This window comes from Hyaena hyaena, unplaced genomic scaffold, assembly GCF_003009895.1.
Source record: "Hyaena hyaena isolate Hyena2069 unplaced genomic scaffold, ASM300989v1 scaffold_71, whole genome shotgun sequence".
In the NCBI taxonomy this organism is placed as follows: Eukaryota; Metazoa; Chordata; class Mammalia; order Carnivora; family Hyaenidae; genus Hyaena; species Hyaena hyaena.
In genome coordinates this window covers 1,702,115-1,774,203 of record NW_024080704.1, presented here as the reverse complement: position 1 = coordinate 1,774,203, position 72,089 = coordinate 1,702,115, and the positions used below count along the sequence as shown (strand labels likewise).

Genomic DNA, 72,089 nt, shown 5'->3' with positions numbered 1-72,089 from the left:
ATACATAACATATTTAGTAAACATATGCCATATAAAGAAATAAATTTATTTATTTATTTATTTATTTATTTATTTATGTTCTCATATTCATCTTTCAAGGCAGGAATTATTATTCCCAGTAAAAATTTTTTTAATGTTTTATTTATTTCTGAGAGAGAGAGAGGGAGAGAGAGAGAGAGAGACAGTGTGAGCAGGGGAGGGTCAGAGAGAGAGGGAAATACAGAATCTGAAACAGGATCCAGGTTCTGAACTAGCTGTCAGCACAGAGTGCGACGTGGGGCTTGAACCCACAAACCGTGAGATCATGACCTGAGCCAAAGTCAGATGCTTAACCAACTGAGCCACCCAGGTGCCCCTATTATTCTAATTTTGTAGATTAAAAAATTAAAACTCTTGGGGCACCTGAGTATCTCAGGAGGTTGAGTGTCTGACTCTTGATTTCAGCTCAGATCATGATCTCACAGTTGTGGCATCAAGGTCTGCATCAGGCTCCCTGCTGAGCATGGAGCCTGATTAAGATTCTCTTTCTAGCCCTCTCTCTCTCTCTGCCCCTCCCTTGCTCTCTCTCTCCCTGTCTCTCCAAAGAACCAAAACAAAACAATAAACAATAACAACAAAAACAAAACAAAAATGAAAAATATTTAAGCAGTGAAATTAAACCAGTAATCAAAAAATTCTGAACAAAAAATGTCCAGGACCAGACAGCTTCACAAATGAGTTCTACCAAACATTTAAAGACAAGTTAGTATCTATTCCTTTCAAACTATTCCAAAAAATAAGAGGAAGAAGAGCTTTCAATTCATTCTATGAGACCAGAATTGCATTGATACTAAAACCAAATAAAGACACTATAAAAAAAAAAAAAAGAACTATAGGCCAATATCTCTGATGAACATAGATGCAAAAATCCTCAACAAAGTATTAACAAGCCAAATCCACCAACATATTAAAAAATCATTTACCATGATCAAGTGGGATTTATTCCTGGAATGAAAGGGTTGTTTAGTATTTGTAAATCAATCAATGTGATACTTCACATCAACAAGAGAAAGGACAAAAACCATATGATCATTTCAATAGATGCAGAAAAACCATTTGGCAAAGTACAACATCCATTTATAATAAAATCCCTTGACAAGCAGGTTTAGAGGGAACATACTTCAACATAATAAAGTCCACATCATCGTCAACGGTGAAAAACTGAGACTTTCCCCCCTAAGATCAGGAACAGGACAAGAATGTCTACTCTCACTACTTTTATTAAACATAGTATTGGAATCATACAGTAAAAAGAAATAAAAGGCATCCAAACAGGTAAGGAAGTAAAACTTTCACTATTTTGGATAACATGATACTATAGAAAATCCTAAAGATTATCAAAAAGCTACTAGAACTGATAAATGACTTCAGAAAGACTGTAGGATACAAAATCAATATACAGGAATTGGTTGCATTTCTATACACTAATAATGAAGCAGCAGAAAGAGAAATAAAGAAAACAATCCCATTTAAAATCTCACAAAAAAATAACAAAACACCAAGGAATAGACTTAACTAACGAGGTCAAAGACCTATACTCTGAAAACTATAAAAAACACTGATGAAGGAAATTGAAGATGACACCAAAAAATGGAAATATATTTCATGCTCATGGATTGGAAGAAGAAATATTGTTGAAAAGTCCATACTGCCCCCAAGAAATCTATAGATTTAATGAAACCCCTACCAAAACATGAAGAGCATTTTTCACAGAACTAGAACAAATAATCCTAACACTTGTATGGAACCACAAAAGACCCCTAGTAGTCAAAGAAACCCTGAAAAAAAACAAAACAAAACAAAAATAGAGGTATCACAATCCCAGATTTCATGATACACTACAAAGTTGTACTAATCAAAACAGTACAGTACTGACACAGAAGTAGACTCATAGATCAATAGAACATAATGGAAAGGCCAGATATAAACCCATGGTTATATGGTCAATTAATCTTTGACAAAGGAGGCAAGAATATGCAGGGGGGAAAAGACCATCTCTTCAACAAATGGTGTTGGGAAAACTAGTCAGCTACATGCAAGAGAATGAAACTAGACCACTTTCTTACATCATACACAAAAATAAACTCAAAATGGATTAAGGACTTAAATGTGAGATCTGAAACCATAAAAATCCTAGAAGAGACTACAGGTAGTAATTTCTCTGACACTGGCTATAGCAACATTTTTCTAAATATGTTTTCTGAGGCAAGGGAAACAAAAGCAAAAATAAACTATTGGGACTTCACCAAAATAAAATGTTTCTGCAAAGCAAAGGGAACAATCAACAAAACTAAAAGACAACTTATTGAATGGGAGAAGGTATTTTCAAGTGACATATTCGATTAAGGGTTAGTATCCAAAATACATAAAGAAGTTATACAACTCAAAATCAAACTATACAAAACAATGTAATTTAAAAACGGGCTTAAGATATGAACAGACATTTGTCCAAAGAAGACATCCATATGGCCAAAATATGTATGAAAAGATGTTCAACATCACTAATCACTAGGGAAATGCAAAACAAAACCTAGAGTGCTATATCACTTCACATCTGTCAGAATGGTTAAAATCAAAAACACAAGAAACAAGTGTTGGTGAGAATGTGGAGAAAAAGGAACTCTTGTTCATTATTGGTGGGAATGCAAACTGGTGTGGCCACTGTGGAAAACAGTATGGAGGTTCCTCAAAAAATAGAAAATAGATTTACCACTGGATCCAACAATTCCACTGCTAGGTATTCTCCCAAAGGATACAAAAACACTAATTTGAAAAGACAAATTCCCCCTATGTTTATTGCACCATTCTTTACAACAGCCAAACTATGGAAGCAGTCCAAATGTCCATTGATAGATGAAATGGATAAAGAAGATATGTACACACACACACACACACACACACACACACACACACCAAACACAATGGAATATTACTCAGCCATAAAAAAAGAATGGAATCTTGCCATTTGCAAATTGAATGGATCCAGAGAGTATGCTAAAAGAATAAGTCAATCAGACAAAGATAAATACCATGATTTCACTCATATGTGGAGTTTAAGAAACAAAGCAAATGAACATAGAACAAAAGAGACAACCCCCAAAAAATAGACTTTTACCTATAGAGAACAAAATGATGGCTACCAGAGGAGAGGGGGTGAGAGGGTGGGTGAAATAAGTTAAGGGGATTAATGGTGCACTTATCGTGATGAGCACTGAGTAATTTATAGAATTGCTGAATCACTATATTGTATAGTTGAAACTAATAGAATGTATGTTAACTATACTGGAATTAAAATAAAATCACCAAAGATAATAAATAAAAAAAATAAAACTCATAGAGGTTAAGAAGTTTCTCCCAAATCATATTGTTAGTAAATAATAGAGTCCCCCAAGATTCAGTTCCAATGTATCTGATTATGCTATGTTATGTCTTTTCTTCCCTCATATATGTAAACTCCTGGGAGATTTAGCATACCCAAAGAAAAGGAAAACACTAACTTGAAAAAATATGTGCACCCCTATGTTCACTGCAGCCTTATTTATAATAGCCAAGATGTGGAAGCAGCATGATGGCTACTGAAATAGACAAATGGATACAATGGAATATTACACAGCAATAACAAAAGATGAGACCTTGTCCTTTGTGACAACATGGATGCCCTAGAGAGTATTACGCTAAGTGAAATACGTCAGATACAGAAAGACAAATACCATATGATTTCACTCACATCTGAACTCTAAAACTTATGCAAAAAACCCTACAAATGGATGAATAAACAAACTAAAAGCAGAATGAGACCTATAATAGAGCAGAATGATGGTTGTGTGAAGAGGGATGGAGCAATATGGGTGAAGGAGGGGGGGGATATAGGCTTCCAGTTATGGAATGAGTAAGTCATGGGAATAAAAGGCACAGCATAAGGAATGTAGTAATAGTGTTGTATGGTGACAGACGGTAGCTACACCTGGGGTGAACACAGCGTAATGTATAAACTTGTTTAATCCTTATGTTGTACACCTGAAGCTCAGATAACATTGTGCATTAATTGTACTCAAATAAAAACTAAAAAGAAAGAAAATGCATCCAAAGAAAAAATGGATTTAATATACCCAACCTACTGGACATTATAGTATAGCTTAGCCTCCCTTAGACATGCTCAGAATACTTACATTAACCTACAGTTGGGCAAAGTTATCACAAAGTTTATAAAAACTGTTGAAAATTTCATGTAAAAAAAAGTAATAACACTCTTTCTGCCTTCACCTCTCCCTTTCTTTTGTATGAAAGGAGATGGCTGTAATGGCTGTAATGGCTGCAGAACAATGAGGTCAAGGTTGTTTCGAGCCTCGAAAAAGGGAGATGTATTCTCCAGACTCAACCCTGTCTCTCCACCTTTTTTTAAACTGAAGTATAATTAACATACAATATTACACTAATTTCAGGTGTACAAGCGTTTAGTCTGGAAATTCTCTGTTACTCAGTGTCCACCATAGTAATTGTAGCCACCATCTGTCACCATACAATATCATTACAACATTATTGACATAGTCTTATGTTATACTTTTTATCTCTGTGACTTATTTATTTTGTAACTGGATCTTTGTACTTCTTAATCCCCTCCCATCCAAAGAGAGTAAAATACACATTCTTTTCAAGTGCACATGGAACATTTTCCAGGATAGATTGCATACTAGGCCATAAAACAAGTCTTAATAAATTTAAGAATATTTAAATCATTATCAAGCATCTTTTCTGCCCACAACATTGTGACACCAGAACACATTACAGGACAAAAAAATCTGGAAAGAACACAAATACATAGAGGCTAAACAACATGCTACTGAACAACGAGTGAGTCAACCAAGAAATCAAAGAGGGTAATAAAAAAAATTCATGGAGACCAATGAAAATAATAACACAATGGTCCAAAATCTTTGGGATGCAGCAAAAGCAGTTCCAAAAGGGATATTTATAGCAATACAGGCTTACGTCAAGAAATAAGAAAAAAACCTCAAGTGAGCAGCCTAACCTCACACCTAAACAAGCCACATTTCTGTTCAAAGGGCCAGGCTCTGCCCTCCCCCTTCCCTGGATATCTTCAATGTCCAAGTCAGCTGTGTCATTGCCACCTCAGGCTGAGAAATTTCCAGGCAGCCCTGGGCTTGCTGAAGGGACCAGTAACATACTTTTGGACTCTAAGCCAAGAGGCACAAGACATACATCTGACTGAAAGAAGAGTAGGGCAGTGTATGCCAGCGAGTGTCACAGCTGCCCTTCCCCCCCCAGGCTTTAACTCTATGTTCTGAGGTTTCAGAAGGAACTGACAGGTGTCAGCTACAGCATGTCAGGCACCATGTAAGACACTTCACACACAACGTCTCTTTCCAAAATCCTCACCACCGTGCCACCTGAGCCCACAGCCTCTTCTGTGAAATGAAAATATTAGATTTCATCTCAGTCACAGTCACTCAGACAAGAGAGAAGATTCTGATATAGGCTCATCCGCTTTTATAGCCCATGGGCTTTCAACGACGCTGCACCATCCACCTGTACCAGGAGCCAGGAGACTAGGGTCTCTGCTGTAGCTTTGCACACCACTCATTACAGAAGTTTTCAGCGTCTTCCTCTACCAGATGCACGTGCAAACCCACCCCACCCATCTCCAGTTCCTTCCACCCTCATATTACTTTTGAACTGTATGTGCCACCATGTACAAAGGTATCAAACATTTGATGGGACCAAGAAATGACAGAAATTATTGCTAATTTTCTGTTTATGTATCTGCACATTTACATCTTACTTCCTCAACTATCCTAAGATTCTTCAGTTAGACACCATAATGTATACAACCGTTCATGTCCCTCTACCTATAAGTCCCGTACACCTTAAAGGATACAGGAGGTGCTCAATAAATACTGAAGATGTAGCATACCCAGAATCAGGTGGAATGGTAGAGGTCTTTCAGACCAATCTCCTCTCTTTGGAAATCAAAGTTCAGAGGGGCCCAGAGAAGCCAGGCTTGGGTCCCTGCCTACTGTTTCTCAGTAAGAGCTCTATGTACCATCACATTTGTCTGCAGAATTTTCCATATGGCAGAAGCCAAGGTGTGTAGGGATACAGCTAATTTCAGGTGTGGGCTGGTTTCTTTCTCTGAGCTAATAAATTTATTTTATACATTTTTATAACACTTACTCACATTTTTGTAATATCTTATAAAGTAGTACCAGTTAAGATGTCCAAGGAATATTGGTAAGGAAGCCAACTAAAACCAGAAACCCTGATCTTTTTTTTTTTTTTTTGGTTTAAATTCCAATGTATCTTGGCCTGAAAAGTTAAAGTTAACTAGATGATCATACTTCAAACACTGGATTATTTTTTAACATTATGAAGTGATTTTTGCATTACTGCATTTGCTCTTTCCCAAAACTCTGGGGGCTGGGTAGGGTGTGGATTATCTTTCTTTCACAGATAAATAGCCCAAGGCTCAGACACGAGCAAGCATGGGAGGCCTCTCCTCTGATTTCCAGCCTAGGCCATCAGGCAGGTGGAGGGGTAGGCCTGGTATGGCTTGGTCGGGGCAGGTTGGAGAATGTGGGTAGGCCGCGCTGGAGAAAATATGGGGGTGTTCCAGTGTGAGTGCTGCTGGCCAGGCAGGACCCCCGCTCTGCATGCACCATGTCCCAGTACTTCTCTGTCCCTGCTTGCTCACTCGCTTTGAGCCCCACGCAGAAGGATTCTGCCTGCTTCCAAGCTGGCCCTTTCTACCAGTGGGGATTAGGTGCCAGAGTTTTCTGCTGGTGACTGCTCTTTCCCAATATTCTCCTGTGGTATCATATTTTCTCAGCTTGTTCTTAAACTCATCTTCCTGACCATCTCAGTCCTCATTGACCCTCTCTCGGGTCACAGAAAGTGAGTTCACTGAGGGACTCGTGAACAATACCGTCTTGCTGATGCAATCTCTCTGGAGAGGGAAGCTTCTTGTCTGGTTCGTGCCCGCTCCTGCCTCTGAAAAAAAAGACTCTGTTCTGTCCATCCAGCACCTTTCACACACACACACACACACACACACACACACACACACACACACACACATACACTCCACACATACCTCTTCTAGATACTGAACCTTGGCAGGATAGCCAGGACTATCTATTCACCATACCTTAAGGTCCCAGTTCCGTAACCAAATAAACTTTCTAGGTTGATTTGGTCCATACCCTACACCTCCCTTAACATCTTACAGTTGAAGTATCAGAGACTGGGGATATTAAGGGATTTCTGTCCCAGTTCTAGCAGTCAGTCCATGGTTAAGCTAGTAGAGAACCCCTCAGAGCCGAAATAGCTCAGTTGGGAGCGCATTAGACTGGAGAACCCCTTGGCTCCCACATTCGTTCTGTCACTGTGACTCACCAGCACCGTCACCGCCCGCTCCTCTCTCTTAGTTCACGGACTCTCATCATCTTTCAGTAGAACCTCAGTGAAATCCTCCTAATGTTACTTGCTCCCAGGCTTATCCCTTTGAATCTATTCGACTGGGAAGTGTGAGTGGATCACATTTGAGATCAACATAGATCATTCTATCTCAAACTTCTTAGATGTGTCCTGTGGACCACAAGATAGAGTTTACATCTCTCTGCCTGACTTATAAGACATCCCGGCCCCACACACTCCTGTCCCTGCACGTTTTGCTCTGTCTCATTCCATTTCCCACCATGTGGCTTCTACCCCGACCATGCCAGCATCTTCATAAGCATGCCTGGTGTGTGCATCCTGGGTATGATATTCTGGTGCCTTTGCACATTTCCTCCCCAACCTGGACTGTCTTCCATATCTTCCTCATAGAAAACTCCTGTTTAAAAATTAGTCTGGCATCACAGCTTCTCTGAAGCCTTCACCTACAGGCAGAATCATGTAAATGTCTCTAGCTTTTTAGTATATATTTTTTGTTGCACATATAACATTTTATCATACTGCATTTTGTGGAGTGTTGGCTTATTCGTCTCATTGCAATATAAGCACATTAAAGGCAGAATTCGCCTTTTCTTTTTTCTTCTTTATATCCCCTGTGTCTAGGGGGTATAGACTGTGAAGTGACTATATGTGACTGTGTCTAGGTCAAGGTTGTGCTAATGTTAGGAGCTCCTTACGTGCTGCTGTGGCTGGGCAAGGCACAAAGGCTGCACATTAGAGAATTTCAGAGATCGTCCCTTAAAGGAAGTAGAATCACTTACGACCAAAGCTTTCATTCTTATCCTATTAAGAACATTCTATCGGGGCACCTGGGTAGCTCAGTTGGTTACGTGGCTTACTCTTGATTTCAACTCCAGTCATGATCTTGCAGTTTGTGAGAGCAAGGCTCTGCCCTGGTAGTGTGGGGCCTACAAGGGAGTCTCTCTTCCCCTCTGTCTGCCCCTCCCCCCACCACACTCTCTCGCATGCACTCTCTCTCTCTCAAAAGGATGAATAAACTTTAAAAAATTATTTTTTAATTTTTATGTATTTACTTTAATTTTTTAAAGTGTTTATTTACTTTTGAGAGAGAGAGAGAGAGAGAGTACAAGCAGGGGAAGGCAGAGCTGTCAGCACAGAGCCCAACATGGGGCTCAAACTCACAAACCCTGAGATCATGACCTGAGCTGAAGTCAGATGCTTAACCAACTGAAACACCCAGGCGCCCCTTAAAAAAATATTTATATAAAAAAAGAATATTCTATTTACTACTAACCTTAGTAACTTACACACAACAACTTCAAATGACATACAGGCAAATCAGTCCAATGTGGTTTCTATCAATGAACAAATTTAATTCAATAGTCACTATTTGGTGTAATTATTTTATAAATAACAATTATATTTACTATATTATATAACAATTATATTTATTAGACTCTAAGAAATATGGACATGTGGTATCATTGAATTATGGCAACTACTCTGTGATATAAAAACTATTACCCTTATTTTCTAGATGAAGGAACTAAAGCCTAAGAAGTACAGGCAGTTTGCGGGGGGCCTGGCGGCTCAGTCAGTTAAGTATCACTGTTCAGGTCATGATTTCATAGTTTGTGACTTCAAGCCCCAAACTCTGTGTCTCCCTCCCTCTGCTCCTCCTCTTGTTCTTGGTCTCTGTCTTGGTCTCTGTCTCTCTCTCAAAGAAATCCTTTTTTTAAAAAAGTGCAAGCAACTTATTAAAGACACATAGCTGACCTACAAGGAACTAATCTATAATTTTATCCAAGATTCTAGAGCTCTGAAGAAACACACCAGGTTAATAGTGCCCCTTCCTATGTACTGCCCACATAAGGCTCACTTTTGTTTTCTCTGCAATGTTCTGTGAGCAGCACACTTAGAGCATTTTATTTAATTCTATATCTTTCCCAAGTAGAGATGAATTTTGTTGGTTACAAAAGTAGTAGGTGTTCATTGTAAAATATCCCAACAATGGAAAAGCATAAAAAAGACTACTATACAATGATGTCAACACCTTGAGAAAACCACTGTTAATATTACAAGGACTGTCCATTCAGATTTTTTCCTGCGAATGAGCACTTAGGCACATGATACACACATTCCTTAAGTAGGAAAATGGTTTGTAACACATTTTCCTTAAGTAGTCACATGGTTTGTAACCTTCTCCTATTTTCCTTAATACATGATAGTTGTATTTCCATTGGTAAGGCACACAGATCCGTATACTCATTTTTGAATGGATGGTAGTATTCCAATACACAGATATACCATAAGGCATATATTTTGTTTCCATGTTCTCTTTTCTGCTATTATAACAATGCTATAATAAAAATGTCATTAAAATTTGGCTAGTCTCAGAAGTAACCATGAGAGCCTATGTTGTAATTTGTATTTCTTAGACCCTTAAAGAGGTTGAGTTCGTTTAGTGAAGTTCGTAAGTTCACTGACCCGGCGTAGTACTTCTTTCGTGAATTACTTTTTCTTTATTCTCTTGTTTATTTTCTCACTTGGGTGTTTTTCACTTTCTTTTTGGTTTCTAGGATCAATTTAAATGAAATAGTCATCTCTGTGCAGTCACGTATGTTACAAAACATGGACAGAAGTAACCTCAGACATATTTTAGCGTAACCCTCCCATTGTACAGATTAAACTGTCTAAAGAAAGGGGATGACTCATTGAGGTCTCATGATTATATCACCAATTTTTCCAGTGACTCAGTAAGATTTATTGACTCAGATTACTTACATTTCTATTGTACCACCCAGTATTTCCTTATAAAACAAAATATACTTCTAAATTGACCAGTATTTGATATCATAGAGAGTTTCTTGTGGAAAAAAATAATAATAAATAGCATTTTACCTAAGTTATTGGTCTACGCTGCCTTTTGCCCTTTTCTGCCCAAGGATTCTTTTTTCTTAAACAAAAGAAGGAGGCACTGGGGAGTGTATCCCAGTGTTACAAACGTTGCTGAATGTTGCTACTTGGAGAGGAGAAATAGACGTAGTAACCCTCAGAAGTTCCTGCAACGCTGGTGAAAATTGCTTAAATTTCACAATTTCTTTTTTATGAATAAAAAATGTTTGACATTGTGCAGTTATGTAGATGGTTTCTTGGCTGCCATTTTTCAACAGTAGACGAGAGCATCTCTAAGAAGCTGCTAATTGCACGGCGCCCATGCCTGGGAGAGTATTTGAGGGCTGCTATCTTGATGTGATGCATACTTGCATCTGTTTTTTATGCCTTTCCAAAATGGAATTCCATTTGCTTCCCCCTTCTATGGGGAGGAAATGGCTGAACCCCATCATCATTCATCATGATGAATAAAATAAACACTTGCCTATCAGTTTTCTCATGCGTGTTTTATCCTGGGAGAAGAATATTACAAGTACAGAGCAAAAAAGCTGGGCTGAGGAAGGAGTAATAATGATCAGTTGAGAGGGAAAAAAAAAAAAAAAAAAAAAGAATAGAGTAAGGGATAAGGAAGCCACTGAAGTGCATCATTTGCTAACAGATGGTTCCAGACTTCCTTTCTGGAAGATTGGGACATGTGGAAAATCTGCTTGCCCACCTGTGCACTGCAGAAAGGGGGAGGGGTTGGGACCCAGACTCCCTAAAGGGTAAAAATCAAGGAAGTGAAGCATGTGTTTCTGCTACTTGTGCCTCAGAGGAAAGTTCAGAGCCCTCAGAGGGAGATTTCCACCGTGGCCCAAACCAGAGGAAGCCATACTTTTCCATCAGTCTTAATTTTAGAGGTCAGACACATCAGCCCACACCTCTCAGACTTCCTCTCCCCGTCTCCCTCAATCTCTGACAGTCTCCCTAGTTTTAAGCTAGTGAAAAGTTAATACACGTGTTCATATAAGTTATTGTATGGACGATTCTTCCTTCCCTCCTTTCTCAGCTTATCTGCTCTTTTGTTTATTCATCTGTATCCATCTTTATTTTCTTTCTCTATTTGTCATTATTGGGAGCATTGGTATTAGTGCTTCATATGCTTCATTTTTTCTCCTACATTAAAATTTCAAAAAAGTAAAATATACAAGTAGCGTATTACCTTGAACTTGTACACTATGACCCTAAAATGTACTTTGCCATTTAGCTCTAAAAGGAGGTTATTTACTTTTATACAAAATTAGTTGGAAAACCAAGACATGTGGGAAGCAAATTTAAATACTTATGTTACTATATCAGCTATTTCTTTTAAAATGTTTCTCTTCCTGTTCTCTCTCTCCCCACCCTCCTTCCCCCCTTATTTGTTTTTGAAGTTCTCTGTTCCTCTCTAGCAGTGAAGTACCCAGGAAAAGAATAATAAAGTTGATACGTGTGGGTGTGGATGTGCGTGTGTGTATGCGCGCACATGTCATACACCCAAATATTGGAAAGCAATTAAACAATTTTAAAATATAGATTTGAGTATTTTAGATCAAGGGGGAATAAAGCAGGGAAGAAGAAGGAAAGGGAAGCAGAAGGTTACAGAGAGAGAGGAATGAGCAGAGAAAGGAAGAGCAAGATGTATGAGCTGGGACACTTGCTACAAAGAGAAAATGCCATATATCATCCAGATGTTTTGTCTACGGCAGACCAAACATCAGGCTTTTGGGAAACATTTGGAAGATACAATGCTCCTTTCACTGCACAGACAACTGTTGACAGTCTTATCGCCTCTTTCTCTGTGTGTATGTGTCTATCCCTTTCAAGCCTTTTTGTGGTCAAATTATAAAGGCCTGTTTAGTGGGTGGGTGACGTCACACTGACCACAAAAGCTTATATTTCCTGCTACTAAATACACAGCCCCTGCTGACGAAGTAATCATTACAGAGCGAGCTTGTTCGGCCGAGGTCGCCCCAATGGGGATAAAGGCACTGGGGGAGGGGGCCCGGCTGAGAGAGCAGAGCCATTATTCCCAGTGTGTCTGCCTGCTGATCCTCATCTTGTTAGAACCGAATGATGAAAATAGAGGTCCCTTTGTGCTTCCTCCAGACCTTTGTCTCTAGGGACGCTGGGGCATACCGGGACCCAACATGGTGGAGAAAAAGGAATAGACAAAATCCAGGTCTGATTCTAATCTTCCCATTTATATGCTGAGTGATTTTTACTTCTCCAGGTCTAATGATTATAATATCCACTTTACTGAAGAGGAAAGAGCCCCCATGTCGGGATTAAATGAGATCATGCCTTTTAAAATGATTAGTTTTATTTTTAGGGTGCTATTCAAATCTTACTATCATTTCTCTGGGGGCTCCCACCCACTTGCCCTCTGATTGTAGCAACTACAATTCTTGATTTTGAGAGTAGACAGTACAGGGTAGGTTTTATTTTTGCAAATTCCTTTTTATTTTACTTATTTATTTTTCCAGAAGTCACTAGGAAAGAAAACTTTTTTAAATGAAGAGAAATAAATGAACTTGAGTGATAAAAGGAAGGCTGGTCAAGTTGAACAAAGGAAGCCACACCAAATACTAGAGAACCACAGAGAAGCAAGAAAGGATCTGGGTGCGATCTCATGGAAGAAATACTATTTGGGTCAGATATAGTGTGGAATAGGTCATGCCCATGAACTCCGAGGTACCGGCTGGCATTAAACTGGACTGACCTGAGGGCATATGCCATAAGTCTTTGGCATCCCAAACCTCAGATAACATGGAGCCATATGAATGCACATTTTGAGTATTTCATGCATTCAGGTTAATTTCGACATTGAGAGAAGTGGAAAACCACTGCTTAGCCAAGATCATACAGAATTTTCCTACTGGCGGTCCTGAATTTTTGACAAAGCAGGTTTCAAATTCCCTACATTTTTTTCTTACTTTAATTTTTTGCCCCTTCTGGTGAAAGACTTTTAAACATAGGGCCTCAAACCCAAAAGGCACTTTGGAATGAGTCCACGTGACATTCTGCAAAAGGAAACGTTTGCCATTATCCATATAATTTAGATGGTCTGGACAACCAGTCTGAATATTCCAGCCGCTGACAAATTCCTGTAGGCCAGGATTGACTAGGTTGATCCTCTATAACATCGGAAAATTGCCATGTTCCTTTGGGCCGTGTGTGTGCCCACCAGGCCCATACTGGGGCAACCTTTCTGCCAGAGCTCCTGGCTAACTTTAAGGCCTCTGGTAGGCCCAATGCCAGTTCAGTTCACCTGATCCGAGGCTATGGTTGAGTTGGCGTGTCTCAGTTATTCCCCACAAGCTGCCGCCCCCTGGCTCAGGCATAAAGCCTTGGCTCCATTAATCATCCCTTTCCTGGAGCACATTAGATGCGCTCCTGGCTAAGAGTAGAACTATCATTTTCATTTCCTAATTTTAAAAAGTGTGTGTTTGGTAACAGGGAAGACAGGCCAGAGAGGCCACTTCAAAGTCCCTCCATATGGAAAAAAAATGCAGAGAGAAGGTTCTGGGCCACTTTCCTCTGAACTCACCTCCCCTGTACTGCCAGAGAGCATGCCAGAAGGTGAGGTCTGATTTGGGAACGGAGTCTGAAATTGCAAAGAGGATGGCCACCGTCAGTTTGGTGTGAGTTCAGCTGCTAAAGGTAGAGCTCTGAGGGGCGCCTGGGTGGCTTAGTCGGTTGAGCCTCCGACTTTCGCTTAGGTCAAGATCTCGCGGTTCGTGTGTTCGAGCCCCGCGTCGGGCTCTGTGCTGACTGACAGCTCAGAGCCTGGAGCCTGTTTTGGTCTGTGACTCCCTCTCTCTCTGACCCTCCCCTGCTCATGCTGTCTCTCTCTCTCTCTCCTAGAAATAAATAAAACATTAAAAAAAAATAAACAAAGGTAGAGCTCTGAAAACAGTACTGAAGGAGTCAAGATAGAAGTTCAAGTGTGGTATTAAGCTAATGAAAGAGTCGAAAAACAGAGAATATGCAGAAATTGGTGGCCAGAACTTAGCCAAATATAAAGTCATGAGGAAAAAACGTCACTTACAAGATAGCAGCCAAGCGAGCAATTTGATCAAAACCAAGTCAATTAGTCAAGATGTCAGGCTCAATATACCAGAAACTAATTTGACAATAAACTATTTGAAAAAGAAAAAAAAGAAAGAAAGAAATAAAACATTAAAAAACTAAAAAAAAAAAAAAAAAAAAAAAAAAAAAAAAAAAAAAAAAAAAAAAAAAAAAAAAAAAAAAAAAAAAAAAAAAAGACCTAAAACTGGAAGCACGGTAGTATGTAGATCACTTCCAGGAAAAGCAAGATTTCTGAGGAGAAAAATTGGGACGGAGTCAGAAAGCAGTAGGTGCACGACTCTGTTTGGCCCACAGTGGAGGAAGGGAGCCACAAAACAATGCCTGGGCCAAACGTTAGAAGGACAATGGAACCAAGAGGATCAAAATCAGGAAGGTCTGTCATGGTACAAAAATGAAAGTCATGGATCCATAATTCAGAATATAGGTAAATTAACTAGAGATTAAGAGGAGGAGAATGTCCTCTTTAGTGATTTCAGCTGGCTCTTCAAAAAAACCCCACTTCTATGACTAGAAACTTCTTTCACAAGGACTAATTGCTGTGGGGGTGTTCATTGCCACCAAGGAGCTAAAGGCTGCCTCAGATAAATGACCATCTGCTATCTTTTCTATTGCAGCAAGAGGCCTGCTTTAACCAATCAAGTAACTGAGTTATTCCTTCTGTTTCTTTCTTTTCTTTCTTCCTTCCTTCCTTCCTTCCTTCCTTCCTTCCTTCCTTCCTTCCTTCCTTCCTTCCTTCCTTCCTTTCTTTCTTTCTTTCTTTCTTTCTTTCTTTCTTTCTTTCTTTCTTTCTTTCTTTCTATAATCTCTCTATCTGTAATCTATCTTTCTATTTATCTACCTTGTTATTTTTATGGATAAGCATATTCCATACATAGTTATGATACCAAAGAAGTTCTTTTCAACACAATATTCAACATAATTGTTACAAGTGCAAAGCTCAGGCCTTCAGTCTAAGGTATAATTTCCATGATTCCAAGCAACCTGTTTGATTATTTTCCCCATTTTTGGTTCACATTTGGCTGAATTAACTTGATTGGCTGTTTTGGCATGCGTAGAGGCTTCCTCATTGACCCAAACAATCTATTGGTTAATGTTACATGTTACTCAGACTAACATACACCTTAATTGGCTGATGGGTTTTTCTTTCTTTCTTTTTTTTTTTTTTTGGTCTCTTTCAAAGTGTGATGGCATTCTGTAGACTCATTTTATATTTGTGAGTTTCCTCAGTGTATTTTATTTAGCCTGAGACTAGTTTTCTTGGAACCTTAAGTATAGAGCACTTCAGTAGCAGAGACAATACCTTGGGTGATGCCCAATGTAAATCTCATGGTTCAGAGACAATCTTGTGGCCAAACATGAGCCTCATCAGATGTCAGGCTTTCCAAAAGTAGACGCAGAAGGCTCCCATCTGTCTAACTCCTGCTGTTTGTCCCTGACAATCATCACATCACCCATGTTGTTTTCAGAATTCAGAGCCTAAAGATCCATCTTACTTTTTCTTAGAACTTGGGAAGCAGATCTTACTCCTTTTCATTTTTTCAAATTGCATGTGAATTCTACTGTATTTAGCATAACCCAAGCTTAGCATCTGAATACATGTTTCATAGCCAATAGCTTTGTCCATTATCCATGATTACATACTGTACCTCAGACATAGGCTCAGCACATACAACAGATGTGGCCATCTACTATTGTCAGTCAATGTAACGTCAATACTGACCCTTGCTTTGTGCTTTGGGTGAGAAGTAGACCTGGGTCCATGTAGTAGTCTAGTGCCCTCTTGTGGCTTTCAAACCAAGAGTTTAAAACTCCTTTATAGAATTAGAGCTCTTTGTAGAATCACGAGTTTTTGTTTTGTTTTTTAAAGTTTATTTATTTCGAGAGAGACAAGAGACAACATGAGGAGAGGGGCAGAAACAGAGGGAGACAGAGAGTCCCAAACAGCCTCCATGCTGCCAGCACAGAGCCTGACGCAGGGCTTGAACTCACAAAGCCATGATAACATGACCTGATCTGAAACCAAGAGTCAGATGCTTAGCCTTCTTCTTCTGAACCACCCAGGGGTCCCAAGAATCACAGATCTGAGGCAATCTGTGAAGTTAACTTTTCTCATCCGCCCCCTTTGTCTCAGTAATACTACACTTCTCCTGCAAAGAATAGTAAGTAATGGTAGACCCACTCTACTCTAATCTTAGAAGATCACTTTGGAGTGTGGAGATTAATTCAGGGTGTGGGACTTTTAAAGGGACCTAGAAAACTTAGTACACTGTGGACACATATTACAGGATCAGTAAACATTGACTGAAATCCCTTCACCAACGTGATGATGCCTGTTAGTTTTTCCACTTACTCTTATATTTACTTATTCATTTGGTATGAATACTTTGGTATGCTTAATCTGAAGTCGAGAGAAGAATTGTGAAGGATATAACAAGTCGAACTGAAAACTTTGGAGATTTGTCATGTGAACAAATCAGATATTATGGATAGCTTCAGTAGAGCAAAAGGGAAAATTATAGATATTGGTTTAATATAAGAAAGAATTTTTTTTTAATGAATGCAATTGTATGACACCACAACATGTCAGGGATGTGTTTCCACCTCTTGAAACAGTCTAGCAAGTGTGAGCTAATTTGATGTGGAAATTGACAGGGGAATTTCTCCCCTGGACTAGCTGAACTTCGATAAAAATCTTACATTTTTAGAATTTGAAGAGCCCAGAAATATATCTAAGAAAGAACACAGCTTCTTTCCACTATTCATTTAAATAATTCTCATTGATAAAAGTTCTTTAATGTTCACTGTGGAACTTCCCAATACGTTGCAAGTTCATATCCCCCATTACCATTTCCAGAAAATCAAAATGTGTTTGTATGTTTGTGTGCACACATGTATTTGTCCAATCTTGTCTTCATAACTTATCTGGTTCTGATAGTCTAAACTGTAGTAAGACCGTTGGTATTTTTCTTCCAAACCTGACAAACTGTCACTTAACTACTTTTTGGTTTAAGCAAACTTTTTACATGAGTGCCTAATTGCATATGATGGCAACTTACATATTAGAGAAAATTTTGCATATTTACTCGGTTCCAATTATGTGGCATATGACAGGTATATTAATACATATTAATGATGTATTAATTAACTAATACATATTAAAGTAGTTACTTGTTCATAGTATAACAAAAAGAGGAGTTGAAAAGTTAACTTGAGAAGATTATTCATGAAATGAAAGAGTTTAATTTTGGTACCGCAAATTGCAGGGACAGTGAAGGTCACCATCCCTCTCTAGTTCACACCAGCTTCTTTCTTGCTCTTTTAAAGAAGTAGAATTATTTTGGAGGTACTGATTGATTCGGACTTTTATTGCTGTTGTTGTTTTGAGTATGTTTCACATTTAGTCAGCGCAATCCTCTTTATGCTTTTTTTCTGTACCTTAAACATCAGAGACAGGAAACAACTAATCCATCCCATCCTGCCAAAATGAGGTTAACACTAGAAGCCACTGAGTGGTAATCCCTTGGGCCCACAGTTTAAAGCGGGGTCACAGAGCTGCCTTTCCCTTGCTCCTTCTCTTCCCCAAAGACCTCATCACACTTACTAAGTTGGAATTGGGTGGGAAGGGGTTTGAGGATTTTCTAGGGTAAGAAGCTGATCTACCCTTTATAGGCCAAAACTTCAAAAATCTTCAGGTTCAAGAAAAGTTCAGGTCCAGGACTCAGGGTAGTTTGAGATCTTCTTCTCTTCTTCCTCCCCGTACTTTATCCACCCTTTGTCCTGACAGAAGAGTCAATGGCCCGTGTCACTTGCTGACAGTTCTAGGTTATAGGGAAGATTCCTCTCCCCTCTTCATCTCCGTGGGAGAGAACATACTGGATTGCCACTAGCCTGTGAAATAAACCACCCACCTGGTTCATGGAACCATTTCAAGGCCAGAAAAGCCAGCCTTACTCAGCTGTGCCATATGGGAGAGAAGAAACCATGTTTTTCTCCATATGGATTTGTCACAGATTAATAAGAGGCATTTGCTCTTTGTCTCAGCCAAATGCCTTGATTCCTAAAACACATGAGTCGACGTGCTTGCTTAACTTGCCAGGGAATTGGATATGTACTTCATAAAGCAAATCAAAACTAAAACCGTGTTGGGCCATTCTGTCCCTACCTCATTGGAGAGACATCCCTGCAAATGGACAGCTAATCCTTTTAATGACCAAAATACCCGAAGGCTTTTCTGGGGAGAAGCCAGTGTTTAACTACCCCTTGCTGCACAACTACAGAACACAGAATTTTTGAGCAGGGAAAAATTTTAAAGATCCTCAAACTCCTCTCCCCCACTTCATTTTCCATGGAGAACTGAGGCCCAGAGAGGGAAGGTGACTTATGTAAGACTGCTTAGCTGTGTTGTGGCATAGTGGGTTCATGGCCAAGTCCCTCACTCTTAATTCTCTTCTCACATGTTTTCGTTCTCTTCACCCTTCCTTCTTGATAACCCACTAGAGTGCACTTACTGCTAGTTTTCTTTTTCTTTTTCTTTTTTTAATGTTCATTTATTTTTGGGATAGAGAGAGATTGTGAGCAGGGGAGAGGCAGAAAGAGAGGGAGACACAGAATCCAGAGAAGGTTCCAGGCTCCAAGCCGTCAGCACAGAGCCTGATGTGGGGCTCGAACCCACAAAACATGAGATCATGACCTGAGCTGAAGGCGGACACTTAACCGATTGAGCCGCTCAGGTGCCCCCTGCTATTTCTTTTCCAGACTCTCACCCTTTGCATACAAATCCAGTGGATAAGGATTATGATTTCCTTACTATCCTTCCCTCAGTGACAAAATTTGTATTGATGTCTCTGTTCTTTTCTTAGCCGCCACCATTTTTATTCATCAGCATGAAGAGGGAGTAGAAGACAATGGGACAAACCTCAGTATTAGCATAAAGACCTGTGTCTTGGCTCTAGATTCTTAATCAGATGATATAAGAAGGCCACATCCTTTGACCAACAGCATAAAGAACAAATTTCCAAGGTGGGTGCTCCACCCTAGGTTCTTTTCTTTGTGTCCTACATGTGCAGAAAAGTATTATATCCATCCAAAAGTCATGCTAAAAGTACAAACCGATGCAAGGTCTTCATAGCTATGGTCTTCTCAAGGAAACAAGAACAAATTTTACAAAGTTTCCTATCAGGTGTGGTCCCTGACCAGGCTGAGCATTCTCCTTTGGAATCAGAGGCTGTCATATTTGGACATGCTCTTGAAGCAGTGTCTATACAGAGGAGACAGCCCATGGATCCACTATAGAAACCCTTGATTTGTATCTATTGTGCTGTGTTTGAGAACTTGAGCCCTTCTTTATTTGTAATATAAGAATAATAGTATCAACTTCTTAAGGTAGTATGATTAAAGAAGATATGACATATATAATGGTTAGCACTGAATAAGTGCTTAAAATTTGTTGTTTATCATCCATTTATTCTTTCTAGAGTAATCTAAGCTTAGTGACTGCTTCATTGGGATAGTTTTCTTTACTAAGGGACCCAAAAGAAATTATCTCATAAGACTAGTGCCAAAGTGTGCCAATTGCCAGTGAATTGCTCCATAAAGTTCATTATCTCTAGAATTAATCTTATTCATCATATAGAAATTTCTTTTTTTTTTTTAAGTTTACTTATTTTTGATAGAGAGAGAGGGCAGGAGGGAGGGGCAAAGATACAGAGAGAGAGAGACTGAATCCCATTTATAGACTCCACATTGTCAGCACAGAGCCCAACATGGAGCTCGAACCCATGGACCATGAAATCATGACCTGAGCCAAAATCAACTCAGATGCTTAACCAACTGAGCCACTCAGGTGCTCCTCATATAGCAACTTCTGTAAGCAGATTAGTAGAGGGGAGAGGTAGACTATGAAGGCAGAGAGAGGAGAACCATAGCAGTAAAGGTAACTATTTCCCACAAAAGCTAGGGCTGCCTACTGACAGGGTGTGTGTGTGGTGTGTATGTGTTGCACATACATGGGTATAGGTGGCTGTGTACATATGTGTGTTTCTCATCTACTCCTCTTAAACTTGCTCTTAGAAAGAACCGTATTTTTTCTCTTTCATTATAACATATGTGGCTCCCGTTAAATCAGAATCTGTGACCATATTCAGCCTCAAGAAAGAGTTGGAAGGGTTAAACAGTTAAATACAATTGTGAAGTCTTATATGGCCAGTCAATTAAGAATCTAAAATTAAAGGCAAAGGATGCAGAACAGAACATGAAACCGAAGCTCAATATTTGGAAGCATGACCAAATGGTATTCCTGCTCCATTTTATTCAGAAATGCTTTGGCCTGTGATCTCAGAGAATCTGCTACCAGATTCCTCCTCACTTCTACTCTGACCAGGTGTGAATATGGTCAACAGGAGAGCAAAATTGGTTCCTGGATCAAGCGTTTAGGGTACAGTACAGAATCTCTAGTTCTATAAATTGATCTACCCTGAAGGAGGCGGCAGTTTCTGTTACATGGGAAAGACAGAGTTAAATACAGAGTAGGAGAGAAAGAGAGAACTTAAGCTAGGCCTTGGAGGTGGCACTTCTAATTTTGTTTTCTTCTTTTTTTAGTGTTTGTTTATTTGTTTTCAGAGAGAGAGAGAAAGAGAGCATGCATGGGGGTGGGCAGAGAGACAGAGAGAGAAAGAATCCCAACCAGTCTCCATGCTGTCACTGCAGAGCCCAACATTGGGCTTTATGTCATGAACCATGAGATCATGACCTGGGCCGAAATCAAGAGTTGGATGATTAACCGACTGAACTGTCCAGGTGCCTCACTTCTAAGTTTCTTTTCTTTAACCACATTCTTTTCAGTGCTGAGGACATAGTTGAGGCTGTGCAAATATAGCTATCAGTACACTTGGTAGATGAAGGTACACGGCTACAGTATACTCAGGAGCTGATATCCATCCATGATGTTCCTATTAGCAGATTGTAGTTGTGAGAGTAATTGAGCTGTCACTCACTTGGTGCTTTAATTTATGAAATAATGATAATTCCTTATTGGAGTTTTGTATTGGGAATGGAAGAATGATAAAATTCTGGGGCACCTGGGTGGCTCAGTTAGTTGAGCATCAGACTCTTGATTTCAGCTCAGGTCATGATCACAGGGTCGTGGGATCAAGTCCTGAGTCGGATTCTCTGCTGAGCGTGGAGCCTGCTTATGATTCTTTCTCTCTCTCCCTCTACCTCTCTCCCCCACTCATGCTCTCTTTCTAATAAAAAAAAAAAAAGAGTGATTAAATTCCAATGTCTCATGTTTTCAAATTATCTCTGTCTTTCACACTTATAAAACTGAAGCTGGAAGAGGTTAAGTGAGTAACTTGTCCAAGGTCACTCTCCTAGTACACAGCCATCTGTCAGTATGCATCCAGAGCTCTCTTTACTACTTACAAAGAAGCTGAGTTATCAATCAATGTAAAAACAGAGCCTGTGTTGAATCAGGATAATATCTAGTTTAGACATCGAGTAGAGTGGAGAGATAATTTGTCTAGAATCTGGCTTGAGATGTGTCCCCCAACATTCAGGGGAAAGACTTTAGAAGAACATGGTCTATAACAGTACTTCTCAAATATCAAAGTGCATAGAAATCACCAGTAGCTTCTGATTCAGTAGGTCTAGGGAAAGGCCTGAACTTCTGCATTTCCAACAAGTTCCCAAGTCATGATGAAGCAACTAGTCTACATCCTACACTTTGAGTAGCAAGGGTCTAAGAGACAGCTGAAGGGCATAAAAGAGACTACCCAGAATTACTGGAGAGTGAGCCATTCCTAGAGTGTTGGTGACATTATGTAACAAATTAAACTTGTTGTGTAGCTGCATTGGCTCATGGGGTGGGTGGTATGTTGTCCCTCTCACCTGTTGTTCCCCTTGCCTAAGCTCCAAGGCCTTGGATCTGGGATCTAGAGAGAGAATCAGCCAGCAAAAGCTGAAGGAAGGGCATGTTTATACTACAGGGAACTCAACCATGATCAGGCACTTTTACAGATGATAGTTTGGAGAATATCAGTGAAAATACACGTGGTTCAAATGTTTGTATTATAAAGGAGAGCAACCATGATGAGAAGTGGCCATTGGCCTTATGGATATCAAACATCAACAAAAGGCTGGGAGTGGAGAACATGGTGAGCTCTTTTCATCCTCAGTACCTGGAAGATAGGATTGTGAGCACACCTGAGAATTTGCAGCACTTCCACTCCCCGAGTCAATAGATGGGAGCTGATGCATCTCAGGTGACATCTAGAAAAGTAGAAGGAAAAAGATAAAAACATATTTAAATGATAATAATTACTACCTTTGAGTGGGGGCATTGCTCATCGGCCTTTTTTTTTTTTTGTATGTGAACTTTTATTTAGTTGCCATTGTTTATTACATATAATGATTACACTTTTTTTCACTTAGAAACACAAGTTGGGCATTCCCATAAGCAGTGTTCTATGTGTTACATAATGTTCTATCAAATGACTATATCCAAAACGTCTGACTAAAAGAAATTCATTAACTAATGATTTGTTTTGAATTTTTTGTTCTTAAAAAAACATGGCAATAAACATCTTTGTGCAAGATACTTTGGAGGTCCTAGAGGTGGGATTTATGGGGTTTAAAAAATGACTCTAATATTTATCTCCACATTTCTTTCTCTTACTGATGGCAATGTAAGCTGATGTAAGCCATTTGGTAAAGATGTCTGGTCTTACCACACCTATTCATTCAAATCTAAAATTCTAAGAGGTTGTCTTGTTTGAGGTTTCACTTTACTCCTCATGAACTTGAGGCCTAGAAAGTTGGAGATATCTTAGCTAGATAGTGGCAGAGCTGTAGCCTGAAACTGTCTGAGCCTCTGCCCTTATTCTTGGAAACTACAAATCCACGTCTGTCCATGGTTGAAGGTCCCGTGGGTTCTGGGGCCCTGAGGGCAATCTGATGCCCATTTTTGTTTTCCTGCCATCACTACTGGTGTCTCTTATTAGGTTCCAGGTAGAAGGATGTGATGAAATGTGCAGGATCAAGAAGATGTAAATGATAATGCCATCTCCACTTCATTCTACCTGTAGGAACTTGAATGTGTCACTTAACCTCTCCTAGTTCATTGCATTTATTTGTAAAAAAATAATACCACACTCCTTGCAGAATTCTCATGAGGAATAAATGAAATAGAGGCTATGACTGTGTCTGACACAGTTCCTGTCTGCATAAAATGTAGATGATATAGCACCTATAATTAAAGAATGTTCTTAGAGTGCCTGGGTGGCTCAGTCAGTTGAGCATTCAACTTCAACTCAGGTCATCACTCGAGCCCCAAGTTGGGCTCTGTGCTGACAGCTCACAGCTTGGAGCCTGCTTCTGATTCTGTGTCTCCCTCTCTTTTTGCCCCTCCTCTGCTTGTACTCTGTCTCTCTCTGCCTCTCAAAAATAAATAAACATTTAAAAATAAAGAATGTTCTTGAAGATTGAATGGCAGCCTGCTTGACAAGCTAAGAATTGTCTTTTTTTTGTCTTTTTCTTACTACTACAGCCATTTCTCCACTGTTTTTCCCACACCCCAGATTTTTTTCTCATTTGTTTGCACACATCTTCATTATAAATAAACCAATGAACTTATTGAAACTGTAAAATCACTAAAACCCATGCATCCATTGAACTAGAAGTTAAATAAAGGTTTGGTTTTTAAGAGAATATTTAATAGCAGCATTTGATAAGAACACCTTTTCAATTTAGATGCTTCTTACCTACCTTATTTGAAACATACTTTGGCATGTCACTGTGCAGAACTTCACCATATTTGTTTTATTATTTGAACTTTCCTAACCAATGTGATCCTGGAACTGTTTTGTAAAAAGCCCACAAAAAGTACAATTGGACAAGCAATAAAAGTTTTTGCTTTTGTGATGATGTCCTTATAAGTGAAGGAAATAGTAGCCTCTACCTTATAAGATTGTTGTCAGCTTTAAAAGATGTGCTATGCATAAAGTAATTGGCATAGGACCCACACATAATAAGCATTGCAACAACAATGATCATTATGAATACTATTTTGCTCCTATGTCTTCTCTTTTCCTATGCGTAAGTCTTTGGAGGTTATAATTCAAAATTGCAAGTTTTTATTTTTTTTTTTATTTTTTTTCCATGTTAATTTTATTTTATTTTTTTTTTTACAAATAGTTTATTGTCAAATTAGTTTCCACATAACACTCAGTGCTCATCCCCACAAGTGCCCTCCTCCATGCCCATCCCCCCTCCCCCCACATCCATCAGTCCTCAGTTTTTGTCAGCATTCAAGAGTCTCTCATGGTTTGCCTCTCTCCCTTTCCCCCACCATTTCCGCCCTTCTTCTCCCCCTTGTTCCTCCGTCAAGTTCCTCCTAATCCTCCTATAAGTGCAAACATGTGATATTTGTCCTTCTCTGCCTGACTTATTTCGCTCAGCATAACACCCTCAAGGTCCATCCATGTTGCTACACATGGCCAGATTTCATTCTTTCTCATTGCCATGCAGTATTCCATGGTATAGATAAACCACATCAGGAACACGACAGGGATGTCCACTCTCACCACTGTTGTTTAACATAGTGCTGGAAGTCCTAGCATCAGCCATCAGACAACAAAAGGAAATCAAAGGCATCAGAATTGGCAAAGAGGAAGTCAAACTTTCACTCTTCGCAGATGACATGATACTCTACATCGAAAACCCGACAGACTCCACCAGAAGCCTACTAGAACTGATCCAAGAATTCAGCCAAGTTGCAGGGTACAAAATCAACGTACAGAAATCGGTTGCATTTTTATACACCAACAATGAAGCAACAGAAAGAGAAATCAAGAAACTGATCCCATTCACAATTGCACAAAAAACCATAAAATACCTCGGAATAAACCTAACCAAGGATACAAGAGATCTGTATGATGAAAACTATAGAAAACTTATGAAGGAAATTGAAGAAGACACAAAGAAATGGAAAAACATTCCATGCTCATGGATAGGAAGAATAAATATAGTTAAGATGTCATTACTACCTAAAGCACTCTACACATTCAATGCAATTCCAATCAAAATTGCACCAGCATACTTCTCAAAACTAGAACAAACTATCCAAAAATTTGTATGGAACCACAAAAGACCCCGAATAGCCAAAGTAATACTGAAAAATAAAACCAAAACGGGTGAGATCACCATCCCAGACTTTAGCCTCTACTACAAAGCTGTCATCATCAAGACAGTATGGTATTGGCACAAGAACAGACACATAGACCAATGGAACAGAATTGAGAACTCAGAAGTGGACCCAAAAGTATACAGCCAACTGATCTTTGACAAAATTGCATGTTTTTAAAACAGTTTTATTGAAAAGTCATTGATATACCAAAACCCGCACATATTTAATGTATACAATTTATTTTTCTTAACTTTTAAAAAAATGCTTATGTATTTTGAGAGAGAGAGTGGGGGAGGGACAGAGAGGGAGAGGAAGAAGGAGAGGGAGTATCCCAAGCAGGCTCTGCATTGTCAGTGCAGCGTCCTACACAGGGCTCAATCCCAGGAACCATGAAATCATGACCTGAGTCAAAATTAAGAGTCAAACACTTAACCAACTGAGCCACCCTGGTGCCCCTTGATGTATACAGTTTGAATGGCTTTAACCTAACACATACACTCATTAAACCATCATCACAACTGAGATAATAAAATATCCATTACCTCCAAAAGTTTCCTCCTGTCCCCTCCTTTTTGGTGGTAAGAACACTTAACTTGAGATCTACTCTCCTAAATTTTTTAATGTTCAGTGCAGTTTTTTAAACTGGAGGTACTATGTTGCATGAAAGATCTCTAAAACTTACTCCTCTTGCGTTACTAAAACTTTACACCAATTGAATGATTCCCTTTTTCTCCTACCCACTCTCAGCCCCTGATAACCGCTATTCTTCTCTCTGCTTCTATGAATTCGACTACTTTAAATACCTCAGATAAGGATTATGTAGCATTTGTCTTTCTGTGACTGGCTTATTTCCCTTAGCATGTGTCCTCCAAGTTCATGCATGTTGTTGTATATGGCAGGATTTTCTCTTTTTAGTACTTTTTCCCCAGCTTTATTGGGAAACAATTGATATACATCACTATATAAGTTTAAGGAATATAGTATGACGGTTTTTTTTTTTTTTTTTTTTTTTTTTTAGAGACAGAGACAGAGCGTGAGCAGGGGAGGGGCAGAGAGAGAGGAAGACACAGAATCTGAAGCAGGTTCCAGACTCCGAGCTGTCAGCACAGAGCCTGATGCAGGGCTCAAAATTCTTTTTTTTTTTTTTTTTTTTTTAAATGTTTTTTATTTATTTCTAGGAGAGAGAGAGAGAGAGACAGCATGAGCAGGGGAGGGTCAGAGAGAGAGGGAGTCACAGATTGAAACAGGCTCCAGGCTCTGAGCTGGCAGTCAGCACAGAGCCTGACGCGGGGCTCGAACCCACGAACCGCGAGATCATGACCTAAGCGAAAGTCGGATGCTCAACTGACTAAGCCACCCAGGCGCCCCTATAGTATGACGGTTTGATTTGTGTATATTTTGAAATAATTACCACCACGGGTTTAATTAACATCCATCATCTCATATAGACCTTCTCTTTTTAAGGGGGAATAACTATCCATTGTATAGATATACTAAGTTATTTTAATCCATTCATCTGTTGATGAACATCTGTCTTGGTTGGCTATTATGAACAATGCAGCAATGAACAGGAGAGTGTACCTCTTTGAGAGCCCAATTTCAATTCTTTTGGAAAAATATCCAAAGTGGATATGAGAGGATCATATGGTAGCTCTAGTTTTAATTTTTTGAAGAAACTTTGTGAGAGATATGTCTCTAAAGAACACATACAAATGGCCAACCAGTATATGAAAAGTGCTCAACATCGCTAATCATCAGGGAAATGCAGATCAAACCCACAGTGAGATTATCCCCACACTTGTTGGAATGGCTTTTTCAAAACAAAAAAGAACAAGTTTTAGAAAGGATATGGAGAAATTGGAACGCTTGGACACCGTTGGTAGGAATATATGATGGTGTGTGTGTGTGTGTGTGTGTGTGTGTGTGTGTGTGACTGGAGAGCTTATAGTTTATGCAGTTATTTTAGAGGAAAAACACCTTGATTTAAGCTCACTTGAATTGCCACAGTATTAAAACCCAAGATTCAAGGATGTCTTTGTTTCTTTAGATTTGATGATTGATGTACATTCCCAATTTACTTCTACTCTTATTGGGAAAGTGCTCTCATCTTTGCTGTCAAGTTTGTCACGAGAAGTCTCCATGATGGCACTGTGTCTATCAAAACTTTGGAAGATTTCTGGTTTCTCTGCTTCTTTTTCATTATCTGGTATATTTCCAGTTACTTCAAGCCTACTCTTTAAACCATCTGTTTTTAATTACTGACTTATGTTCCAATTGAAATATACTTATATTTTTTTTATTTTTTAAAGGCAGATGAATTATGATGGCAAATGACTAAGAGTGTTCCATATATTTGGGTAATCATAGAAATCACCAGGTAAGGGAAAGCAAATATACATAGGCATATGTCTACACACAACACGTTAAATCACACATGATGCTGGCTGGAAGTTGAAATGATTTGTGAAAGCCAATGGTATTATTTTGCAATCAAAAGCAAAGAGAAACAAATTCTGGTTTGTACGGTGAAAAATTCAAAATGTGCTTGGACATGTGCACAAACATGCGCATACAGGGAGGTGAACAGTGTATCAGTTAGCTTTGGAGACATAAAAAATCACCTCAGACCAGTGGCTTTAAAGAGCAATCATTTCTTAGCTTGTGATTCTGAGGCTTGGTAATTTGAGTTGGGCTCAGCTAGGCAGTGCTGCTGATCTTGCTTGGGGTCTCTCATGAGGTTGCAGTCAGAGGGAGGTTGAATTGGGACACTGAGGACTCTCTCTCTCTCCCTCTGTTCTTGGGTCCTCTCCTCTTCATCTGGCCTCTGCACGTGGTCTTTACACATGGTCTCCTCAGCAGTAGGTAGTTGGACTTCTGACATGAAGCCTCAGGGTTCAACAAAGTGTGAAAATGAAGGCTGCCAGGACTTTCTAATGGCTGGATCAGAAACCTGTATGGTCACTTCTGCTGCATTCCACTCTTTAATGCAAATTACAGGCTAGCCTGAGTTCAATGTCGGGGAAGGAGGCGCTACATAAGGACATAAATACCAAGAGGCATGGCTCATCTCATGAAGGCCATTTTTGGAGACCAGCAGTTACATTCCTTATATTGAGTTAAAATTTATTTTTTTCCTTTGATTCTGTTCTACATTCTATGCAACACAGAATAAGTCCATTTTACATGACAGGCATTAAGATGATGTGAAACAGCTATTATGCTACCCTTAAACTCCCAAATTTCCAGGGAAATGTTCCCAGCTTTTTCCAATACTCCTCACATGATACAGTTTTGAATTTTCTAACTACTGTGGTCAGTCTCTCATAGATCCAACCCAGGTTATCAAGGGTGTCACTCTGCACTGAACAGAGCATTTCAGATAAGAGGACAGTATAATGACTCCCTAAAGATGCCCATGCCCTATTCCTCAACACTGTGAATATGTTACCTTATATGGCAAGGGACATTGCAGATGTGTCTAAGGTTACAGATTTTGGGATGAGACCATTAACTTGGATTATTATCCAGGAAGGCCCAATCTAACAGCATGAGTCCTTAAAAGCAGGGAATCTTCCCTGGTGGTAAAGACATAAATTCAGTGATGGAAAAAGGGTCAGAGAGATGTGCCATATGAAAGACTCAACTTACCATTGCTGGCTTTGAAAGTGTAGGAAGGTGGTCATGAGCCAAGGGATGTGGTGGCCTCTAGCAGCTGGTGATGGCCCTTAGCTTACAGCCAGCAAAAAATAGGGACATTAAGGACCAAGAAACAGAATTCCACCAATAGTCTGAGCAAATAGGAAGCAGGTTCTCCCATAGGCCCCAGAAAACGGTGTAGGCTGCTAACACCCGGACTTCAGTATGGTGAGAGCTATACTGGAGTTCTCACCTCCAGAACTGTAAAAAAATAATTTTGTAAAAATAAATAATTACAACAATAGTAATAATTATGTGTCATTCTTAGACTCTATTTTTGTGGCAATTTATTATAGTGGCAAGGAAAAACTAATACAGGCTGTTAGGATCGCTTTTGAACAAAAAGGTAAAGCCATCCTATACATCTGGAGAGAGATCTGTCCTAGGTGTGCTTCAGCTTTTTTTTGAAAGTGCTACATTGATTCATACGGAGCTTACGCTCAACAAAAACAAGAAGACTTTTTCCCACAAGCAGCTGTGATAGTGAACATTTCCCCCTTTAATAATCAATGCAAACTGGTACATTTAGCCCAGTTCATTTCCATCATGGTAGATTCAGTCTATCTTTCCAGCCTGTCAAGATATTTTGCTGTCTGGTTTCTGTCATCAAGATATATCAGCCATGTGCTCCCAGTTCTGGGTCATTTCAATATCTGATCAGTCCTATCGGTGAACATGTCGTGCAGACTGCCTCTGCCACCCTGGGTGGATGCTGTTCTTTCTATTATAGTGCTTGTGCTTAGACTTAGGTTTGTTGAAAACCTACATGTTTTTTAAGATATAGTTCGAATTCCATGTCTTTCATGGAGCCTTGCCTGATAGCACCAACCAGAAGTGGTTTGTCCCACTCTGCTCCTATACGACTATATAGTCTGCCATTGATAGGCTATACATTGACTTATACAGTAGCTATCTGTTTACATGTCTTTTTCTTAAACTCTAGGCCTTTTGAAGACAAGGATTGTCTTTTAAAAATTTATATCCTAAACCCACTGACATTATGTCTAGTCTATAACAGGTGCTTCATGGAAAACAACAATTCGTTTAGCAAGTTCTAGTTGAGCCAAGATGTAATGCTCTAAAACATTCCTTTTTATTTTAAATGTAATGAGAAAAATATATATGCAGTGAGTACATAATGGTAAATAAACAATTTGAGACACAAAGAAGCAGAGGTTCCTTTGTGGGAGAAATTATGACTCAGGACCACATGTATTCACTTCATGGTTTCTGTGAATACAGTGCTATGTATTTGAAATTATGAGAGCACTGGATCTTGGGCTCCTGTAGAACAGAGATTGAGCCTTTAACTCAAGAACCTACTATGATGCCTAAGTCAGAGAATGCATTCAATCTATTTGACAAGTGATTCAACTATGATTTGTTTGTTTCTCTACATGGCACCCACTCCACCCACTTACCTCCTATCATTCATGTCATATCTATACCATCACAGTCAGCATCAACTTTTAAGCATATGTGGTGAATGAATCATTTAGGTAATATTGGCTGCTAACTTGTAGAAACCCCCAATTCAACTAATTTATATTGCTGGGCTGTTCGTAGATCACACAAGAAGAAATCCAGAGGGAAGGCAATGCCAGCGTTGGCTATTCAGCCTCCCCAAATATAATGAGAATCTCTCAGCTTTATCACTGGAGTCTGTTTATTCTGTGATCTGCTATCTTTAGGCTACATCCCCTCAGATCAGGAGAAGGCGGTCTCATTTCAACCATGACATCTTCCAGCAGAACAAAAGGCTACATCATGAAATAAATGAAGCGATCATTTCCACACACTTACCATAAGACTTCCTTTCATATATCAGTGTCTAACCAAATGCGGGGAAAACACGCCTACTCAAAACCAATCACTGGCAAGGCAATGGGATCACCATAGCTTGTGATGTGAAACATATGGCTTTGTGGAGAAGGGCATAATTCCTGTCCCACAGCAGGGTTCCATTGGAAAGGAGGAAGGGGTGAAATGGTGGAAAGGCAACCAATGAAATCTACAGTCTCTAAAGCCAATAACTAAACCTAAACTATATATACTCTTCTTTTTTTTTCTTTTAATTTTCCTTGTGTCCCTTTCTCTGAAACCAGCCATTCTTTTCTGGAACTGTGTTCAGAAGGTAAAAATGTCACATTGCTATTATTTGCTGTTCACATCACTGTTATTTATTGTTATCCTAAAATGGAAAAACACTTGTGTGCACACACGCACACACACACACACACACACACACACACACACAGGCAGCGCTGTTTTCTGCCAATACAATTCTCACCACAGTTTTTTGAAAATAAAGAATCTTTGTGAGTTGCCAACCTCTTGAGTTTCCGTCCTTGTCAGAATTTATTCCTCTGCCTTCCAAGTAGAGAATGATGGCTTATGGCTCAGATGAGGCCTTTGAAATTGGGATCGCTTAATGGAAACAGACATTTACCCTTCCAGATAGAGTCAAAATGTTTATCCCACACCGAAATTTAACTTCTTTTTGTAATTTTCAAAGAGACTGCAAAACGGAATGTGAGTTGAAGGAAATGCTCTGGGAACACTTTTTTTTCTGGTAAAGAAAGACTTGCTTTCAAAAATTTGTTAAATTTTAAAATAAAAAAAATTCTATAAATGTGGACGCTTTAATTCAATGATTAAATCAGTCGTGGGCCAGTCTTTCTCATTCTTAAGACATAACCCTAGTTTGCATTTGGAAATACATTTTATATTATTTATACAGGGTTCTCAAGATTGGTGGGACCAGTCTTGCCATCATTGTAACTGGGGAGACTGAGTTTCTGAGATGTTAATTGACTTCCCACAAGTCAGAACATGCTGGTGACAAAGCATAGTCTGGTATTTGAGATGCGGTAATTTTTGAATTCTAGCCACCGAATTATAAGTAGCCATAGGAGAAAGTGAAAAACTTTCAACTAGTGAGGATTAAGAAATCTCCAAGAGGATTATCAAAGTTACATTAATCACTTTTCTTGCTGGTATATATAAATATTGAAAGTAGCCATCCAACCAAGAGGACAATATCACTTCTGTTTAGAAGGAAACGTTGACCCTTTCGGAATAATGAAGATTATAGGAAAAAGTGCATGATGGCCGTTTCCTGACACTTACCATAAGACCACAGGCACTGTGCACCTTGGGGGGGGGGGTGTTTTCTTTCTTTCGTCTTTCCCTCTAATCATTTCCTGGCTATGTGTTCAATTCTGGAGCCTCTTTCCAACAGCAGAGGCTCAACCTGCAGCCCCTTGGACAGGAGCCTGGTTCTCTGTTTTACCAGCCTGTGCACCTTAACTCCTTACTCATAGTTTCCACGTGAAGTCACCCAATTTGCAATTTGTGTCTTTCTGCAGTAATTAGTTCCCCACTCGGTGAGAGCACAGCTGCACATGAAGTCCAGCTGATCCAACGGCAACACGTTGCTCATTGCCGTGCTGGCAGGCAGATGCCTCCTACTGCACCTAACCAGCAAACACACAGATCCACTCTGTTTCCCAGAAACTAGCCTGGAAACAGCCTCCTGTTTGTCAAGATCTGGAACAGGCTGGAAGCACTGAATCGGATGTTATTCTTGGTTTCTGCTCTATCCCCCCTCCCTTTTTTCCCCTTCCACATTTGCTTAGAAAACATACCACATTGTGCACAGGGTCTGCTCTTTGCAGACATGCCGTTGGCTTTTTAAATCATCATTATTATTAATATTTTTAATCTTGGGGAACAGTTGGCTTGGGTGCCTTTCACTCATTTGGAGAAGCATATGGAGATCCAGGCAGTTTGGCTCCACGTTATGGGGGCGTCAGAGGAAGAGGAACTTAGGACGGGCAGGATGGTGTGAGTTCCACTTCCAGCGTGCTGTCCCAGAGGTGAAGGACAGTCGTGTCTCAGAGGTGTGCTGACTGGATTTTGTGTAGAACGGCTCATTGAAAAAGAGACTAAACACTGTAGTCCATAAACTGGATTAAGAAGCTCATGAAACAACTCAAATAAAAAATGATGAGAGAGAAAGGCGTTGAACCTAATGGAAGCATGTAGCATTGGGGCATCAGGGTTGTATAGAAAGCACTGCATAGAAGACTAATACTGGAATTAGCTAGCTATATATTCTAGAATGATGCTTTGCTGATTATAATGCCCATGTTTCTCATCAAAATACGTCATTTGGTCCTCCTGCTCAGCCTAATGGCTCTTTGGCTTCATTCAAACAGTGAAAACATGATCTGCTACCAAAACTCCTCTTGAGAAGGCTGGATTCGTTGGGTTGATAGATGCACAGGGCATTTTCTATATGTTGCTGATCATTGTGGACTGACACAGATACCACTATAGTTCCCTAAGTTAGAGATTGATCCTATTAGCTCTTGCTGGTTCATCATTCATGCTTGACATGTAGTAAAAAAAAAAAAAAAATGAAGTGTTGGATTCTTCAAGAACCTATCTTTTGTCATACCTTTCCTTCTTGGCCACACATCTGATACCCCAGAGCATTCTGAAATATTCTTGGCTTTGCCTTAATGGATCTAAGTGACTTCCTTAGAACGAAATGTGGGAAAAAATAAAAGTTGGACCCTGCCAGTAGATCCAAGGTAGGATGGTTTCTATACCACTTCTTTCTGATCTCAAAAGTGTTCCTCCCAGTACAAGTGAATGGAAAGTATGCCTTTGGCTTACAAAAGGGAATATAGAAGGACAGAAGGATGAGGGGCAGCTGAGCACTTTTGGGGAAGTGTGTCTATAATAAATGCCATTGCTTCAGAGGAACCCCCTAGTGAACAATTAAAAAGTGAATCATGTTGAATCCTGAGTCATAAGTAGGATGGCCATAAAACTTATCACCCAAATGGGACACTTATTAGAGAAAACTGGACACTTAATAGAGGAAAGCAGACACACTGGTTATAATTATTTTAGACAACAGATATCAACTGGGCCTGTCCCCAGTTACCCATGGAAGTGATTGGATGAATGAGCTTTAACCAAGAACCCACTTTGTGTTAGCGGCTGTGTCAGGCCTTTTCATTTCTGCCATCATGTGTAACACTCACCAAAGGCTTGTGAGGACAATAGAGGAACTTTCCTAATGCCTTGTGTAAGGAATTAACACAATGGGGACCTCAACTTCTAGTACCCCAAATCCAAAGCTTGGATTTGGGATTTCAGAAGTTCACAGTAATCCAGTTGGGGGCAAAGGCAGGATCCTTTATGATTCATGAACATATGTGAAGACACAAGTACATATGTGAAGAAAACTAATATATTTATTGGGAGGAAAAATAACAAACCAGGTCTTTATTACATGTGTCACCTAGCCCACTTTCTATGAATAAGTCAAATGGGGGGAAAAGAGGGAAAACTGATTCCTGGACCACTTTTAAGTTAAGTACTCCACTCAGCAGACCTAAGTTGTACTGCATGATATGTCCAGATTCCTTCCTCAAGGGAATGCCTGCAGCAGAGAGGAGCTCAGTTATGACATATCTCGTGACTTTCCCTAATCTGCCTCATCCTAATCTGTTCTCAGGATATTAAAAAATAATAATCAGGGAGCATCCAGAGGCCAAGAATATCAAATCCGGCTTCCTCCAAGCTCTGCTTTTCTGCTAGAACTGGCTCAGAAACTGCAGGACTCAATATCCTCTTCCCCCACCCCCAACTAGGGCCAGGAACGAGCTGGACAGGCTGGGACAGGCTTTTGGAAGGAGGAGAGAGGCTGATCTTCGAAAACAGAATGTACTCAAAGCAGTTCTTGGAAAGTCAAAGGAGGTTAAAACTGCAGTCGGCATCATTTTCCCCCTGGTGGAGTTAATGACCTTTCTCACTGACAATTCATGGGCTGGATGTGAACATCTGTCCCACAGTGGGAAAGAGATAAATAAATATCTGAATTAATAACTGGGACCAGAAGCAAATGATCATGAGTCCTGCACTGTTTCTTTGTTGGTTTATGTCACATTTGTTCATCAATCCAACCAGGTGTCAATTTTTCAGTTTCTACCATGTGTTGCTGCTCTTTCAGAAATGATAGTCTGGAGAGTGAGGGTAGAGGATGATGATGTTAAATGAGCAAATATGTAACGTGCAATGTATTTATTGACAGAAGAGAATGCTATGGGAGTGCCTAGTAGGGACTTCCAACCTAATCCAAGGTCAAGGGACATTTCTTAGGGGAAGTTACATACCAGTTGACATTCATGGGTTTCATAGGAGTGGATCAGTGCAAGAGAAAGTGACTCGGGAAGGGAGAGTGCTCATGGACTGGGAGCAAGAGAACATGGCTCACTTGAGAAAGTGTAAAGAGCTCAATAAAATTTATCCAAGAGATACAGGAGTGCTGATTCATAGGGGCACATGTACCTCAATGCTTATAACAGCACTTTCAACAATAGCAAAATTATGGAAAAAGCCTAAATGTCCATCAACTGATGAACGGGTAAAGAAATGTGGTTTGTATGTACAATGAAATACTATTTGGCAATGAAAAAAAATGAAATCATGTCATTTGCAGCAATGTGAATGGAATTGGAAGGCATTATGCTGAATGAAATAAGTCAGTCAGAGAAGGACAGATATCACATGTTTTCACTCATATGTGGATCTTGAGAAACTTAACAGAAGACCAATGGGGAAGGGAAGGGGAAAAGATAGTTACAGAGAGGGAGGGAGGCAAACAATAAGAGACTCTTAAATACAGAGAACAAACTGAGGGTGGACAGGGGAGGCGGAGAGGGAAAATGGGTGATGGGCATTGAGGAGGGCACTTATTGGGATGGGCACTGGGTGTTGTATGTAAGCCAATTTGACAATAAATTATGTTTTTTNGACCAATGGGGAAGGGAAGGGGAAAAGATAGTTACAGAGAGGGAGGGAGGCAAACAATAAGAGACTCTTAAATACAGAGAACAAACTGAGGGTGGATGGGGGGTGGGGGAGAGGGGAAATGGGTGATGGGCTTTGAGGGGGGCCCTTGTTGGGATGAGAACTGGGTGTTGTATGTAAGCGATGAACCACAAGAATCGACCCCCAAAACCAAGAGCACACTTTATACACAGCATGTTAGCCAATTTCACAATAAATTATATTTAAAAGAATAAATAAATGAAGTGAAGAGATTGGACTAACCATGGGTTCTCAACCTGGGGTTTAGCAGATCAGAGAATGTGAGAGGAAAACATTTCCTCTTCATTTTCAATGATTTCTAACAAAAGTGTTTCCTTCAACTACAAACGTAAGTATCAAACCACAATCCTGTTAGCAGGACCTGTGACTTGTCACTAATAGAAATCACAAATACATTTATATCACATGACTGTCATTGCAGGTATCAAAATATTGTTTATGCTCTTGCTACTTCAAAATCATGGTACCTATTGGACTTTTGTTAGATCTTGTATTTAGTAGATTAAATGAAGAAGTACATTAAAAAAGAAAAAACCTGTATCCTGAAGAATAAGGGGGCAAGAGAATGGAAAGAAGTGCCAATGGATAAGCTTCCACTTTTCTTTTCTTACCATCATAGACATGGGCACTAGTCCTCTTAGAAATGGGCAAATATAAATCCAGAGGAAGAAGTCGACTTGCTCAACGGCATAATTTTTCAAATTGGAAGAATACACAAACCTGACTTCAGTTCCCTGATCTAAGTCTGGTGTTCTCATGGTCTGGTTGTTTTCCCTTTTTTAGAATAGTTGAAACCATAAAAAACTTTTGACTTAACATTCTTGGGCTAGAGACATATTAAAAATTGGGCGCTTGAAGCTTATTGAAAGTCAAGCTAAAAGACCTTAACTTCTTATATCCACAATCTTTGATTGTTTTCACAGGGTGTTGACTTAGTGAATAATTTGGAAGTGTTTATATTAAATAAATACATCTTTTACTCTTTTCACAATTGGTTAGACTCTCATTGTTTGCTGACACCTCTGGCCAAGATACTCCATGCACAAAATCGAAGTGGGGGGGGCAGGAGGGGGCACAGGCAGACTGAGAGAGAGAAACAGAGAGGGATAGAGGGAAAGAGAGAGAGGAAGAGAGAGGAAGAGAGAGGGAGAGATTAGAAGAGAGAGGAAGAGAGAGAGATAGAGAGAGGGAGAGAAGTGGGAGGTGGGAGAGAGTATATCCCCAGAAGAATAGAGGATGTTGTACACAGTCAAAAAATTTTAAAATGTCCATTGCATATACCTTGAAGGATAGTGAGAGAGTAAGGAGAGACGGGGTGAGGGCCAGTTGGCCCAAGATGCAGGGAAAAGTAGAGGTTAGTCATGGGAAAAGGCCAGTGGTCCAGTTTTGCTGGACCAAAAGGAACATATAAGAAAGTAGTAGAAAAGCAGTCTAGAAGTGTAGCTTAGGTGTAGACTGCTGGACTCTGAATGCCAGTCTGTTTGGTGGACAGTTGGGGAGTAGAGGGACTCACACTGGAGCCTCAGGTGGCAGTCAGGCTGCATTGCCTGTGCTGTGTTGCCCAGCCCCTTGTAGAACTGAGCCCCAATTCCCTAGGTGCTGGACCCGGAGAGCATACAGTCAACCCCTAGGAATTGCTTCACCCCAGGCCACACCCCTCCTCAGGGCCTGGTACCATTGACCCATGGGGGTCAGCTCTGCAGGACTTTCCCAGGTCCTGAGCTCCACACGGGGTCCACTGAGGCCTTTGTTACAACTGTTCCAGAGCCCAAGTTCTCCTACCCCATTCTACACCCTTCACTCCCCCCAGGTGTTGAGCCTGGGTGTGCCCCACAGTGACCTGCCTCCCCACCACCTGAGCCTGTCTCCTGGGGAACCACATCTGCTATGAAAGGATGAGCAGCACAGGGAGACCATAAACCAGGATTCTGATTAGTACTCTTTAAATGATGAAGCTGGGAACACCTGGATGCCTCAGTCGGTTAAGCTTCCAAATTCGGCTCAGCTCATGATCTCGTGGTTCATGAGTTCAAGTCCCACATCAGGCTCCGTGCTGACAGCTCAGAAACTAGAGCCTGCTTCAGATTCTGTGTGTGTCTCTCTCTCTGCCCTTCCTCTGTTCACACTCTGTCTCTCTCTTTCTCTCAAAAATAAATACACATCTAAAAAGAATGATTACGGCTCTACACTGGAGGTATCACGGAGCATGGAAGAGAGAGGACGGAGGCGGGGGTTGGGTAACTGGGGACCTTTATCTCATCCCTCTCTCTTATCTGTAACCCCCAAGAAGCCTCTATTACTTTTCTCCAACTTCTCACCAACAACCTCATAAGTCACTTTTTTTTTCTAGAGACTTGGAGGCATAGGTTTCAAATTGGCAACCTATCAAAAGAACCCTGGAAACATTCAAAAACTATTGTTCTGTGCCCCCACTCCCAGAAATTCTGGTTCTGTATTCTCTGGGGAGAGCTCCAGAAAAATAAAATATATACCCCTTCTTAATTTCCAAAACACTCTTTCAAATGCATTTTCTTATTTGATTCGCACACACATACACACACAGGTGTAATTATTATTATCTCCATTTAACGAATGAGGAAATTGGGGCTGAGAGAAGTTTAGCAACTTGCCTTAGGCTCCCAGCTAAGTAAAGAGACAGAATCAAGATTAAAGACAAGATCTGACAGCCTCCTGATGTTCTTTCCATTTCACCGCCTGGCCTCTTCCAGCTCTGGGAGGCCAGAATTCTCAAGGCCTGTCCTTGCGTGTGCTCGTTCCATTCTCCATAACTTCATTGAAGCTCTTCCCCCAACCTACCCCAGTCCTGTCCATAATGCAGACCAAGACCAGCATGAGGAATTTATAAAGTCGTTAAAAATACTGTTACACAAGGCACTTCCAAAGCTGGGAACATCCATGGGGAGCTTACCATGCAATGCTCACAAAGTGTCCTTAGGTAACTTCGAACCCCAGAGAATGTTCCTGATCCATACATAGCTTCTATCACATCCCCCAGCCCTTGATCATGCTCAGTTCTTTAGTTGGATCTTTAAAAATATGTCTTTTTTGTCTTATTTGCCCAACTAGATTTCAGGGCAAAGGTACAAGCTTCCAACTCAATTTAACAGACCTAACCAACTTTTCTGGCCCTTTTCGTGTATCAGATACTGGACTAGTAAACTTGTAAAACATGGGTGAATATGATACAGCCCCTGCCCTGAAAGTGTTTATAATCTCTCCATTTCATCTACAGCTAGTCATCCATCTCATAAACATAAATTTATTTGTATGAACAGTGTTACATGGATACGGAGGAGGGAGTGGGTAAAGTAAGTTATGAGGGTTTCTCAGAAAAGGAACTATTTGAGCAGAGCCTTGACAGTTAATTGGAAAAGTAATCAGTGAGCCTTAAATTCATGCCTTAAAAGGAAGACTTCTTAAGGATGTCTCTGTGTTCCAACTGAGGGGCAGAGTTTCATTATATGATTCAATGATATTTATTGGATACCAATAATCCTAGGAGTTTCTATTTACACGTCCCTCTTTCTCATCACCACCACCCCCCACATTCAATCCCTCAGCCAACCCAAACTCTTCTACCCTTCAAGTATCTTTCCAACCATCCACTTCTCTCCATCTCCATTACCAGCACTCCTCATTAAGACTTTGTCAATAGCCTACTAACTGGTCTCTTTATCCAGTATCCACTCCCGCTAACCAAGAGCCATTTTCTACTTGGCAATTAGATATTTATCTTGAATACGTAAATATGAATTGTATCTCCCCACTCTGCTTCCCAAGACTCTTAGGATAAAAGGCAACATTTTAACTTGGCCCTACAAGGGCCTACACATTTTAGTCCTTATTTTTCTAGCCTCATGTGGAACTTTACTTCATGTCCTCTGTATGATCTAGCCACATTAACCTTCTTTCATGTTCCCCTCTGCCACATGTCCTTCGCACATGCTCTTCCCTCAGCTGAAGATGCCCCACCCCATACTCACCTCTCTCTTTTCTCCTTAACTCAGACTCTTCCTTCTGGACCCCTCAAAATACATTTTGTTGAGGAAACCTCCCCTGACTTCCCCTTACCATGTCTACAACCCCAGTCCTCTCAGGCATGATGGAGCCTTCTCCTCCTACTTTGCAGCGTTTATCACAGTTATAATTTTACATTTATTTGGCTTTTAAAAATTGGAGTCCATCCTTCCACCCTTAATGTATTAACTTCTACAAGGCCAAGGACCGTGCCTGGCTTTGCATACTCTTGGATCCCTAGAACCCAGCTGGCGAAGTGTGAATCAATGACTGAAGGAATGAACTGACACATGTCTGACTTGTTAGGTTCTGGGAATTACAAAGGTGAGCATAACAGACCCAGCTTCTGCTAGTGTGAAGCTTCTAGTCTTGTACTGATTAAGCATAAGAGATTGAAAAGTCAGGGTGTGGTTGTTTGGAATTTGGACAAGCTCTCTGTGACCCTTCCTTGACCCCATCTCACACTTCTTGTGCTGGAGATTTCAGGATCTGGGTTAGAAGTTGAAACTGCAGCTGAGTCTAGAGTTGTTTAATTCGTTTTTGAACATTCGCTATAAGACATTGATGCCAGGATTCAGAAAGAACGTGCCCCTTTATATCCAGAAAGATTCTGCAAAGGTTGGAGATGCATTTTTTTCCTTGTGGCCCCATATCCATTTTTCCTTCTTGCTAGAGCTTCTCAGCTTTTGGGTGGGGAGTCACCTCTCCTCCCTTCTGCTCACTCATGTCAAGATTATTAAGTGATGGGTTCATGGGCCAATTAAACCAATGAGACTCCCCGTTAGAATGTAACTGGTTTTCCTAATCAGGACACTCCAGGGAAGTGGTATATGGATCCCTGGAACTTCCCATGGGCCTTTCCTTTTGGAATCATTCTATGAGACTTCGAATAATTCTCTTTCTTCTTCAGTAGGTTCTGTTGCTTGCACCCAACCCTCTTCAGTCACAATCCCACTAAAGCAGAAGTGGGCGAACTACGGCTTGCAGACCAAATCAAGCCACTGCCTATTTTAGTATATAAACTGTGACTGAAGCACAGCCACAGCCATTCAGTTACGTAACATCTATTGCTGCTTTCATGCTACAAATGCAAGGTGGAGTGCTGTGACAGAAACTCAATGATCCACAAAGTTGAAAATATTGATTGGAAACGTTTGCCAGCCCCTACACTAGGGTACAAATCCCTATACTCTAATTAGAGTAATTGATTAACTTCTCCTCAATGTATCTAGGATAGTACCAGATATGTACTATCCCCGGAAGAATTGAGAAAACAGTTGACTCAAATCAGCTTCTGTAGGGCTTAGGTTTTGTATAAAACCTTGGCCAAGAAAGGGTGCTTGAAGCTGAGGAAGACTAAATATTCTACCAGTTGTTTTCTGATCTAATTTTCTAGGGTCCTCTGATTCTCCAGGCTGGCTCTTTATTATACTGAAGTGGAGGATGCTGTTGGGAGTTGACCAAAGAACTGACACTAGACCCAAACATTCTAAATCCCTCTGAGCTTTGGAAAAGTTCTTTATCATTGCTGTGCCTCGTCTCCCTCTTTTACACAATGAGGAGCTCCAAAATTCTTTTCTCAAATTCTGTACTTCCTCTAAAGGAAGGTAAAGGCAACCTGCTATATACGTAACAGTCAGGGGAACAATTATGAAATCGACCTTGAAAGAAAGGGGGCAGTATATACCATGGGGAACAGCAAGAACTAATGTGTGCTTGTGTGCCAAGTTAGGTGTGTGTGTGTGTGTGTGTGTGTGTGTGTGTGTGTCTTAAGGAGCAACCAACATATGCCTTCATTTGAATACTGTCTTCTCTGGAGTCAATGGGAAAAACCAGAAGGCCTGCAATTCTCATTTAAGTCCCCAACTTAAATCTGTGGCAAATAGCCTATTAGTGGGAAATTTTGGGACAGTCCCTAAGCAAAGTTTGTTTTGCTTTTTACTCTCAGACTTGCTCCAAAATCTCAGGTGAAATTACACCCTAGAAAGTGCCTACTTAAATTCCTTTAACAAGCAATCCCCTCTCAGCAGACACAAGTTTGGGCCTGTCCACTCACCTCAAACAGACCATCCACCTGAATTGTTTGCAACAGCCTCAGGCTACAGGTAGTTTAAAGTGCCACTATCAGATTGCCTCTCAATCTTCTCCTCTAGACTAAATAGTCTTGATTTTTGTCAGCAGCTTTTCATATTCTAGGGCTCCCTTATTAACTATGTTTGCACAGAGCTGGATTTTCATCTTACTCCCTGCAGCGCTGGTTTTGCCCCTGTTAGGAGCTCAGGGGCCAGACCTGGGGCTTGCTGGCTCCAGGCCCCCTTTTGGCCCTTTAAAAATGTTCCGGATGATCGTGTGTTAAGAGCTAATGACAATTGTCTGCCCAGAATGCTCAAGCATAAACTTGCATCGAGTCAGGGGGATTGATGAAATCAGCCTCAAAATCCAGAACATCTATCCTATAATTAAGATCCACTAATATATGGACAAACAGGTCAGCAAGACCTACTTACAGTCTCCACAAATTAAAGGGCTTCAGAGAAAATATTCCTTTCTTCCAGAGAGTGATTTTTTAAGGAGCACATTAAATAAACACTTATTGAGCATCTATGTTATGACAGGCACTGTGCTGGCTCCTGGGATACAGCAGCAAGTACGAGGTGTGGGGCCCCCGTCCTGACAGAGCCAACCAGCCATGGGAGGGCATTGGAAAGGGAACATCTCACAGAAAAGTCTACAGGGAGTTATCATGAAGAAAGTAAGCGCTGTGGCTGGAAAAACATGAAGGCCTCTAACTCAGAGTTGGATAGAGCATTGGTGAAGGAGCCTTGCTCAAGGACCTGAAACAATTTCCACTTGGGTGGCTCACAGAACAGAAAGGCAGTGTCGAGAACAAAGTCCACAGAAAATGGCAGATCAAAGTAGGCAGGACCTTGCAAGCCAGGTAAGAAAATGAAAGTGCCCTAGAATGGTAGCTCTTAACCAGGGGACATTTGCCAATGTCCCTTCAGACATTTTGGGTTGTCACACTCAAGAGGTGCTACTGGTGTCTAATGGGTAGAGGCCAGTGATGCTGCTAAACATTCCACAGTGCACAGGACACTGCAACAATACGTTGTTATTGGGTCCAAAATGTCGATAATACAGAGAAGTCCTGCTCCACAGCAGGAGGAATGACTAAGAAGAGAGGACCACCACTGGAGTTATGTTTTATAACTTCCACTCCAGACACGGAGAGGTGGTCCTGGTGTCCTGCAGCAAACATGAGTGAGGAGAAATAATTTATGCAGCTCACTGATAAAAGATGAGTTATGAGAAAACCCCCTTCTGCTAGGGGCCCGGCCACAGAAACACATCTCGCTTTGCAACACAGAATAAAAAGGCCACCGTGGGGGTTTTTAGGTACCACCCTTCCTTGACTAGTGAGGGATGGAAAACTGAAAAGTAAATGTAGTAAAATAACTATTTTCATTTGCACGTTTGTATATCTCACTCTTTTGTGGTCCTTAAGCTACTGGCATATAAATTAAAAGGTTCTGGATGGAAGTGTTAGCTGACTTTGACATAAAGTGGTAGGATTGAGATATTTTCGACATACCCGCACACACACATACACACACAGAGGGCACGATCCTAGGTATTTTGGGGAGCATGTTTTGCATTCTTGGTGACAGGTGGGGTCCTATAAATGAAGACAGTGACAGCTGCTTAGCATGATAATGTGTTCCATATTGTCAGACCAATTTGGAAAGACGGAGTAGCTATTATGAAGACCGCTGTAATATATATGGAAAGCATCTTCGCACAGGGGAAAACACAGTGATTCTTACCCACCTCCTCCCTGCTCCCTCCCAGTGCTTTGATGGAGCATCTAATAATAGCTGGTATTTATTGAACAGTTGCCATTGACCAGGCCCTGTGCTAAGCACTTTATGTATGCTTTCTCACATGATTGTCACAATCCTGTAAAGTAGGTACTTTTCTTCCAATGTTGTACTGAAGGTACTGAGGCTTGGAGAAGTTAATAGCAATTTGTCCTAAGTTGAGAAGGTGGGAGAATGCAGAGTCTAGATTTCAATCCAGGAATGAAGTTTTGGCCCCAAGAGTGTACTCTTCTGGTCAACAGCAATGAGTGATTTCAAGAGGCCATCTGGAGTGGGCTGCTCCTCTGAGCATCTGCTCCTTGGAGGTAAGGCTGACTATTCATTGAACTCTGGCCATCTTCTTGTTGTTCGAGGAATATTCAGGCCCAGCAGGATCCAGCTGTCTAAGCTGCAGCCACTTCAGGACTACACACACTGCTCCCCCCACAGAACCACCACTATTCTTTCCATAGCATTCTAGTAAAGTGAGTAACTTGGCATCTTTTTCCAGAAATGACTACAACAAAGAGATGGCTGCTGATCTCCCAATACCAGATTGGCAAAGCCCATCACTCTTCTGTGGGTTGTTTTAAAAATATTCAAGTCCCAGGTTCAACTAAGTCAGGAAAAGAAGAAGGGATTCCAGCCAGAGTTGCAGACCCAGGACAGACCACAGAGTCTGCATTTTTGTTCCCCTGTAATAGCCACGGGATGTTTTCTTGTTACTCAATAGATAAGAACTTCTTATCACTCTTGGCACTTACACATGTTTTCCTATTTTTCGTTTGGAAGCATGCATTTCCCTGTTATTGGCCACCCATCCCCAGAGCACAGCCAAATGTCCAAGGCTTTCAAAGAAATGTGCAGTCATCCCTTGGGACTCAATCTCTTCACAAGACATTTCCAAAGGACCCCAAATGACTGGCCTTCCCAAAAACACACACACCATACAAAATAAGATACTTCTTCCTCTGAACCTAAAGCTTATTTTCTCCAATCCTATGGCCTAAGCTTTAGATGGGACCACATAGCATCAAGTCTCCTGTCTCCCAAGAGCCAGCTCACCAGCCATTGAAGAGTTGACTCCCCATTACTAGGAGGCAGGCATAACTGAGGCCTCCATTTAGGCAAATTTTTCCCCTAAGTTCTAGACATGGACTTCACAGTGCCTAGACATACACACATGTTTTCTATTGAAACTGGAGGGAGACCTGAGGAGTTACCTATTTTTCCACTACAGACCATTTCGGAGCTCAAAATCCATCACCAGAAATATCCTGCATTGTGACACTAAGATGAATGTCAACAAAGGCCATGTTGTGTCTGCTTCCCCATCTTGGATCTAGTAGGTTATATTTGTCCTAACACGGGTACACACCCTCCGGAAAAGACTGGACTCAGGCCCTGATCCTCAGGAGAACATTGTATGAATTTCCTGTGGCCATTGTAACAAATTATCACAAACTTGGTGGCTGAAACACCAGAAGTGCATTCTGTTCTAGAAGCCAGAAGTCCAAAATGAATTTTGCTGAGCTGAAATGAAGGCATGTGAAGGCTGCGCTCCCTGCAGAGGCTCTATGGGGAACTGGTTCTCGGCCTTTCTCAGCTTGTGGTGGCTGCTGGCAGTTGGCTGGGGCTGCATCATCCCAACACAGAGGCCAATATCCTCGTCTCTCACCCTGCTTCCACCCATACTGCCTTCTCCTCTGTGGGTGCCAAATCTCTCGCCTACAGAGGACACTTGTGATGCCATTCAGCGCCCAACAGGCAATTCAAAATAATCTCCTTAATGTAATTGCATCTGTGAAGACCTTTTTCCTTAGAAGGTAACCCTGATTAGGGATTAGGATCGGACATCTTTAGGGAACTTTCTTCAGCTGACCACAAACACCTCTGCAGAAAGATGAGGAAGCACAGGCTGATGACCTTTCCAGAAGGGTTTCCATCAGAGGTGAAAAAGCTTGTACACATAAATGCATATGAACGCCCCACTGAGGGCTGTGTACTCATTTGACATGTGTCTTATTCAGTGAATCTGTTCAGAATTCCAAACGATCTGTTCTGTAACATCTGAACTGTACTCCTCTGACCATCCAACATCAGGCTTCTCAGCCTCTGCACTATGGACACGTGCATTGAATAACTCTTGGTGGGGAGGGATGGCACCGTTCTGTGCACTTACATTGTCTAGCAACATCCAGCAAATAAACATACAGAAAGGCCACTTAAAACTGAATTTTGACTAAATGAAGAAATTTTTTTAGAGTAAGTATGATATGTACAATATTTAGGGCATTCTAATGCTTAAAAAAAAAAACCCAAAATCAGAGTTCTTTGTTGATCTCAACTTAATTTTTTTAAGTTTATTATTTATTTTGAGAGAGACAGGGATAGTGTGAGTTGGGGAAGGGCAGAGAGAGAGAGAGAGAGAGAGAGAGAGAGAATCTCAAGCAGGCTCCCAGCTGCCACCATAGAGCCCAATGTGAGGCTTGAACTCATGAAACCATGACATTATGACCTGAGCTGAAAGCAAGAGTCAGATGCTTAACTGACTGAGCCACCCAGGTGCCCCTGGTTATCTCAACTTTAAATGTAATTGGGTGTCCCGTGTTTTATCTGTCAATTCCACAAGAGGGGTCAGTAACCCACACCCACCCATGCTCCCGATTACAATGAACAGTAGTGTCTCCAAACATTGCCAAATGTTTCTTGGGAGAAAAATCACCCTTGGTTGAGAATCACTGATGTACTCTAAAAAAAAACTTATAAAATAGGAAAGAGATAAAAACATGTGGAACTGTTTTAAGTACATGCAAGCAAGCTGGTGGTTTTTGCTACTTATCGGCAAAGCTACCAGACCCTTGAACCATAGGCTGAATGGACAGTAGCATGGCTCTGGGAGGAGACGCGTGTCACCGTGATGGAGACATGGTTTGGGGAAGATGGCCTCCTGGGAATAATCCTACCTGGCCCTCCCCCTTTTCAAGCCTTCGAGCCTCAGTCTGAGCAGCAAGACCGGGCATGATCTCCCATCCCCCATTCACCCTCTAATTTATTTTAATTATTCTCCTTTTCCCTCTGAGTCATCAGGCTTTGCTTAGGAGCAAGTGGCTCTCACATCCACGTGGCTAAATTTGAAGGCTCCAGGAGACAGTTGTCTGGCAGAGCTGGACTGTGAGGTCCCCCCACTAAGACTTTTGATTTTGAACATGTCCCTACTGGTAGAAAATACTAAACAAAAGAGGGGCTGAATGAGTGTGTGCCTGATTGTTTCTCCCTCTTTCCTTTCCTGCATCCTCAGTCTCGGTCTCCCTGTCCCCAGTGGATACTTGGCACTTGGCATTCAGAACATCCATGCCTCACCCAGGCTTTCTATACTGATGGCCAGGGATCTCCCTCCGGGCCACTCTAGCCCACCAGCTGCCTCTGCACTGTATCAAATTTGGCTCTGAACAGGTCTCTCCTAATATAAGCCTGGTGCCCACACAGATAGCAATCGGGTGCACATATTGTGTGTCTTTAAAAACAAAGCCACGTGTATTTATAGACCCATATCAATGACAGATCTATATGGAGAGATAATGGGGGTTTTACAGACCACCTCCTCCCCGAAAAAGGTGAGACTTTGAAGCTTCTGACCTAAATTGAAATGAAATACCAAATAATAGTCAGCAACAAATCCCTTAATGAGGAAGGACTGTTATCTAGCTCAGGACTGGTGGAGTCTAAATGGGAGATTTGTTTGTGAGGGGTCAGACCCTGGCAAGAGAGAAACAGGATAGTTTCTGTTCCAGAGTCATCTGCTGAAGGAGGAGTATTTCATTGATTTGCTGCTGTGCTTCTGGTTGCTTGGAGTCGTTAACATCATCTTCAAAGGGTTTGTATTAACCAGCTACACAGGGCCTACTAGAGCAGTCCAAAAACAAAGTCGCCGTTTGGGAAGAGTTCTTAAGAATGAATGAATGAATTCAGTGAAACATTTGTTGCTGCTAGAAGTCAGAGTCTAGGACAAAAATGCCTATGCAGGAAAATACAGGCAACATGAAGAGTAACGCAGGAAGGAAGAATAGGTCCCAGATGGTGGCCCCAGCTACTGTCCACCTAGCCTGGGAGATAGGGCCGATTTCGTTTTTAGGGTGGGTTGGGGTGTGTGTATAATCAGGCCAATCATAAGGACGGCGACAGTGACTTACAAACAGGGCAGACACTAAGTGGAAGGCGCCACCTTTGCTGAGGTCCAGCCACCATAATCCATGCGCTCCAACTCCAGCAACTCCATGGGTCACCTCTCGTGCCTGCCATTTACGAGGAGAATCACATTCCACTAGTTTGAGACTGTCTGTCCTCTACATGCTCACATCCTCGGGATAAACCTTTGAGTCGCATGTAAAGAAATAGATATAAATAAATCAGTAATACAGTGTTGTCAGTGTTTTACATTAGATCCTCAGGCCTCGTTCATGTTAGAGCTAAAAGTCTGTACCCTTTTCTTTTTTACTGAGGCAAAATTTACATGTGATGAAATATGCAGATCTTCATAATACAATGCAATGAGTTTTGGCTAATGTGTGTACCAATGTAACTGTCACCTCTGTCAAGATACAGGACGTTTCTATCAACCTGGAAAAGTCCCAGGGGGCCAGGGGTATGCTGGAGTCAACGTCTGCCCAGACGATTGAGCGCATCTCATCCCCAAAATCATGTTGTTCGTTTCACAATGGCCATGGTGGGAAATCAGCAAACCCTCCAAACCAGGGATTTTCTCCCCAGTGAGCCAGGTTACCAGAACACCATTGTTCATGCCCCTTGGGCCAGCCAATGCCCTGTGCCCACAGAGGCAGATCCCCACAGGCTTACTTTTGCTTGTTCTTAAAACTCAGGAGAATGAAATCGCATTTTGTATCTTGCTTTTTTCCATCAACATGGTGTCTGTGTGATTCACCAGTGTTGTGATTTATCAGTAGTTTGTTCCTTTTTTATTGCTGAGTACTAGTCCACTGTACAAATAAGCTGCATTTTATCTCCTTTCTTGTTGAAGGAGACTGGTTTGGTTCTCATTTTGGACTTATGTTTATATAAGCATATACACTGTTCATATATACATATATACTCTCTCTCTCTGTCTCTATATGTGTGTGTGTGTGTGTGTGTGTATGTGTGTCCAGTTCATGGACATGCTCTTTCCAGGATGCATTAGTTTGAAGAAGGTATCATTTCAAGCAAAGTTGAAGCATGAGTAATATTCACAATTTTAAATTTCTGCAAGCATCGTTTAAGCGAATGAATGTTGATAAGGTGATCCCAGTGGAGAAGCTGGTGAAGGGGCGTTTGCAGGAAAACCTGTATTTCATTCAGTGTTTTAAGAAATTCTATGATGCTAACTACGATGGGAAGGAGTACGATCCTGTAGAAGCACAGCAGGGGCAAGATGCGATCCCTCCCCCTGACCCTGGCGAACAGATCTTCAACCTGCCGAAAAAGTCTCACCATGCAAACTCCCCCACCGCAGGTGCGGCTAAATCAAGTCTGGCATCTAAGCCAGGATCTACACCTTCTCGTCCCTCATCAGCCAAAAGGGCTCCGGCCAGCAGCTCAGCATCCAAATCTGATAAAGATTTAGAAACACAGGTCATACAGCTTTTTTTTTTTTAATTTTTTTTTTAATGTTTTATTTATTTCTAGGAGAGAGAGAGAGAGAGACAGCGTGAGCAGGGGAGGGTCAGAGAGAGATGGAGTCACAGACTGAAACAGGCTCCAGTCTCTGAGCTGGCAGTCAGCACAGAGCCCGATGCGGGGCTCGAACCCACGAACCGCGAGATCATGACCTAAGCGAAAGTCGGACGCTCAACCGACTAAGCCACCCAGGCGCCCCAGGTCATACAGCTTAATGAGCAGGTACATTCATTAAAACTTGCCCTCGAAGGTGTGGAAAAGGAAAGGGATTTCTACTTCGCAAGTTGACAGAGATTGAGCTCCTCTCTCAAGAGCATGGGCAGGAAAACGATGACCTCGTGCAGCGACTAATGGAAGTCCTCTATGCTTCCGATGAACACGAGGGCCGCTCGGACGAGCCGGAGGCAGAGGAACAAGTCCATGACCAGTAGCCGCAGCAGCAGAAGCGTCCTGGCACCTCTCAACTTCGACTTTGCGTGGGAACTTTTCTCCTGGAGAAACGTGTGGCCTCAAGCTCAGAAGAAACCAGTTCCCAGTCTGCCGTTAACACCAACGCAGTGTTGCACACGCCAGCCACCGCACACCGTTTCCCCCGTTAGCAGCCGGCTGCGTGGCGGCCCAGCTGAGAGATCATGGGGTCACACATCTTCTACTTCACTTGGCTGCTTGAGATTGACTCTGCTCTTTTCATTTCTTTACAGAACAACTCTCCCCTCCCCCTCCTCCAATACCCCCTTTTTATCCTGGTGTGAAACAATGGTAATTTGATATATGGTATTTATATTGGCATTTCTCAACCCATTGTCACTAGATGTCACACATTCGTAGTGCTTTGATGTTTGCAAGTCTAACCTCTGAACATAAATTTGGTCAAATAATAAATTGGAGCAAAGTGAAAGAAAAAAAAATATATATATAGAGAGAGAGAGATGGGTTGTTTTTGTTTGTTTGTTTGGTTTTTGGTGTTATGTCTGACAGAATTTTGAGTATTTGATAAAATTCTCAAGCAAGATGATCCAGGCCTGAAGTTATCTCTTTGGGAAAGTTTCTGATAATGAATTAAAATCTTTAATAGATATAAGGTCATTCAGATTTTTCTAATACATTTTGTGGTTGTTTTGATAAGTTGTGTTCGTCAATGAATGTATCCACTTTCTTCTAAGTTTTGAATTTATTGGCCTAATGTTTGCTTTTCATAATATTTCCTTATTATCCATTTAATATCATAGGATTTTTAACAGTATCTTCTTTTTTATTCCTGATATTTTCTAATTTGTTACTTTCTCCATCCCTGTCTTCTTCCTAGTCAGTTTCACCAGAGGTTAATTAGACCCATTTTATTCATATTTTCAAAGATATTTTATTTCTTCTATTTTATTGAGGTTTACTGTCCCTAGCTTCCTGAGATGGAAAGCTAGATCACTGATTTTGAAACTTTTTTTCCCTAATGTAAGCATTTAATGGTGTAAATTTCCTGCTAAGTATGCTACATCTCATAAACTTTTATATTTTGTATTTTAATTCAAAATATTTTAATTACCCTCATGATTTCTTTTTTCATTCATGGATTCTTTAGTAATGTGTTGTTTTATTTCTATAAAATTTTGAAACTTTTGGCATCATATGATTTCTAATTTCATACTGAGCCCAGAGAACATGTACTCAAGACTCTAATTTTTCTAACTTTAAAGAGGCTGACATTCTTGCCCAATGTTTGGCCTACCTTGGTAAATGTTCCCTGTGCACTAGAAAAGAATATGTGTTCTACTGTTGTTGGATGAAATATTTTATAAACATCAGTTAAGGTCATATTTGTTGATGGTGTAATTTAGATCTGCAATATTCATGCTGACTTTCTGTCTAGTTGATTTATCAATTAATGAAAGAAGTGTGTTAAAAATCTCAAACTCAAACTACTGATTTATCTGCTTCTCCCTTTAATTGTCACTTTTTGCTTCTTGTATTTTAAAGCTCTGTTACTAGGTACATATGTGTTTAGAATTGCTTTATCTTTCTGAGGAACTGACTCTTTTATCTTATTGAAACACCTCCCTTTATCTTTGCCAATCCTCCTGCATTAAAGTGTACTTTCTCTAGCATGAATGTAACTGCACCATCTCTTTGTGCTTACTCTTCACATGATAATTCACCCCATTGTTTCACTTTCAGCTCATCTATGTCTTTATATTTAAAGTGCATCTCTTGCTTTCTGACAATCTTGCCTTCTAACTGGAGTATTTAGTTCATTTACAATTTAATATAATTTTATTTAAGTGTAATTCTATCATCTTCTTATTTATTAAATATTTCTCCCATCACTTTTTCCTCCTCTTCCATTCCTCTTTTCCTTCCTTCTTTTGAGGAGAAATATTAATTGAACAATATTCAATTATAAAGTTCAATAATTAAATATTAATTGAAATTTTTGGTATTCCTTTTTGTCCTCTATTGGCTTTTTAGCTATACTTCTTTCTATTTTTTAAAGTGTATTTATTTATTTTGAGAGAGAGAGTGTGAGCAAGGGAGGGGCAGAGAGAGAGGGAAAGAGAGAATCCCGAGAAGGCTCTGTGCTGTCAGCATGGAGCTGGACACAGGGCTTAAATCCACAAACTGTAAGATCATGACCTGAGCCTAAACAAGAGTCAGACCCAGGCCCCTACTTCTTTGTATTTTTATTTAGTGGTTCCTCCAAGAATTTCAGTATGAGATGTTAACTTATCACAGAGTATCTAGGGTCGATCTTGTACCATTTCACTTCACATAAAATGTGAAAGTCTTACCACTGTAAAATTCCATGTATCCTACCTCTATTTTTTCCTGCAACTTTTGACATCTATTCTACATCTACTTATGTAGCAAGCCCTATAACTTAACATTATCACTTTTATGTAAACAGTGTATTGTTTTTACAGAATTTAGGAGAAGAAAAAACGTATTCTTTACATTTACCCAAGTATATATTATTTCTGGTACTCTTTAGCCTTCCTATAGATTGTTTTCATCTGATGTCACTTCTCTTAAGCCAAAAAGAATCTCTTTTCACACCTCTTGTTTTGCAGATCTGCTAGTGATGAAGTCTTACCAGTTTTATTTATCTCGTGTGTTTGTCTTCTCTAAAGGATCACAGGACAGTGCTGCCTGTTGTCCAAGCAGTTCCCTTATGTATTTTGTTCAGTTTTATAGTTGTTTTCAGGAGGAGGGTCCCGGGGCTGCCAAAGCACCACAGACTAGCTGGATTCAGAAACAGAAATTTAGTGTTTCACAGTTTTGGAGGCTAGAAGTCCAAAACTAAGTTGTCAACAAGGTCGGCTCCTTCTGGAGGCTCTCTCTCCCTCTCTCTTAGCTTCTGGTGGCTTTAAGTCCTCCTTGCCTTGTAGATGAAATAATTCCTGTATCTGAACATGTTCCTCCCTCTGGTTCCAATTGTCCTCTTTTTATAAGAAGAGAGCCACATTGGATTAAGGTCCACCCCAATGATCTCACCTTATCTTTCTGGTCTGTAAGGACTCTCTTCTAAATGAGGTCACATTCACAGGTACCAGGGGTGAGGAATAAAACATTTTTTAAAGTGACACCATTAAATCCATAACAGAGCGTCAGTCAAGTGCAACTTTTTTCTGTCATGGCTAGAAGCAGAAGATATCCTTTCAGTCTTCTTTGCCTGTGTCAATCTATTGTGAATTTCATCATCTTTATATACTCTCAGTCTCGATAGTTTCAAGGTCAGTAAGGAAGAGGAGTTGGATTATGAAAGGAGAGAGGATGGAGTTGGGAACTGGTAAAGTATGGGCCAAAGGTAGAACTTTTGGATAAAAGATTCGGAGGAAAGTATTTCCACTTAGCCAATTTTCCCTTAGGTCTGTTGGACTTAAGAGGGAGACAGGAGCTGTTATATCCATTCACTCATTCATTTATCGAAAAAACAAAGCACAACATATAACGCATTTTTAGGTGTGCCAGATATGCATCTGGTAGCAGAAGACAGAATAGTGCAAGAAACACATGTTGTCCTGCCTGGGGAGCCTTCATTCTAGTAGAAATTCAGAGTCTATTTATCTGCTTAAGCTTTAGTTGGATTGTGGGTTTAAGAAATTAACAAGAGAAAATATTTTATTTTTTGGTCAAGATAAATACAGCGCAGGAAAAGATTGAGGGGGGATAATTTTGAATTCATTCCCTTTGTTCAACAAATATTATTGAATACACATTAGACCTGAGGATAGATATTTCAAAGGATCTTTTTGTATATGAAGAGATATTTATCAGATAATAAGTACAGCTAGTACTTTTATAACAAGTTCTGTGTGGCAGGCACTGTTTTAAACCTTGTACCAGTCTTCACTCCTTTTGTCCTCCTAACAGCTAAGTGCCACCATGATCCCCTTGATGAGGTTAAGTAACTTGCCCAAAGTTAGCAGCTACTAAAGGGTAACATATGTCCTAGCACCATGGCTTTAGAGTGCACTTAACCTTTACTCTAGTCTAACTGTGAAGTGTACAGTGCCTGTATATCCTGGATTTATAGACCTAGATGTCTTCATTTTTATTTTATTTATGTTTTTAATTTTTTAACATTTATTTATTTTTGAGAGACAGAGCATGAGTGGGGGAGAGGAGGAGAGAAGGAGACACAGAATCCAAAGCAGGCTCCAGGTTCCGAGCTGTCAACACAGAGCCCAATGCGGAACTGGAACCCATGAACCGTCAGATCATGACCTGAGCCAAAGTCAGATGCTTAACAGACTAAACCACCCAGGTGCCCCAGATATCTCGTTATTTAATTATTTTCCCCATAAAGCCACTTTTATGCATCTGATCTGCAATTTTGGAAAAGTAGTTGTCATAGACATAAGAAAACATATTTCTCCATTTCCTAAATATTCTCTCTCAAGCTTTCTGAATATGTGCAGTAATGCTGACTATCAGGAGAGTATTCCATTATGGAGTACTCCAGACATTGTCAGTTGTTTTGAAAACATCCATTCTTTTCTTTCTAATTTCCAACTGCCTAGAGAATTGGCTACTTTTTCTTTGTTATCTGTCCTCCACCATAAGGTCTTGTGTTTCAGGAGAGTCATAGTGAGTGTGCCATGCTGGTTTCAGGATCCTGGCCATATAAGAAAAATATGATGAAATTCTGGCTTATAAATCACAGAGGAAGTATGTGGGGGACTTCTGGAAAAAGGTTTCCTTGTTTTCCAAAATAGCTACACAGGAAAAGAAGGCTGCTTCTTCTTCAAGTTGTAACATCTGCATGTGATGTCTGGAACTTCAGCAGCCATCTTGTGATCATGAGGCAGATGAGCCTGAGGACAGAACTGATAGATTGAGGATGGCAAAGCAGAAGGAAAAAACACAAACAAACAAACAAACAAAACCCAAACCCTGGATCCATAATGATATCTTTGAGCTACTGAAAGAACCAATTTTGAAACCACCCTAACTTGAATTTCTTGTTCAATGAGAAGGAAGCTCGATAAATTAACACTTTTTAAGCCACTTAGAGTTAGGTTTTCTGCTTATGCTCTTTTTTTAAAAATGTTTAAAATATTTATTCACTTTTGAGAGAGAGAGAGAGTGCCAGTTGGGGAGGGGCAGAGAGAGAGGGAGACACAGAATCCGAAGCAGGCTCCAGGCTCTGACCTGGAGTTCGAACCCACAAGCGGTGAGATCATGACCTGAACCGGAAGTCGGATGCTTAACTGACTGAGCCACCCAGGCGCCCTCTGCTGATGCTCTTACTTGAGACAAAAAGTAAAAAACAAGAAGCCCTAAGAATTTTATTTTTTGATCCCGTTACCCCCATTTCTCTCAATATGAGAAGAGCTGTCTGCTATCAGAATATGTTCATTTGCCACTGTATCAATGTGATGCCTCACATTTAGGGACAGAAAAGCAGATATGTACATCTTTAAAATATCTGAAGGCAACTAGCTGAAAGGTTAGCAGCTATCTAAAGCCCATGATAAATGTCTAAATTCCTCGGCAACATATTTCTGTGTTTGCAGATTCAGAGACAAGAGACTTTAATCACAGCTGCTAAATCTCTCTTTTAAAATTGAATTTAAAGTAACATTTAAGGCTGTGTGTATTGGCTGCAGATTCCTTCCCATATTCTTCCTGGGAATTTCCCACCCTATAATAAGGTAGCTTTTTTCCTCTCTCTCTCTTTTTTTCTTTTTTAAATAGCTGCTTATTAAGGCAGAGATTCTAATATTAGCTTGCTATTCCACTGAATGAAGGAACTGGATATCTTCTGAGCAAACTTGGGAGTCTGGGTATATTTCTGCACTTTTCCTCATTGCAGGAACTGAAAATAGTACTTTCCCCCCCCTTTCCCTCAACTCTGTGCAACCACAACAGAATGTGGGGGGCTGGTTTGGGCTTGGAAATGGCATATGCTGTGTGCAATTTTATTTTCCATGCTTAAATGAAGTTAGTCCCTTCCTCTTTCACTTTGGATGTAAGGGGGGAAATGAATATCATTTTCATAAATATGACTCGGTGTTGTCTTGCCCAAACCTGTCTGTGGGCAGTAGCAATGGGAGAATGATGAGGGGGGAAATATGGAAAAGGGGGACCTGGGGAAGCATTTTGGGGATCCCTTTGTTCCATTGGTAACATTATATAGCCTTGGTCTTTACCAAAGGGCAAGGGCAGTGAGTAATGGGGGGAGGGGGTTGCAGTGACAACCTATAGGAAAAAGTTCTGATTTTGTGGTGGTCTGGGGTTGCTAATGAATGTGGAATCTCACTAGCTTTGCTGAGAATTGAAAAGCAGGCTTAATTTAATCTTCTTTTGCATTGGAGAACTGAAAGAGTCATAAAGAGATAAAGGTAGAAGGAAATGTACAGACTATGTCATTCACCCCATCATGTAGTAGACAAGGAAGGTAAGATGCAGATCCAGGAAGCAGGGGGTCCAGGGTTGCACTGAGCTGACGGTGGAGGAGGCAGGCAGAGTGGCATGGTGGTTAGAGCACTGTCCAACCCCTGTGAATGGCCCGACTCTGCCGTGACTCAGCTGTGTCTCCAGGGGTTAGTTTCAAAGGCTGATAGAGCCCCATAGTCCTCACCTCTACCGTGGGGGCCAACTCGGCACCTTTGTCTCGGGCTTGTTCTGAAGACTGGGTGAGCTAATGTCCCTACGGAGCCAAGCGCCCGACAGATAACGCGCACTCCATAGACATAGTTTGTATGAAACCCAAACTCAGGAGAAAGCCTTGGGACACGCGCTGCTGACCTTGGGCTACTCTTCCTTACCCTTTATCCTTGTCCTCCAAAACACCTCATTTATGAGTTGTTGAGATAATAAAGGCTCTTCCCAGGAGGAAGTGTGGACTAAGCCTTTAGCCCGGGAACTTCAGACATGAAGGAAAAAGAAACGAATCAGTGGATTTATTTAGCATTTATTAAGCATCTTGCTGTACCCCACCCCCCCATCTTGTATTTTGCTAGATTTGAACTTCCCTGGGGGCTGTCTCCCTTGTCTCTGGTTTCTCTTTCTCTCCTTTTAGTTCACTCCTTCACAAGAAGAATGTAGTTTGCCAGACACCGGCTTAAGTGATGTGTGACTGAAGAATGCCTGTGCTCAGGGAGATGGATTTTAAGATCCATCTGTTAATGGACTTGGTGAAAGGCCTAGGTAAGATATCACTCATTTTGGGTACAGGAGACAAAGATCAGATTGTGGGGAGGTGATGAGAGATCCCTCTACAAGCAGAGTTGGAGACTCCTATGTATCAAATGTCTTGTGGCAGTCTCCACAAATCCACAAGTATGTGCCTCTTTCTCTCCATTATGGCCTCTAATAGGTTAGATAACAAAAGCAAGAGTCATGTCTCAGAAGGGCTATCACTGCAAGAAAGCCCAGCTGTCACCCGACTCTCCTATTAAGCCATGTCCCTGGTCGAGCTTGAGGCATGAGCGAAGGGATGTGAAGGAATTCTCAGAGAGCAAGCCCTCCTGGAAATGAAATCCTGTGCAGAGCTGATAGGGAACATCGACAGTGTGCCATGCACTGATTCATTACCTCTCTGCTCTCCCCTGTGAGCAGGGATTCTTACGCTCATTTTACAAGTGGACAAGGGGCCAAGGCATGTCCAGTATCCCCTGGCAACTTACCCCGATGGTCCCCGATGCTCCCCACCACCTCTGCTCTCAGGGGAGATCCAGGCTCAGAAAAGTCCCTTGTGCAAATTTGCACAGCTCACCAGCTATCCTATAGGCCAGATACAGTGAGATGCTTGCTACATCCCACTGTTCTGGGCAAGTTTCAATCAGAGTAGAAGAGGATCTGTCTCTGGTTGCTGGGCAGAGAAAAGAAGCAGCTTCAGGCAGATGGAGTGCCCCGGGTCCCCGGGGAGAGGGCCAGAGGGCTTGAGATTGGAGGCAGGGCTAGAACCAAGAGCGAACGCAACCCCTTCATCATGATGCCTGGCCCAGTCCTGACTCAGCTGCATCTGGGTGCGGTGGAGGAAATTGGGGCTTTGGGCAGCAGGGAAGCTCTTCAAGATCCCAAGCTGAAGAAAGAGCTCAGTCCCCATCCTCAAACCACCACAGGGGTCTGTTCTGCCCTAGGCCAGGAGCTGGCGGGCAGGATCTGGGGCCCTGCTTTCCTTTCCTTCAGGGGCTCTCAGCCTGAAAGGAAACACTCCTCTGTTATCTGTGGTTTTTAGTTCTTTCCCCCATTGGGAGCGGAGAGGAAATAAGAATAATAATAATTTTCTGTGGGTTTGGGAGGATCCTTGGTCTGGCAGGGCCAGATTAAGCAGAACCAAGTTAAGTTGGTACTGACGCTTTGTCTCAGTGAAATCAGCCACTTGGAGAGAAGAACCCGAAGGTGAGCCCAGAGTGGAAGGTAAGATAGACAAGGAGGGAATGGATTTGTTCAACAAATCATCAGGGTTTCTGGCTGGGTGGACATTACAGCATCATACGTTGAACTTGCCTTTCCTCCTATTCTTTTACTCCCTCTTTGCTTTTTCTTGTTCTTTCTCCTTTTTTTTTTCCTTTACCGACTTTCTTAATAACCTTATATATTTGAGACAACAAGTCCAATTATATGGAGAGATATAAATAGAAGAAAAAATCTCCCTATTGCATCCTCCTGAGGAAACCAATGCTAAGAGAATGACAGATACCCTTTCATATCATTATATATCTAAAACTTTAAGATTTATCCCTGGTTTTTGGGAACTTACTCTTTTTAGAGGAAAGAACACATCTCTAGAGAAATAATTACGGTATACATAAGAGCTTTGTGAAGGTCTTCCATGATAGGACCACTGCAGAGTGGACTGGAGATTTGAGGAGTGCCCGGGAAGACTAAATAAGACACAGAAGTTTTGCAGAGAGGGAAGCAGGTTAAGGATGTTCCAAGACCCTGTTATTTAAATTCCCTTCATTCTCAAGGAATCTCAGAATTAGCAAGTCCTATAAGAACTGGTCACCTGGGGCACCTGGGTGGCTCAGTTGGTTAAGTGTCCGACTTCAGCTCAGGTCATGATCTCATGGTTCATAGGTTCGAGCCCCGTGTTCAGCTCTGTGCTAACAGCTAGCTCAGAGCCTCGAGCCTGTCTTCAGATTCTGTGTCTCCCTCTCTCCCTGACCGTCCACTGCTCATGCTGTCTCTCTCTCTCTCTCTCAGGAAAAAAAAAAAAATTAAAAAAAAAAAAAAAGAACTGGTGGCTTATCTCTTATAGACGTGTCCACGTTAATAGCCATCCAAAGTGACTTCCAGGTCCACAGAACTTGATGAGATCATTCTTGTGAACAGCCTACTTCAACCCCAGCTGCTGGTCAACAAGACACCAGCTTGTATTTATTGTATTTAAAAATATTTAAAATACTTTTTACATTTGATTTATATGTTGTACAATTTTTACACAATTCTTCTCTTCCCTTTCGGCATAATGTAAGCAACCCGAGGGCAGGGTTTATGTTTTATTTATTTTTGCTGCCCGAATAACACATGAATTACTAAATTAACTCAAGAAAGTAAACCCCAGCACACCCTGGACCCTCCTATTTGAGGACATTGGACCACGTGTGGAAAAGGATTCAAACCTGGACTTTATTGGGGATGTCAGTTTCCTCCGTATGGGGACAATTCCTACGTTTCTCCTGTGATCCTTTCATCCAGTTGCAGGAAAGATTCCCCATTCTTCTCTAAAGCTGTGCATATGTGGCCTCTCTAGAAACTCTGAATACCTCCACATAATATCAGGTGAAACACAGTGAGCTGTAAAAATTAAAGTTTTAACTGGGTTTCGACGTCAAAGCCACCTTTTGCCAGGATGATAGAAAAATCAAAACAGAAACAACTTTGGTCCCTCTAGCGGGTTCCCATGCTTCACTGGCATCTTGGTGTGAAAGGGAGGGGGCAGGGAGGCATCTGACCTACACCCATAAACAAACAAAGCAAATCACAGGGCCAGAATCTATGTCCACTGCAGAATTCTTTTCAGTACTACAAAGCCACATGTAACTAGGGCAAGGCCTTCAGACTTTTGGACAAAGGGTTGTAGTGTAAGAATGTCATACTTGGTCAGTTGTCTTTGGTGTAAAAACATTTCCAGATATATCATGCCTTAAAAAATAGATATCTTTTACACTTCCATCTTGAAGACTTTTCTTTTTGTCAGAGACAGAGTTCACACATGTGCAAGTGGGGGAGGGGCAGGGGAGAGAGAGAGAGAAAAAGAGAGAGAGAGAGAGAGAGAGAGAATCTTAAGTAGGCTCCAGCACAGAGCCCAACATAGGGCTCCATCTCATGACCCTGGGATCATGACCTGAGCCAAAATCAAGAGTTGGATGCTTAACTGACTGAGCAACCCAGGCTCCCCAAAGATTTTTCTTTTTTAAAAAAAATTTTTTTAATGTTTATTCATTTTTGAGAGCGAGACAGAGCACAAGTGGGAGAGTTGTAGACAGAGTGAGAGGAAGATACAGAATCCAAAGCAGGCTCCAGGCTCCAAGCCGTCAGCCAGAGCTCGAACCCATGAAACATGAGATCATGACCTGAGCTGAAGTTGGATGCCCAACCGACTGAACCACCCAGGTACCCCAAAGATTTTTCTTAATGACATACTTGAGACAACTGAAACATAAATGTAAAGGATAAAGTTTAAAATTTGGATATAAATGGGGTGCTTGGATGGCTCAGTTGGTTAAGGTCCAACTTTGGCTCAGGTCATGATCTTGCAGTTAATGAGTTCTAGCCCCACATCAGGCTCTGTGCTGACAGCTCAGAGCCTGGAGCCTACTTCAGATTCTGTGCCTCCCTCTCTCGCTCTCTCTCTCTCTGCCCCTCCCTTCCTCACACTCTATCTCTCTCTCTCAAAAATAAATAAACATTTTATTTAAAAAGCGAAATAAGTCAGGCAGAGAAGGACAAATATCATATGTGTGCACGTATAGGAGGATTAGGAGGAACTTAACTGAGGAACAAGGGGGAGAATAAGGGGGGAAATGGTGGGGGAAAGGGAGAGAGGCAAACCATGAGAGACTCTTGAAGGCTGACAAAAACTGAGAACTGATGGATGTAGGGGGGAGGGGCATGGAGGAGGGCACTTGTGGGGACGAGCACTGGGTGTTATGTGGAAACTAACTTGACAAAAAACTATTTGTAAAGAAAAAAAGTAAATAAAATAAATTAAATTTGAATATAATGGTATATTAGGGCTGGTGGTTGGTATTAAATCTTAAACATGGAGTTGTCTGTAAGTCATGAAAAATATGGTTATAGAACAAAGCAAATGTTATGTTTCCTGAAGAAAATACACATTGTACAAATATTAATTCATTATGAAAGAATTACCAATGGAAACTCCAGATTATATTAATACAGATCAGGGAGGAAAAGGAGGGTGGCAAGTATTGACATTTTAAATCACATATATTACATGAGGGGAAGTGATTTTTGGTTGTGACAAGAAAAAAACACTCAAATAATGTCTTTGGAAAGTATAAAGATGACTACTAGTTGATTAAAACCAAATGTTTGCCTTCAAATTATTTGTGAAGATAATAGCAAACAAACCTAGTCAATCTATCAAAAGATAGAAAATGCAAAATCAAAGGAATGACAAACACAAAACTTAAAATAATAGGACCCATGTATAGAATGTCATAATATTTATACTTATCATTGTATATAAAAGGCTGGTCAACATTTATTGCATGCCTATGATGTGTCAGGTCCTGTTAGATGATTTGCTGATATTTTCTTTCTTTTTTTTTTTTTTTTAATGTTTTATTTATTTCTGAGAGAGAGACAGCATGAGCAGGGGAGGGTCAGAGAGAGAGGGAGACACAGAATCTGAAGACAGGCTCCAGGCTCTGAGCTAGCTGTCGGCACAGAGCCTGACGTGGGGCTCGAACCCACGAACCGTGAGATCGTGACCTGAGCCGACGTCGGAGGCTTAACCGACTGAGCCACCCAGGTGTCCCAGATTTGCTGATATTTTCTATTGACTCTTTGTAACAACCTTAGTAATATTATTGTTTCAATGTTACAGAGGAATCAACAAGGACTCACAGAGGGTAAGCTACTCTCCTGAGGTCACACAGATGGACAGAGGCAGAGCTCAACCCAGGCTTATCTGACTCACAGACTTACTTCTAGTCACTGCAATCTACCACATCTGTAGAGCAGAGTCAGATGAGGGAGATCAGATGTATCTACTGTGAATTCCCTCAATTTAAAATTGAGGACTTAGGTTGGATTATAATACAGAATATGACACCTTGCTTTTAAGAGAAATGCCTTAAAATGGCATGAGAAATACACAAACATGCAGAGTATTTATTAGGCAAACATAAAGAGAACAAAAAGCAAATGCAGAGGTACTATTTCAAATCTAAATTTCAAACAAAATATAAAATTAAAGGCAAAAGGCATTAACATGATTTGAAAAATATGTCAATCAATGATATAATCCATGGCAAAGGTATCTTTAGACACTGAAAATTTCACAGAAAACTATAAAAACCAGAATAAAACCAGAAATAGCTAGAAATATAATTTAATGGGAAAACATAAGGAAAGTGAACACACAATTACTCAGAGAGACTCTAACACACATGTCAGTTTGTGACCGATGAAATAGATCAAAAATAAAATCAGTGAGTGTGTAAACAACAAAATTAATGATATATTAATAGGTGTGTATGTGCCCCTGTGTATATATGTGTATCTGATATATATGTGTATATATGGATATGTGATATATATGTTAAATAAATATATTAAGTATAAATATATATAATTATAATTTTATAATTAATATAAACATATTTATATATTATACAATATACAATATATATAACTATAATGACTATATAATTACCATAATTATTTTTTATATTATATATTATATGTTATATACAAAATATATTTATAATAATTATATCATTAATACAAATAAATTTATAGAATACATTTATTATATCATTATATACAAATAAATTTATGTAATAAATTTATATAATATATAAATATATATTTAAATCCAATAAACAGATCTCACACCTCTTCTTCATACACCCATACTATACCCTCAAGCACTGGTAATATACTCTGCCAGAAAGAAAATCTAAATAATGACATTTTCTCACTAGCACATAGTTGATCTAACAATTAATAATGACCTTAAAGTAAAAAATGTATAAAGCAAACAAATACTATAATACAAAGGAAACTCTATCCTGTGTGAATACTGGATGTCAGATATCAAAACTGTAATTAGTATTCATTAGAAAATATTACATCAGAAGGAGGGTCATCTGCTTCCCGACCATGGCAACCACAGGGAAACTAAGGTGAAGACTGCTGTGTGTCCTAGGAAGTGGCCTGAATATTTCCTCAGAGAAAACAGTCTCTGTAGGGGTAAGTACTCTCCCTGGTTTCAGATGTTTACTGGGTCTTGGAACAGACTCCCTACGGATAAGGGGCAGGGGGCCACTGTATCATCAAAGATGTTCATCACAGCACTATTTAAAAACTGTGAAGAAACATGCCAGAAGAGTTATAGTCTATATCTCTGGGTGGTTAGCTTATTAATTAGATACATTTTCTCCAACTCTTCATGCTGACCAAGTATTACTTTTAGAATGAAAAAATCTTGTTTATTAAAACAACTCACTGAAGCATTTAAAAAAAGAAAATACCCCACGAATAAACTACTAAACTATCACAAAACGTTTTATTACTAAGTGTGTGGGATATAGCCAAAGCCTTACTGAGGGGACAAATTCATATTCTTAACTGTTCCTTTATTAACAAGAGAGAATAAAAATAATAGGATCAAACATTCATCTTAATTACTTGAAAAAATAAAGAGAAAACAGGAAGCATGATATAATACAGCAAGTACAGAAATCACTGAACTGGAAAACTAACACAAAAATCCAGCAAAATTGATGACTAGAGCTAATTCTTTGAACAAAACCAATCTAGCACATACAATTTGGAAATCCATTAAAATGTTGGTTCTCAGCTTTCCTAGTTATTATTCTATTATGCTAGTCACAACTCATTAAAGTTCTCATTATCTCTCCTTCAGATAAATTCAGGGGACTCTGGTCTTCCTTTTCAGTTCGATGCCACCAGAGCATTTCAAAGAGGCCCCGTGGTTTGACCACCAGAGGGTCACTGGAGGAAGTTGGCTTACAAAGGAAATGAACTTCACTAACTTCCCTTTGGTCTAGCTCTGACTTATGGGGATGGTCTCAGACAAGAGTTATACACCAACCAGTCTTTCCTTTGAAATGAATGTCTTCCTCAGCTACCTGGGAAAATGTGGGCCCATCACAGGTAAAGGGCTGTTTTCCAGGTATATAAGACTATGTGACTCTGACAATTTCCTCTACATAAAATGAGCACTCAAGGCTTGGAAAAATGAGGGGCACCTCATCGGTTGGGAGACCGACTTCGGCTCAGGTCATGAATTCACAGTTCATGGGTTCGAGCCCCACGTCGGGCTCTGTGCTGACAGCCAGCTCAGAGCCTGGAGCCTGTCTTCAGATTCTGTGTCTCTGTCTCTCTCTCTGACTCTCCCCTGCTCACGTTGTCTCTCTCTTTCTCTCTCTCAAAAATAAATAAAAAAATTTTTTTAGAAATTAAAAAATGTTTTGGAAAAATGAGTCTGTGACAGACAATTATTCTTATTTTGCCTGCATCATCCCATTTCAACACATTTGACTTCTTTTATTTTTGTGCCATTACTCAAACACAGAAAATGAGGATGAGGAAGGGAATTTAAGCATGGAAGCAAAATGGAGAAAAGGAGTCTCCATTTAATGGGCCCAAATAACTAATAGTGGTGGACCAGCTTAGATTTAGCATTCCTTGCTGCCGGTGCATGGGGCAGGGACTTCCATTTTTGCTTCCTTAAGCCTTCACAATAACAGGATGAAAAAAGCCCTCATTATCTTCATTTTATTTTTGAAGAAACTGAGGCTTAAAGAAGCTAAAAGAAGCTTTCTAAAGTCACCCAACCAGTGACAGAAGGACGTACATAGATAGGCCGGGTCCAAATCCCATGCTGGTCCCTGATCCTCGCTCTCCTAACCTGCTGTCTGCAGTGACAAGGGCATAGAGACAGTGCTTCCCTCTCCTCACACTCCTGACTGAACGAAGAATAACTTCTACCCTCACAAATCACTACTGAGAACTTGCCTCAACTTCCTTCTAGAACAGCTGGCTTCTCCCCGTGGGGAGGAGATTTATGTGACTGATGAAAGAGAGGAAGACCACAGACCATCAATCCGTGTTCCTGCCTATTTGCAGTTATCAAGTTAAAGGTCAGAAACACACAGGAACTTACCAGCCACAACTCTCCACCCCCTCCCCCAAGACTTCCTGTCTCATGGGGAAATTTCTGTTTTCCTTATGGCTGACTGAATGGGCATTAGCTGTGCAACGTGGGTTTGTTTGGACTTGGGTCCCAAGGTTTCATCCCAAGGGCAAATATAAGGCAGCCTGTTTGACTTCCTATTCAAAGCCTATTCAGTTTCATTCCACAAGCATCAAAGCCCACAATCTCTACGCAGTTCTTGGGTCTAGGTCTCAATTGGTTCAGAACTCTGAAGAGAGAAGGGCATGAATATTATCTGTCTGAAACTCCAACACAGGATATTTTGATATGCAAGGCATCCCAGTGGTCTTCAGCATACGCTCATGGCTATAAGACATGAAATCTTGAGCCTCTGACCCAACACTAAGATGCTGAGAATACACACCTTCATAAATCCTGGAGACGTCAACTAACTAAAACACTGCTCTAGCACTGCCCAGGACAGCTGCATTTGAGAGGGCTTTGTCTGTATAGGACCAGGGCAGTAGATAACTCAAGAGTAAAAGGGATGCTCCCATCAAGCTTCACGTGACTGCCTTCTGTGTACATATAGCAGTGCTCCATGACCGTTGCACAGTGCTATGTGCCCCAACCTTTAGAGCAGATGAGCTGCATGAGTCAAAATAGCTTTCTATCCAGGCAGAATTCCTGAAACTATGGGCAAAATATCCATGGTGAGCTGAGATAAATTTCCTTAGAGAAGAATGAGGCTTTAAAACTTGTATTAGGATCCTTACTTATAAACATGTGGATCATGATAAAGTTACAATTTCAGCCCATTTTACTCAAAAACATGGATGAGTTGATGTAGAAAATTCGATTTTGACATTTGCTGAATAAGAGACAGATCACTAAAATTACAAAGGCTTGTGGTGTTAATTAAGTCACATTGCTACTACTTCACAGAAAGACGGGCACTTCCCTTAACATGGGACTGTGACATAGGACACAATCAGCTGATTTTGGATGGAGTCACCTAGAATGCAGATGCTTGTATATAAAGTGTATACTGTATGCTTTGTATATAGTGGCTGACTTGCCTGGTCAGCTACTCCTAATATCAGGTGGCAAATAGGTCTTGACAGCTTTATGTTCTGTTTCAAGCTTATAACCCCATGAAAAATATTTAGAATTTTAGAAGTTAAGATACATGCATGTGCCACAGGCTATTTATTATTCTGAAGAAGCACATTGGAATTCACTTACTGAATGTGATTTCTATTTTCCAAAGATTCTTCTTCTCCCCCTCTGCCTTCCTCTCTTCCTTCCTTCCCTCTCTCCCGTCCTTCCCTCTCTTTTACTTTTCTTTCTTTTCTAAACAAGGGACTTTGCCATTTATCATAAAGTGATAGAGAGGTCAACAATGACCTTGAATTGCTGTTCGCGTCCAAGTTGTTTTGGAATGTAGAAGTCAGCTCAATCTAAGAGAAGTCCCCACATAATGAGAAAATTCATACCAGGCCCTGCTTTCAGGGAACTGAGAGTCCCCTTCCAGCCTCTCGGGAACTTCAGAGTTGGGGGAGAGCCTCCTTAGTGGGACACTCAGCCTCCTATTTTCCTAGAGGGCTTGTTTTTGCACATTTCTGGAAGCCTGACTTTTGACCTGAAGGTCAAGACTTTGGCTGATGAAATAGAGTTCAACTTAAGTCAGTAGTCGTCTGACCTATTGTTATGTTTTTACCGGGTCTCTCTGCAAACAGAACACTTGCTTCTCTAGTAATTCTCAACAGATTACACCTCTCTGTGGATCAGTTGACCTCTTCTCTGATTTCTGAGTTGGCAAAATGAGCCGTATTGGGGAGGGGGAGGGAAGGGGGAAAGGCTTGGAGTGATAACGAAGTGTGAGGAAATATGTTGTGAACCATGCAGTGGAATGAAAGAGCTGTGGAAAGAGAAGTACTGCTGTTCACAAAGTCTTCAGGCCCTGAGGATGGAGGAACCGGAGGCCAGGACTCATGGGCGCCAGGCACCTCTGCACTTGACAGCCTGGAGAGAATGCTAACATCCCAGCTTTGGAAAGCATCTTACAAATCACTTAGCCTGGGGGTTTCTGGACATGTTTATCAGCTTGACCTTTTCTTCAAATCTAGCTCAGATTACCAATTTATAACACAAACACAACCAAAACTGCTCTGGATGAGACTTAAAAAAAGGGCTGACGACCTACCATCTCTGCTTGCTCCCCTCCATCCAGTGGCCCTGAAACATTTCCTCAAAGCCCTAGTCTAATCAGGCTGGAACAGAGCTTGAAAACTGCTGAAGGCCCAGCATGAGCCAGAGCAGGGACTCCTCTGCAGGGCCCTGGTGAGCAACGGCATGATCCCCACTCAGGGGGATTGATTCTGACCCCTCCCTCCCCCTGCAGAGTCCTGGAGCCCCTCAGACAAGCCTGCCCCACCATCCAGGTGACACTCCATTAAACACAGGACTGCAACCAGTGTGTCTCCTTGTGGTCTGAAGCTCTCAGTATCTGTTGGCATCAGACTGCTTGTTCTTTGAGAACAGGGGTCTTCCGTTCCATCTTCACAGTCTCAGGAGCTAGTACAACATCCTGGCACATAGTGAGTGTTTAATAAGTGCTTGTCCTTGAGAAAGTAGTGATAACTCAGAGATGACAAGATAGATGATTAATAATAAAGAAACAGGGGCGCCCAGGTGGCGCAGTCGGTTAAACGTCTGACTCTTGATTTCAGCTCACATCATGACCTCATGGTCTGTGGGTTTGAGCCCCATGTCAGGCTCTACGCTGACATTGCAGAGCCTGCTTGGGATTCTCTCTCTCACCCCTCTCTCTTTCCCTCTGCACTTGCACTCTAAATTAATTAATTAATTAATTAACAAACCTTAAGAAAAATAATAAAGTAATAATAAACACTCCAATTATTGAACTAGGCATTGGGTTCACGACTTTACATACATGGTTCAGTTTTTCTCAACACCGAACAGGCATTATTCATCCTGATAGAAGAACTGAGTCTGATCTGACAAAGCAGGGCCACACAGCTCATGGGTGGAGGGACTGGGATTTGAGTCCAAACAGATCTTAGCTTTTAATACTGATGGTCGAGTCTAGAGGTTGAGTCCAGTGCTGGCAGACGCTGTAGAGACACTGGGGAAGGAGAGGTAGGGTCGCTGGACTTAAACTGAGCTTTGATCATGAAGGAATCTGAGTTGCTGTTTGGGAATTTTTCCTAATAAAGCTACATGTGCCTCCACCATCATTGTTACCCCAAGTTCCTCTCTGCCCTTCTCTCCACCCATTCTCTCTCTGACCCAGACTTAATTCCAGCAGTTACTGGGCGGGTACTGTCTGGATTCCTAAAGAGTCTGTGCTAATAGAGTATTCCCACCCGGAGATGTCGGCTATGTGGTGATGTCCCACATTAGGAGCAGGAGAGGAGGGAGGCAGACGGGAGGACATAAGATGATAGACTTACGTGGAAGGGTGTGATGCAACCTCACAGCAGGCACTTAGCGCATCTGCTGTTCTTCCTTCCTTTTCAAATTTCTTCTTGCCAGTTTCCCACAGTCTCCCTTTCTAATTTCTTCCTCTAGTGGCTCTTATTTTGTCCCAGAGCGTCCATGAAAACTATGACTCCCCAGAAGGCATCATCCCTTAAACTCCTGCTGCCATGGTCAGGGAAATGTTCCTCCTGATGCTCAGTGCCCACCTTTTCTCTGCACAGGCACCTGTCTCACTGTAACCTGATTCTTCCTCCTTCTCTGTCAACCTCAAGGTGAAGATGTGAGCCTTTGGAGCCCCCTTGCTTCATTATTACTGGAACCTGAGATTTGGTTTCTCACTTCGTAGTCTACATGGCAAATGAAGATGATGGCAGGAAGCGAGGTTTGGTATCCTGGCTGGTGCCAAAGATTTGGTTAGATCTTTGAGGCCTATTTCCAAGTGACTTGGGATTAGGGTAAGAATACGTGTTTGAGATACATGAAGGAAACACCTAGCTTTCAGGCAAGGGCATCTCAGAAAGCAGTTTATTAACTAAATGATAATCCCATCCATGTGTTCAGCATTTCACAGCTCACCAAGGCTTCCTTGTATATTATCTCACTGGATTTTTACAGCACCTCTTGGGCGCTGACAGGAAAATATGATCATGGCCATTTTATACACATTCCATACTTCTTAGTAAGGAGACAGAAGTTCTGACACTTGTCCAGTGTAAGAACCAGGACTTTTCTAAACTGTGGAGATCATATGAATAAGGGAGATAGATAAAACACCTAACAAAATGTCTCGTGCAATTTTGTGATCGGAAAGCCTCAGTCTATTTCCTCACTTCCTTTCTGGATCTTGGACCCCTGCTCTTTTGTTCATTCACCATGCTGGGAGAATAGGTGAAATGGAGTGATGTGAAAAGAGGGAAAGGAGGAAGAAAATGGCTCTTGGTCTCCAGGGGCTGCTTCTAAGACAGGTTATGGAGGACAAAATTGACACCATTGTGAAACCTGAGTTTAGCATGACATTGGTATAGGTGTGACCAGCAAAGAGAGGGGAGATGGTGTCCTTCTTGACCTCAGTTTCATCGCCTCCCTTCCTTCCCACCCTGATTTTGTGCTTTGTTAATTATTTAAGGCGAGGCAATGGGAGGTGTCCAGGCTCTATCTTCTGGTCCAATCGTACCCCTCCCTGGCCCTTAAACATTGCTCAGAGGCCCTGTCAGCTAGAGAATAAAAGGCAGAGTGGACACTTCATCTTTCTGAGGCTTGCACATAGGCGTCAGAACTGTCCCCACGATCAGACCTTCCCCAGGGTCCCACCCACCCAGCCACCCTCGCCCGCCCAACTTCCTGGAAATCACTGGTTCTCTAAAGCACACGTTGGCTTTGTTCCCAGAACCAGGCAGAAAGGAAATGCTTTCTAAGAAAAACATGAACCGGGGAATTACATTCTGATCTGATGTGCCTTCACCAAGACAATTGTGTCTGCTCTTCACCAACATTGCTTTATCCTTCTTTCTGTAAAGATTGCTTTGCTAGGTCAAAAAAGTAACTGGAATTTGTTTTTTTCCCTAGTAATTAAAAAACAAAATCCAACCCATATGAATTGCTTTCTCATTCTGGTAAAATGTCATTAATCATACATTAGTATTATGGTATAATAACTTAGAACAATGGTCCTGGGGAGTCTGTAGGGTATCCCTTCCTTGAGAATATTTAAAGATTTGAGAAACCTTCAAGAGACCCTGGAGTATGGCTCTCTTTCTCTACTCTACCCATAGCTCAGATTGTGTTCTTTCGTAGTTTGATTGTTGTTGTTGTTGTTGAATTTCACTTACTGCTGCCAAACTCGGATAATGCTATCAAAGAGCATGACCGTTCCCCAACGTCTACTGCTCCAAAATGCTTGTTCTTTCTCCTTGCTCACTGCCTACAGTCCAATACATGCTACATTGTTTGATGTTGACCTCATTTGACCTTCCAACCATCATTGAAACTGGCTTTCCCATTGGAAAAGAATTTCAGGCCACGGGCTGCAACCATGTGTTTATCTCACATAGTATTGTTCTGAAGGCTTCTGTCAACTTAATTCAAGTGTGAAGCACTAAGCTGGCACTCAATAGAAGTTGGGAGCAGTTAACTACAGGATATACTGTTTATTACTTTAAAATTGGAGCTGCTTCCTTTAGTAGCAATGTGGGGCTAACTGCCAAGCCCTGTGTTGGATGCTGCAAATACCAAGGTGGTTATAAACGGTCCCAGCCTTAGATTCTAAAGAAATTCTTACTGGGTTTTTATTTTCCAGTTCATAGATCTTTAGTCTAGACTCTGCCTTTCCGATTATTCAACTGCTGTGTTATCATTCATTTTTGTTTCGGCCCTTACCTGTGTCCCAGGCCTCTTGAAAAAGTAGCCAAAGCAATGGTGAGGACAAAGGAATGGGCAGACTTGAGTTCTGCTCTTAATTCACTCTGTGACTAGATTTTTCTATTTATTTCTCTGATCTCAGTGAATCTCTATGTAATACGAGAGGAATAGGGATATAAGGGACCTCAGGGATATAGTCATTACTGGTTGAAAGACACAAATATTTATTAAAAGATGACTATTGCTCAGATGTTGGAGACATAAAGGTAAATGAAATTTGGTCCCTGGCCCTGAGGGGCTTACAGTCTAGCAGTGAACCAATCTTTCAGCCTGTGGCTCCTGCCTTGTGCCTAGCCCATACCTTGAACTTGGTCCTGGGGGATTGGATATTAATTTGGGCACGGAATGTAGAGCTAGTTCTTTCACCACATTTGCTATTTCGAGTGGAACCGATCATCTTTCTACCTCCTGTTTCCAGAGGAGAAAGAGATATTCTGATATAAGTCCTGAGCATTCACATTAGATCTATAACTGACTTTGCTGTGAATTAAAGTTGAAACACCCAGTTCCATAACTTTGG

At 40.9% G+C, this 72,089-nt stretch overlaps 1 pseudogene; it reads left to right on the top strand.

The window, feature by feature from the left end:
- The first annotated feature begins 49,322 nt into the window (after window positions 1–49,322).
- On the top strand, window positions 49,323–50,426 carry LOC120232414 (annotated as a pseudogene).
- The last annotated feature ends 21,663 nt before the right edge of the window (window positions 50,427–72,089 follow it).